We start from the raw sequence: 69,568 nt of genomic DNA, 5'->3' as shown, positions 1-69,568 counted from the left end.
CCTCACCCTGCAGAGCTTGGGGCACCAGCTGCCCAATAAAGTTTCCTTAAAGTCTCCGGTCTCACAACGGAGAACAGCACAACTGGCACCAGCTGCCTAACCTGACAGCCTGTATAGGAACATCTCTGGAGAAAAGAGCTCATCTGCAGCATCTCTCTCATCTGAAACTGCCCCAGAAGGTGATCCTTCCCTTCCTCTCATCTTTGTGAAGCCACACTCAAAGTCAGTCGTCTAATGCTTCATGAGCCACTTTAGAGACCTTTTTCCTTCTTAAAGTGGGCAGCAGATCTGCCTGATGGCCCTGAGGAGCAAGCTGGATTCAGCTTTGAGGAAACAGGAGAACTCTCAGTAAGACACAAACAAGTGTGCTTCACTGCTCCTAGAAAAAGGAACCCGTGCCAAGAAGCTCAGGAGCAGGAAAAGTGCCCCTGCCGGATCCCGGAAAATAGAGAATTTTTTTAATACCCAGAGATGTTTGAAGAAACGGCTTTGCATTTCTACACGCTGCAGCCATGTTCCCCAAGAGACCCAAGGGCTGTCAAGCTGCTTCTCTGGAGCAAGGGAGGTGGATGGTCATGGTGGGTTTCTGAAGCGCTGCTGGGGGTCCAGCGTTTCTCCTTACCCGCACGCTCTGTCTCCTTGCGGCTCTTCTGCTCGATGGCAGCCCTGATGCACAGCTCCTGGGCACACAGCCCTGCTGAGCTGCTCCTCTTCGAGATGGCTTCCTCCACCACGGCATCGATGGACAAGCAGGCAGCGCCATAGTATTTGGACAGCGCGACCGCTGCCGTGGTCTTGCCTTGAGAGAGAGGAAGACTGCTTGGTGACACTTGCACATGAGGCATTGTCAGGGACAGGCTCTGGAAATGCCCCAAAAAGTATTTCACATTTTCAAGGGCAGGGGGAAAGCACGTGCCCCTTAAGGAGAGACCATGAGGGAGGCAGCCTGAGCATGGTTAGAAATGTGGATCATCTCCACCTCATCTTCAGCTGAGGACTTTGTCCCTTGTGGTGACCTCGACCCTGGGCCAGAACACTGCTTCCAGCCCTGTCCCACCACCACTCAGACTATTATTCGCTAGCCTGTGCTGCTCGCTGCTGTCTCAGGCAACCTCTGGGCACACTTTGAGGGTCAGTGTGGGCTAGGGTCTGCTCCCACGAGGCAACATGGACCCGAGGCAATGTGGTCCCACAAAGCAACAGGAACATGGCCACACTGCTTGCGGGAATGAGAGCCCAGCTCCTAGCAGGGACACAAGATGAGCCACACCACCTGCATCAGCTAGGCGAAGGCCTGAGGCTGCTTCATGTACCAGCAGAGCTGTGGCTCACCTTGCTTCACTTCACTTGGTCAACCAAGCACCGTGGTCCACCAGGAGATATATGTCTCTCCTGCTGCCCCCCATCCTGGCAGCCACGGCCTGCCGCTCACGTACCTGTCAGGGGTGCCCCATGGACGATGACGACGATCCCTCTCCGGTTTCGGGCTGCGCGCCCTTCTGCAGAGAGATCGATGCCAAGGTGGCGGGCAATGGCCTTAGTGACAGGGCTGTTGTCCAGTTCTCCCGCTGCCTCCTTGCTGCTGGCGGTGCTTTGCTGATGCTCTCCTGTGCAGAAGCAGGTAGAAAAGTCGGTCTCCTGCCTACCTGTCATCCTGATCATCCTCCCATCCCCTCAGGTCCTGGGAGAGGAGACTGCTGAAACCAACGTCACACCCAAGATCTCACCATGCCTTTCCTTTAGACTTGTGCAGATCAGGGTCTGCCCTAGATGCTGGTGAAGGTGCCTCTTCAGGGTACAGGAAATGGGGTGGCAGAATGGGGTGGCAGAAAGAGAACAAAGCAAGCAGCCAGCAATGCCTGAAAGGCCTGGGCCAAATCTTTCATGAACTGTCGTCATGGGAGATTGGTCTCAGGTCCTGCTGAGTAAGGGGACACAGGCAGAACCAGGCATCTTACTCAGTCCCAAGGCAGATCGCAAGCTGAGGATCAAGCCATTATCCAAAAGCCGGACGCTTGAGGAATATTACTAGCAGGACATCTGGCCGGGCTCTGAATTCACCAGAACAGCATTTACAACGAGTTCCCACCTTTGACCTCAGGAGGTCACCAAAAGACAACTCAGCTTGCAATGCCACGTAGGACAGCGAGCGCCCTGCCCTGCCCTGCCTAGCAAAGGGAACAGCATCATCCTGATCCCAGCAGCTCCTGGGGGCAAACATGCTCATGTGGCAAAGCTGGGGAAAACCTCCCTGGCCTCTCCCTTGTCCCTGCCCCAGACTCCTCCCGGGATCCTGCAGACTTCCCAGAGAAGAGCGCATTCCGGGCCTACAGGAGTGAAGGTGGCCCCAGGCTGCAGGGAAGTGATGGAGCTGACACTCAAGTCCTCCACTGAGACCCCTTTGCCACAATGGACATAAACCAGGTGACGAGCTTAGGGTTGTTATCTGTCCCGCATCTTTTCTCAACGCCTTCCTCCTCCTCTTCTCCACATTCAGCTTTAGAGTCCACCTTGTTGGACTGGCTTTCATCAAAAATGGAGGAGGGAATGACCGAGCTGTGGGATGAGATGGTGTGAATGATCCCAGCAGAGTGCTTCCCTCCTTGAGCTGACAGAGACCGGACACTTTCAAAGTTTGCTCAGCAGGAAGGACACAGGGAGGGAAGAAGAGAGTGAACATGCTCAGGCATCTGCTCTTTGCCATTTGACACTTTGCACAGCCACATGCAAAAGACACAAAATTGCCCAAGGAGGGAGACTCCCAAGGCACAGGGAAGTCTGTGCAGGCTCTGGCTGCCCTCAGGGGAATTTTGAGCTTGTGCTTTTGTTGCTGGGAAGAAACAAATCGGACATAGCCAGTGGTATTAGACCTGGTCCGACTGTCTGAAGAACTCATCCCATCCTACTCTTTGTGGATGAGGGACACAAGGGGACATCCTGACTACTGCCCCAGTCCACGGCAGGCAGATACGAGCTTGCTTTGGCTGCACTCAGGGCTGGCAGAGGATGCGTGTTACAAGCCACAGATTTCCACCTGGAAATTCCTCCACCAAGCTAGGGAATGGGAAGCTGCTAAAAGCATGGGCTTTCCATGGACAACGAGGTCATGGGGAGCTCAGGGTGTGTGGGCTGAGCTCCCTGCTGTGGCCACACTCAGGAGAGCCAATGCCAATCCCTCACCGTTGTCCTGGCCTGCTGCTTCCCCAGTCCTGGACTGTGCCTGCTCCTCTTCCAGCCTCTTCTGGTCCTCATAGTACTCCAGCACCTCTGGGGGCAGCTTCTCACCCGGGGCACGTGGTGGCAGCAACAAGGTGTTGTGGCGATCGTAATCCTTCAGCGTCCGCAGGATCTGTGTGCATAGGGAAAAAAAAACGTAGGTGGGATGTGATTCTTGACCTTCATCACACGAATAGACTCCCCAGCCAACCCATCTTCTCCCTCATTCCTTCCTCCCAACGGCACGGACTATCCAAGCCCCTACACACCTGCCAGCAGAGGTGGCCAACCCTGAAATGCCACCAGGCTTTGCCCTGGGGACTGCCTCCACCCCCCTGGCACGAGCCTGGGAAGGCTGGAGCGCTAGGAAGCGACGGGAGTGTGCCCATGGGACCAGACCTTCCCTCTCACCTGCTCCTCAGCAAGGTACTGCTGGTCGAACTCCAGGGAGTAAAACTCGATGGGGAAATCGCACGGGTTCTTCACCACCACTGTCCCCTCTGCCCCGCGGCTGCACGGCAGCGATGGTCCCAGCTCCAGCACCGAGGGGCTGAACTCCAGCTGTGGCTGCAGCCCATGCCCCGACATCTGCAGCTCGAGCTGCTGGCTGCTCTGGCAAATGTTAATCTTCACCTTGCTTCTGTAGGATTTCTGCAAAGAGAGAAGCACAGAAAGCTCCTCCATGAAGCCCCAGGTGACAGGGCCTCCCATTCAAGCCCTCCCCAAGGTCAGACTGCCTGGGAACATGCAGACAGGCTGGGCCAGGGCCATGGGGACTGCTGGCAGCACAGCACTGCAGGTGACTGTCCTGCCGTGCCCAGGAGGGTGTCTGGCGGCTGTTTTGTCTGCTGGTACCAGCAGCGGGATTAGCCTCGATGGGCCCTTCCAGCGTTATCCCCTGTGAGCACGCCACGTGCTCTGCACCAGGGCAATGCAGCCTGCAAATACGTCCTGGCAAGGGGGAAGATGATGGGAAAGAGGCAGAGTTCCCCATCATGCACCCACAGGTAGCCACACTGCAGTGCCCTGATGCTCGCTGTGCAAGCTCCCCATGGGGATTTCAAAGCCCCTCTCAGAAGGCTGTGCTGCAAGGGAAACCGAGGCACAGTGGGGACGGGGCTTGCAGAAAGCTCCATGCGGAGGTAGACCTCATCTCCTCCTCCCCACGCTGGGCTCTCGTTACCACACTGCCCTGACAGACCTCCTGGGGGTGAGTGAGCAGGATGAGTCCTGGTGTGCAGGGGAACCGCATATTTGTTTATCAGATGGACCTAAATTGGTCTATCAGGTGTTTCTGCCTCGCCAATCTCACCTCTTCCACAGGTGAAAACCTGACTTGCACGTGGCATCGCTGTCCTGGAGCGAGGACTCCAGCTGGGGGCAGCACCTCGAAGACACAGGGCTTGGCCTTCAACTCCTGGAGCAGCTTCCGATGCATGCGCACCGACAAACGTTTGTCCACCTGAGCACAGAAACCAATCGTGTGAGGTCTCCTTGGTCTGTGAGGACAGACTCTCGGTTCCTGCAGTGCTCTGAGATACTGTCATGGTGCTGCGAGCACCCACGTCCAAACCAGCCACAGCCACCACTGGCCTAGAACTGGAGGGAAAATGTGCAGGCAGGGTGCGCAGATGCACTGTCAGAAGAGGAGCAATGGGTGAAGCTGGCAAAGAAGTGAAGCATCAGCTAGTGAACAGGTGCAGGCAAACCAGATTTGCTCTGTACCTCTAAAGCTTCCTCAGGTGGGCTGTAGCCCAAGGGCTCAGGCAGCCACAGGCGCAGAAAGGGCAAGAGGGGCAAAGAAAGCCCAACCACGACGTTACGCGTTCCACGGAGTCTGTGCTTTACCTTCTTAACAGGCTCACTCCTGGTGGTGAACCATTTGCAGGGGACCTGGAGTGGATTGTGGAGCTGGATGGTTTCTTCCTGGCACTGTCCGCACTGGACAGTGGAGAACTCCACTGTATCCTTGGAGAGGCAGAGGGACGGCACAGCAACGTTGGCACGGAGACGGACGTGAAATGTGGGGCCCCCTGTTACCTAGTGAAGGACAGAGCATCCCGCTGAAAGCCCAGGTGACATCTGCTGCTGTCCCAAGCTGCCACCTGCCCTGAAAGGTGGTGAGGGAGGTGAGGAAGCATGCGGTACCTTGATGGGCAGGAGCACGTCCACCTCTCCCAGCGGCAGCTTGGCACTTTGTGGGTCGAAGCGCACCTCAAAAGTCTCTGTCTCCCAGCAGGGCAGACGTTTCACACGGGCAGGCTCCACACTGAAACCTTGAACAGATGAAAATAAAGCAGCTGAGAGGCACAACCCACATCAATGTGTCACAAGCGTGTTAAGGCCATACGAGTGTCCTGGCTGCTGGCTCTCTGAAGGACCCCTTGGCTTCTCCGGAGAAGCCTGCCACTCTTTCTCCCTTCTCACCACACACGGACAAAGGGTTTTCACAGCCAGAATCCAAGGTCCACACGGTAAAAAGGAAATCTATCATTTCAGGACCTCCAGCAATTTCTTCTTCAGGCATCCCACGGAAGGATGCACAGACCTCTCCAAAGGGGAATTTCCAACTAAGATCCCTCCATGCCATGGTGCTCCCTGGAAAACAACTTAGAGGAGACACCTGACCACCCCTCAGACACAGCGAGTCACCGTTGGATGGCAGTGCAGCCTTACCTCCGCCTGCGCTTACAGCCCACTTGTAGATTTGTGTTGTCCCCCGGAAGGTGCAGGAGGTTTTGAGGACCCCACTACTGGGCCTTTTCACAGCAGAGATTAAACTGAAGCTGGGCTGAAGATGTTTGAAATGGCCCGGACACGGCGTTTGGTTTGTTGAGTTGTTAACGCGGGTGCAGCAGGCGGTATGAATGGATGCACAGACACCTCCTTGCTGCAGGGTGAGCACCTCAAGTCCCAGAGGGGTCGGTCCTACTCTCAGGGCTACAGAAGAATTTTCCTGCTGCAAGGCTCAAGTGGCATCTGCTGTGCAATGGTCTGTGGTTCCATGGGAGCGGAAGATTTTTAAGAGCTCTTTCTAGTTTCCTTACCCCAAGTCTGGGCATTAAGGTTCTGACCAAGCGTCTGCATGCGGACCCACGGGGTTTCCTCCTAGGCTGGGGGCAGAGGTGGAGGGTCAGAGCTACTCGTGCGGCAGGGACTGCGTTAAGCCCCTCGCCTCCTGTTGCAGGAATGGCCGCAGACAGAGGTGCTAGGAAACAAACATCCAACCTGTAACGAGTTAAGAAAGAAGCAGAGGTCTGGGAGAGGGCTGGGGCTGAAGTGGGTGAGTGCAGGTGACGTGTTGTGGGGGATTCGTGCTCCTCTCATTCTCTGTCCAGGTACCAGCAGCGGTCAGGGGGGCGTGGGGCACCTTTCCCCCCGGCAGCCCCCCGGGTTCTGGCTGGCTTGTTGGGCACGTTGTTGCCATCCATTGCTTTTTGCTTGTTGCTGCCCGCTTGCTGCCTGCTGCTCCTTGCCTCCACCCCGTCCTTGTCTGGCTTCCCCTCCCACGGGGCTTCCGAGTGTTTTCCCACGTGGCACAGCCTCCTCTGCTTGGGTGAGCTGTTGTCCCACGGGGAGGTCTCTTGTGGCTTGGAGCCGCTGGCTGGCGCGGGGCGCTTGGCCTTCTTGCCGCCCGCCTCTCCTGCTGTGGGTGCCAGCTGGCAGGAGATGCTGGCTGGCAGCAGCGGCAAGCGAATTTGGGGCTTCCTCCGCAGCGCCTCCTCCAGCAGCTGGACCAGGCATGGCGGGTGATGCTGGGAGGGGCCGGGGGGCTGGGCAGGGGACTCAGCAGTGGGATGCGCAGGGGGCTTAGATGGGGACCCTCTGAAAGGTACTTCAGAGGAGCCTTCCGGGGACTGTCCCCAGCACTGTCCTCTGAAGTCTCGGCGGAAATCTCTGGAGACCTCTCTGGAGAGCTCTCCGCAGAAGTCTCTGGCCAGCTCTCCCGGGAAGTCTCCCAGGGGCTCAGTGGCAGCCAGCTGGGAAGGTCTGCCGCCAGCCCGCCCTGCTTCCCCTCAGGGTCCTGCGAGGGGGAGGCCGCCACTCCCCAGAAGGGGTCGGTATCCCCCAGCATGGCTTTCGCCAGGCGGTCCTTGGGGCAGCCCCCCTCCAGCCTGGACTCCAAGAAGTCAGGGACTTGGTTGAAGGAGGTGCTGCTGGCCGGGCTGCCGGAGACATCGGGGAAGGTGGTTTTGCTGTCTGTCAGTGTCGCCTCCCGATCGGCAACACGGCTTAGGCGCCCGTCCATCTGCACACCTCCCTATGCAGGGACACAAGAGACGGACACATGGTGTCTAGCTCTGAATGCCAATTTACTGCTGCGTCACAAAGCCTTATATACCCCCCGCTACTCGTACACCCGACCGCCCCCTGATCCTGTGATCCCTAGGTCCACCCCCTGGTGCTCGCAGGCACCTCCCACCCGCCTGGCCCTGTATCCCGCATCTCCCCCCTCTTTATGCCCTGCGGTGTACCCCCATTACCGTTTCATAATCTCTACATTCTTGTTGCTAGTTCCCTAATTGAGCAAATTGCCTTTATTAGAGCTGCTTGTATGTGAGAGTTATCTCGGGTTTTTGTGCCTCTGACTCTTCACGCTCTTTATTTGTGTCAACATCTACCAGAAGCATCATAGAATGAATGCCTACAACGTGTTTGCGGATCATACCTTCCAGGAATCGGAGAAGCATAGGCAAAAGGCAAATAGTGAGGAGGCCAATGATAACCCACGTCAGTATGGTATCAATGAGTCCTGTGAGCCAGGTCCAGCTCCAAGAGAATCCATTTAGGTACCTAATTTTTTGTGAGGTATCGCCCAGTTCCTGGCCCATTGCCGTAGCAGGAGCTAAGAGATTTTCGACTGTGCCGTTAGCGCGAACACAGCAGTAGGAAGCCAGGGCTGGCGGCAGCGATGCAGAGCAACCAGAGCCCAATGCAGTAAGAGCATAATCAATAGCCTGTGTATGTGCATCTTTCCAGATTTGCAACGCTGTCGTGAGCACATCAATAACTTCTTTCGTACGGTTTGCGTTCTTTGCCACAATGCAGGCAAGGCTATCAACATTATTGGCGGTCCAGGCCGAAAGGAGAGGAGGCAGAAACATGGAGAGGAAAATACGGAGGCCGGACTTCGGCAGGTTGACGCGCTCTTGGCAGTCTGCCGCGATGCTTGTTGTCTGTGTTGTAATCTCTCGCTTTTTTTCTGGCCGCCGTACGCTCGTCGGGCCAAAGTAACAGCCCAAGAGAACAGAGGCCGTAGGTTGTGTTCTTCGCTATCGTCTTCCAGCCAGTGCCGTTTGCACAGAATAGCCACCATGGCTCTGGGAGGCGGATGTTCTGTGGGGGTTGGTACCCAGGCACAAGCATAGAAGTCTCCACCTCACTGCCTTTGCTAGAGCTTTTCATCGGAAAAGACCATCTATGCACGCCGTCTGTCAGTAAAAAGTCTATAGGGCACTTCGACAGACCAGGCGGTCCTATCCAGAGCCGTGGTACCGAGCGATTCTGGATCATGCCTTCCGTGATCCAAGGTGGTTGGAGCTCCGCGGCTGAAATGGGAGTAGCATTCCTTAGCAGCTCAAACATGCCGCACAGATAACAGCCGCCCATGACACGTTTTTCTGACCTGGTCCATTTGCTGGCTGTACTGTTTACGTCACTGTGAAGTGTGATGTTGAAGCTGTTTGAATTTTCCCAGAGGACCGTGGCATTCCAGTTCATTGAGAAATTGACCTGAACGTCCACCGTTGTGAAATTGTATTTCCAGTTCCAGAGGCTGACTCCTTTGGATATGTCAGCCAATGTGCATTTCTTGTAGCTGGCATCGCCTTCGATGCAGGTGCCATTAGGGGACGTGCGGAAACCTACTGCACAGGTGATGATTGGGTCAGCCAGGCCATGCATCAGAATACAGATGTCCGAGTGCCATTGCTCGGCATACCTCTGCCAATAACCCGCTTCCAGATCCCCACCACTTAAGAGCAGGAGTGGTATCATCTGAAACGACAGGAATATATGTTAGTAGCAAACAGCCTTGTTCATTATGAGTGGCTGTCGTGGTTTTGTTTAGTGAGGGGGGCCTAAGGTGGCAGCTTCTGTAGGAAACTGCTAGAAGTCGCTCCCCTTTGTTCAGTGGACTCAGCCGGGCCTAGGGCGGACCTGCTGCTGGCCAGGGCTGAGCCAATTGGTAGCAGAATGTTCCCTGATAACGCCTCTGCGATAACGTATTTAAGTAGGGGAAAACAGAACAAAAAGGGAGAAGAGAAGATGTGAAGAAGCTGAGCGGGGGGCAGAGAGGGGGAGGCGCAAGCCTTGTGGGCCTTGCAGGCCTCACCCTCTGGCCTCCCGCCAGGCAGCCGACTGGGCCCAACTCGGCCTGGCCTGGGTGCAAGAAGTGGAGAGGAGATGAGAAGTGAATAAGATGTAAAAAGATCCTGAGAGACATCTGCCAGCCTGTTGTGAGGAATGGCTGCAGACCCCAAGGTCAGTGAAGAAGGAGGGGGGGGAGTAACGCGGGTCCTGGCCAAGATTCCCCTGCAGCCTGTGGTGACGACCATGGTGGAGCAGGTTGTCCCCCTGCAGCCCATGGAGGTCCACGGAGGAGCAGAGATCCACTTGGAGCCCATGAAGGACCCTATACCGGGGGAGGTGGATGCCTGAAGGTGGCTGTGGTCCGTGAAGGGCCTGCTGGGACAGCCGTTCTGGAGAGACTGCACCCGTGGAAGAGATGACCCACGCCGGAGCAGTTTCACAAAGGACTGTGGCCCATGGGAGGGACCCCACAACGGAGCAGGGGAGGAATGTGCGGAGTTCTTCCCCCGACCATGAAGCAGTGGCGTAAAACAACGTGTGATGAAGTGACCGCAACCCCCATTCCCTCTTCCCCCCTATGCTGCTCGCGGGGGTGGGGGCGGGGCGAAGGTAGTAGAGATAATGTTAAGCTTGGGAAGAGGGAGGGGTGGAGGGAGGTTATCTTGTTCTCTGTCTCATTATCCGGCTGTTTGTAGTAATAAATGAATAGTTTTCCCCAAGTTGAGTCTGTTTTGCCCGTAACGGTAAGTTTAATGATTTCTCCCAGTCCTTATCTCAAACCTCGAGCCGTTTTTCTTATATCATCTCTCCCTGTTCTCTCGGAGGGTGGGGGGAGTGAGAGAGAAACTGCGTAGTCTGGTCCCACTCGGGGCTGAACTACGACAGTGGCGGTCACCCAGTGCCGGCTTAACCCATCGAGCAGGATACCACCGTGGCCCCGCAGGGGTCTGCACACAGGCATATCCTCGTCCTAGGACCAGCAGGGGAACAGGGTCTGTGGTCCACGACCCGTCCTCTTTGAGGACAAAGACCATGCCCATGGGAGCCCTCTCCGTCAACTGATGGTCTTGGGCACGGCGTTCTAGGTGATTGAGACTGTACAGGGCACGTAGCAGTACCGCATGGGGACAAAGTTCAGGTCCCGTCAGGTTTCCCCCCTCTTTAAGAGCCCGTAGCCGTGTCTTCAGGGTCTGATGTGCCCGCTCAACATAGGCCTGACCCGTGCTGTTTCCAGGAATGCCAAACACGTGCCGGATTCCCCATGCAGTGCACCAATTCTCAAAGGTGGCACTGCGGTACCCGGGCTCATTATCCATTTTCAGTTCTTGTGCTCCCAGAACCGCGATGGCCATGCGAAGAGCCTTTACACAAAGATGCGCTGTTTGCCCTGTCAAGGCGGACGCCCATATCACTCCACTGCAAGTGTCTACTGCTACATGCAGATGGCGAAAGCGGCCAAATTCTGGGTAATCTGTGACGTCCATCTGCCATATCTCATTGGGGTGTAATCCTCTTGGGTTAACTGCCGGGGCAAATGCCGGTGCCGTACGGCATCCTGGGCATGCCTGTACTATTTCCCGGGCAGCAGGCAGGGGGAGGCCAAACATGCGGTGTAAAGCAAGGGCCGACTGGTGGAACTGAGCATGCGACTGCTTGGCTACCTGCAAGTCACAAAGGGCCACATAACAGACTGCATCGGCCTGAGCATTCCCTGCTGTAATGTAACCTGGGAGTTGGGTGTGGCTGTTGACATGCATAATAAAGACAGGATGTCGCCGGCGCGACAAGGCATTGTATAGCAATACTGCCGTCTGTGTTCGGGGTTCAGTGCAGGAACAACAGAGACGAGCAGAGCGAAGACAATACTGGCTATCGGTAACAAGGTTAAGGGGTTCATCCTGAAAAGCCTCCAAAGCTAAGCATACTGCTTTTAGCTCAAGCTGCTGCAATGAACAGGAAGGGTCTTCTTGTACCACAGATCTCCACTTGCCGCGGTCGAGCCAGGTAACAGCACAGCGTGCTGTTTTCCCTGCAGCGTCAGTGAACGCCGTGCAGCCTGCCACCGGTTGGTCTAAGACAGGCAGTATGGGCATCACCGTCGCCAGGGAGAACAGGTCTGCATAAGGTGTGCGTGGTGAGGCAGCGAAGCAGCCCTGATATCCCGCAAGAGCGGTTTGCACAGGCAAGGAGTATCGCAGCATGCTGTCTAAGGAGATCGGGTCTACCTCTACGGTGATTCGTTGAGGCTCTGACCCTGCAACAGCAAGCACCCGATCCCTAGCCCAGCGAAGCGCTAAGGCAAGTAGCGTATCCCACTGAGGCAAAGCAACTTTAGGTGCAGCGACATAGCCAAACAACAATGCGGCTTGAACCTCCCCCTGATGCAGCTCAATGACAGCTCCCGCCGCCTGTAGTAGGAGATGCGCTGGGATGCCCCGTGTGGCATCCCGCCACCGTAAGGCACTGCGTTGTAGGCGTTCAAAGAAAACAGCTAACAACTGTCGGTGTTTTGCTGTCAGTCTTCGTGGAGCTGCCAGATCCGTGTCACCTTTTAGGAGATCTGTCAATTCACGCATTTCCTGCGGACTTAAGGGAGCAAACTGCCGCAACCACTGTATACCGCCCACCAGTGTTTGTAGCTGATGGAGGGAGGTCACAGTCGTTGTAGGTACTAAGAGCTTTTGTGGTTTTACTATGCGGGGAGAGAGCTCAGTACCCAAATATTTAAACGGTGGCACTGTCTGCGTCTTTTCTTCTCCTATTGCAAGGCCAAAACGGGCCAAAACCTGTCTGATTGTGGTCAACAGGGCCGGAGGCAGACAGGCACTTGCGAAGAGGAGGTCATCCATATAATGGATGATAACCACATCAGGATAACGCTCTCTCACCGGCTGCAAAGCAGCATGTACAAACATTTGACAAATAGTTGGGGAATTTTTCATGCCTTGTGGCAGCACCACCCATTCGAAGCGCTGAGCCGGCGTCTGGTTGTTCACGGCAGGAATGGTCATGGCAAACCGCTTCATCTCTTCCGGATGTAGAGGAATGCTGAAAAAACAGTCTTTCAGGTCAATCACAAGACATTGCCAATCTTGGGGTAACATTGATGGAAGAGGTAAGCCTGGTTGCAACGCCCCCATTGCCTCCATGGTGGCATTGACCCCTCTCAAGTCGTGGAGAAGTCGCCACTTACCAGATTTCTTTTTTATGACGAATACCGGGCTGTTCCAGGAGCTAGTTGATGGTATTAAATGCCCCTGCTGCACTTCTCTTTGTACAAGGTCCCATAGGGCAGTCAATTTTTCTTGGGGTAGAGGCCACTGAGGAATCCACAGAGGGTCATCCGATCGCCATTGCAGACGCCAACAAGGGATGTCCCCAGCGGCCCCCACTAAAACCCTGCGGAGGACCAAGATGTATGACAGTGCCAGCACCGACCATGGCGTCCTTGCCCAAAAGGGTGATCGGTATGCTCAGAACATAAGGACGCAATGGGCCGGAGGTGCGTGACACCCCGCCATCCTCCCACCACAGGGTGAGGGGCAGAGCACTATGATGAGCCACGGATTTTCCTCCCACGCCCCCCACCGTTACTGATCCCGTGTCCAAAGGCCCATCTCGGGGCCAGTCAGTAGTTGAGATGGTAGTCACGTCAGCCCCAGTGTCTACCAAGAAGGTGATCGTAGCTTGAGCAGGTTTGTGGTGTCGTGAACCTACCAGAGAAACCTGAACCTGTACCTTGGGTCGAGTAGTCATGTCAAATGTCAGTGCAATCAAGGGTAAGGGTTTTTTCTCTTGAGTCTCTGTATGCAGGGATGTAACTGCCACCCTCTGTCCATCGGTTTTTTGTGGTGGTATTTCATACCCCTGTTCAAGAGCCGTATGTCCCGCCACCCATGCCCCGGCCTCAACTTGATTGGTGAGGGGCCCTAGTGTAGAGGAGCCACCCCCCACCTGGGCTGCCTTTGTTGCTATTCTTGCTCGGGTTCGGGCCCCGCCCACGGGCCCGTCCATGCGGCTGCTTGTGGGGTCCAGGCGTTTTGCCGGGCAGGCGACCCCTTGTTCCGTCCGGCCCCCCCATTTCCCTGATCACCTCGGAACCTCTGCGGACACTCTCGTGCTCGATGAGGGCCTCCACACACCCAGCAAACGATGTTTCCTCGTCCTTTCTTCTTTGGGCACTCCTTTACTCGGTGACCTGCTTTTCCACAATTAAAACAAGTACCCCCCCCCCGCTGGAGCCAGTCAACTGCACTGCAAAAGCTTGCAAGGCCTCAGCTAGTGGTGCTGTTTCCTACGTGCGACCAAATTCGCACCCTCGCTGGATGATATCCCTCACACTAGCCGTAGCCAGGAGCGCTGCAAGAGCTTGCGTGTACGCCGCTAAGCAGTTTGTACGCAAGCAGTCTCGCACTAGCACTTCCTGTGCAGCTGCTGGGAAAGAGGACCCTGCTATTGCAGTTTGCACTCTGTCTGCGAAGTGGCCGAAAGTCTCATTTGAGCCTTGTCTTATATGGAGATAACTCGGTGTCCCTGAGAGCACAGGATTCATACGCTCAAAGGCTTGTCGCCCGAGCCCAGCTGCAGCAATCAGCACAGGAAGTGGCAACTCAACTTGATCTTGTGGAGCAAGCCAGGGTCCCGTGCCTAGCAACATATCTATGTGGGCCCCATAAATGGGATGGTCTGGCTCATCTCTCGCCTGCAATAGCAGCTTTTCCCCTTCCTCTCGCAGCATCTGCTCCCAGATGGGGACTTGAGCAGGAGTAAGGCAAGCACGAGCGCATTGTCGCCAATCAAATATTAATGGGCCGCCCATGGCGATGGTGTCCAACAGCAGTTGTGCAGAGGGTCCCATGATACGCCCTTCTGTCACAGCTTTCCGCAACTGCATTAAAAGCTTGTAATCAAGCGGATTCCAAGCACGGTTTCCCCCTGGTTGGATCAGCACTGGATATGCCGTTCGCGCTGGCCCCTCCTCAGGCTGCAGCGTGCAATCAGCAAGCACGCACTCCCGTGCGGTGATCGTCCAGCGTTCTGCTGCTGCTCGCTTCCTGTCCTTATTCGGTGCCCCCTCTTTGCACACCAAGCGCTTCATTTCTTCTCGTAACTCCTCTACCTTTTCCTCAAGCCTTTTCTCTCTTCCCTCTTTCTCCTGTATTTCTTCCCTTGCTCGCTCTGGGAGCAGCGCCTTATCCTCTCGCCCTGCTATCGGTACCCCATATGGCGGGGGCACTGAAGAGGGGACTCGTCCCCTTGGCTCCGGAGCCGGTGCCCTCTGGAGGCGCCTCGGGAATCCGGACCAATCCCCCTTTTCCCAAACCCCAGTACGCACCACGACCCTCTCTTCCCCACATCTGACACTCAGACGGCGCTGAAGGGCCAGAGGGGAGCGTGTGGAGCGGCACTGTAAATGGCTCCAGTAACGGCTCTCCGGCCCCCCTCCCGCCATCTTCTTCCCCGCCGCCATTTTCTTTTCCCTCCACGACTTTAGCTGGGACGCAAACCTTCTCACAATTTCTTCCCCCACCCTGTCCCTCCCCGCACCCTTGTCCATTGCCCGCCTTCTCGCTCGGTCGTCCTGCAACCGAGTGGGTGCTGGGGAGCGGTGCCTGGCGCCCGGACCCACTAACCCCTTTGGGCACGGCTCCTGCTGGTCCTTTGTTAGAGGGTTGGGAAGGGACATTCCTGGGCGGTTCCAAGCCTCAGGCCGCAGCAAAGCACATGCCGCCTGCCACGCACCCCTGCAGTCTTTTGCTTTCTCCAGCATGGCCCGGAGGGAGCCTAATGCCGGCAGAAGACTGGAGAGAGCCTCTTTGTTCCCAATACAGGCTCTCTGGAATAGTTCCTCTGCTGTTTGTTCGAGGGCCCCCTTACTCACACAGTGAGAAGGAGCGGCCGCTATACCTGTCCGCACCATCCAACGGAAGAGCGGGTCCAGGTCCTTCTTATGCACAGGGCTCTCCACCTGCTGCCCCACGCCTTTCAGCATACTCACCACTTGCTCCATCAAAGCCATATCGAGCAGCTGAAACAGAGACGCCTTACTGCGCGCCTCCCTCACCAATGCAGGCCTGCCTTATCACGTCGGGGTCACCAATTGTCACCTCTTGATCGGCAGCACGGCTTAGGCGCCCGTCCGTCTGCGCAACTCCCTACGCAGGTACACAAGAGACGGACACATGGTGTCTAGCTCTGAATGCCAATTTACTGCTGCATCACAAAGCCTTATATACCCCCCGCTACTCGTACACCCGACCGCCCCCTGACCCTGTGATCCCTAGGTCCGCCCCCTGGTGCTCGCAGGCACCTCCCACCTGCCTGGCCCTGTATCCCGCAGTCAGCATCGCCGCCACCACTTGCTCCTTGTTGCAGCCACCTTCTGCCCTGCACTCCAAGAGGTGGGGGAGCTTGTTGAGGGAGGTGGTCAAGCGGGGGACACTGGCAACATCGGGGACAGCGTCCTCAGCATTCCCCAGCCCCGTTGCCCCCACTCATTCCTTGAGGCAGCTGCCCTCCGCCACGTACTCAGAGAGGTCGAGGAGCTCAGCGAGGGCCTCGGCAGTCAAGCTGGCGACATTGGCGGTCAAGGCGGTGTCCTGGCTGTCCCCTCGCTGCGTCTCAACAGCTTGGTCCTGGGGGCAGTCGCCAACCACCATGTCCCCCGAGAAGTTGTGGTGCTCAGGAAGGAAAGCAGTGCTGGCGAGGCTGTTGGGGAAAAGCAGGACGTGAGGGACGGTGCCCTGGCTGTCCCCCAGCCCTGCCAGTGCCACTTGCTCCTGTGGGCAGCTGCACTCAGCCACATACTTGGAGAGGTCGGGGAGCTCCTTGAGGAAGGCGGTAAAGTCGGGGACATGAGGGATGGTGTCCTTGCTGTCCCCCAGGCCTGCCAGCACCACTCCTTCTTGATGGCAGCCGCCCTCCGCCCCGTACTGGGAGAGGTCGGGGAGCTCGTGGAGGAAAGCGGCCAAGCTGGGGCTGTCGGGGACACTGGGGACAGTGTCCTCAGGGTGCGCAGCGTGGGGTCGGCTGAGCGTGTTGTTGCTGGTGGCGTGCGCTGGCTGCTCCAGAAAGGGCTGGGTGAGAGCAGCTGGCCCCTTCTCGGGCACATGAGCAGGCTTGCCCGGAACTTCCAGCGTGCTCAGTGCTGCAGGAAAAGCAAACACAGCCGAGCCAGCCGCGGAGCGATGCAAGCTTTCCTCGGCTTGGCCACCCGCCTGCAGGCTCCGTCACCCCGCAAAGCTCACCCTGGGGCTTTGCTGTGGTTCTGCCAGTGGGCAGAGCGAGGACAGGCTGGCGTGGGCTGGCGGCAGGGACGCTGTTCTTGGTGGTCTCCCCGTCCTCGCTGGAGGCCTGTGATGGCTTCTGGGTGCTGCCGGGCAGGGTGCGGAGCGCAGGGGGGCCCTGCACCCAATGCTGAGCTGCAGGGCGGCAGGGTGGCGGGGGCCCGTGGCAGGCAGCGATATGCAGCGGGCAGGAGCCTGTGGGGTAGAGGGGCTCCCCCTGCACCACAGCCCACAGCCCCAGCCCCGTCGGCTGGTGGGACACCAGTGTCCCCCTCACCACCTGCTGTTCCCAGCCATGGGCACGGGGACAGGAAGCAGGCATGGAGGGGAGCTGCACCACGGGAGGGAGCTGCCAGCTTTCGGGGAGCTGCTGCAACTTCCCCGCGGCCCCCAGGGGCCCTGGCACCCCGTGCCAGACGCTGGCCTGTGGCACCTGGTAGGTGACGGGGTGGACCTGGGCAGGCTTACAGGACCCCGGCAGCTCTGGAACAGAGGGCAGCACACAGGCGGGGACCGGCGGCGGCACGCCCGGAACCATGAAGCTCACACCGGGCACCTTGGGCGGCATCGACAGCTGGAGAGGGAGCTTCTCTGTGGGGGAAGCAAAGCGGGGCGATGGGGTGAGCTGTTGGCAGGTGGGTCCGACAGGGGGTTACCTGGAGGGCAGGAGCCCCAGGAGGAGCTGGAGCCTGCTGCTGTACCTGCCATGGCAGCTGGTCAGAGTCAGGTTTCTGGGGGACAACCAGCCTGCGTCCCCATGGCGAACACTGCGCCAGCACCTGCTTCAGCCAGCCTTGCTAGGGTTTGACTTTTCCTACCACAGCAACTCCCCAGCTCAAGGATTTCCTGTCCCGCTGATGATTTCCTGTCCCCAGTGCTCATTTCCCATCCCCACAATGGATTCCCAACCCAGCCATGACTTCTCAGCCCTGTCACGGTTTCCTACTCCAACAGTCTCCCATCCCCACCATTTCCCACCCCAAGTGTGATTTTTGCGGGGAGGTGAATTTTCTGTCCAAGGGGAAGGGATGGGGCCAGCACCCGTGGCCTGGCCATGCCCACCTTTGTGTGCTGCTCCCTCCTGCCCTGGCAGTGGGGATGGGGCTGGTTTTGGCACTTCTGAGGTTTTGTGACCCTGTCCCTCTCTGCCCCAGTGGGGCAACTGCTGTTCACAGCTGTGGTGGAACTGGTGCCGGTACTGTGTGGACACGATGAGAGCTGTCACAAAAATGCGACAGCTGGCCCGTGCCATCCAAGCAGAGAGGCTGGGGCGCAAAGTACGGCATCACAAGAGGAATTCTTGCAGTTGTGCATCTGAATGCGCGCCCACACTCTGCTGTTCTGCAAAGCAACTCCAATTCTGTGGCATCGTCAGCCGATTCTTTCTTGATCCAGGCATCCCTGGAGTCGCTCTTGCTGCAGTTCCCTGTCTCTGCTGCCAGAGAAGGGCTCAGGCACCTGGGAGTTGTCCTTGTCTCTCTTCTGGTAGAGACCTGAAGCAGCTTGCCCCCAGAACAGACCTTCTTGTGCAGAGAAAGCCCTAAAAATGTAGAGCAAGTGCTTGGACCCTCTTGGACCCAGAGAATGAATTGTCTGGCTCCTCTGAGAACCTCGTGCTGCAAACATTTCTGAACCTAACAAGGATGTGTATCCTGAAGGATTGTTTGTCCTGGCCAGAGTAACAGGGTTGCTTAAAACTGGGACCCTCATGCAAACAAGTAGAGGAAGTTGTCGGTCCTTGGTTTTTACTTTTTTGGGCAGGTGAGTGTCTGCGTTCCTTCTTGTCCTCATCTCCCTGACCTTTACCGGTTTTCCATAAAATACGTCAGAATATAGATGTGGAGAGCTGACTGACCCTACTCTCTTCTTGCTGTCTGAATCCCATCCTGACCTCCTGAGGCGTTTAGTTAGCAGGCTGGAACAGTCTCATGCCCTAGCTGCAGCTCCCCGGCCATGCCTTGACCTGCAGCCGTTCCTCTCACAGAAATCCTTCACAACAGGCAGGCAGACGCCTCTCAGGGTCTCTTCACATCTCATTCCCATCTCATCTCCTCTCTGCTCCTTGCAGCCGGGCCAGGCTGAGTCAGGCCCAGACGCCGCCCGACGGGAGGCCAGAGGGTGAGGGGTGCAGGGCTCGTGCCTCCGCCTCCCTGCCCCCGCTCAGCTCCTTCACATCTTCTCTTCTCTTTTTTTTTTTTTTTTTCCCCTTCTTAAATACGTTATCGCAGAGGCGTTATCACGGAACATTCTGGTACCAATTGGCTAGGCCCTGGCCAGCAGCAGGTCCGCCCTAGGCCCGGCCGAGTCCACTGGACAAGGGGGAAACTTCTAGAAGCTTCTTAGAGCAGCTGCCAGCGTAGTCCCCCCTCACTAAACAAAACCAGAACAGAACATGGCACAGCACGGGAAGAGAGAATTTGCTCAATTCCTGCTCAGGCAGAGAGAGAGCTGAGTTGCTTTGTGCTCAGTGGTTTGTCTTGGCTTTCAACACCAACTATGGACACTCAAAAACGGGCAGGCAGGCTAGCATCTTAGGATCTATCCAAATTCAAATAAGGTTTATCATCACCAGCGGGCAGTGTCTAAGTTGACTGGAAGGACTGAAGAAGTCCGTTTTTAAGGTCTGTAGCAGCAAAACGCAGACATCCACATTTTCCCTTTCCTTTCTAACCTGCCATTCCCGATGTTTTAGGCGCTGTTTTTGTACGGTTATATTGGGAACACAAGCATTTCATAGAACTGTTTGTGAGTTTGAATACAATTCTGAGCATTGCCATTTCCCTGTCATTCAGTAAAACCACATTCAAGGCTATTTCCACCAAAAGCAACCTGACAGTCCTTCTCACAGGCCCTTCCAACCCAGCCCCTCATGTCAAAGACCTTTGAATGAGACTTCCAAACTCCTTGCACCAACAGCCAATGCGGACAGTCTAGAGCATCTCTAAAATCAGCTTCACTGAACACTGCCTGCAGTGTAAAGACTTCCCCAACAAAGACCTTCCAGCTGGAAGGAAATTCAGGTATCTGAGCAGTATTTCTTGCGTCATCTTCTACGTCTGTGTCCTGGTTTCAGCAGGGATGGAGTTAATTTTCGTCTCAGTAGCTGGTGTGCTTTGGATTTCATCTGTGAAGACTGTTGGCAAAAACACTCTGATGATAGGAGCTGTTGTGAAGGAGACCACGGACACTGTCTGGCTTGCCAAGTCTCGTTAAAGTCTCGTTAACGTGCAGATGTGGGAAGCTGGGCAGAAGACAGACAGAATAACTGGCCCAAGCTGGCCAAAGAGAGTATTCCATGCCATGAACGTCATCCTCGGCATAGAAGTGGGGGTTGCCCATGGGAGGGGGCATCCATTCGGGCATTCCATTCTGGCATGCACCCTTGGCATCCATCTTCTTTCCATCTCTCTTGCTTGCTGGCATCGTTCCCTCTCCCTTGCTGGCTTGCTCTCCCCCTTTGCTTGCTGCTCGGTGTCCTTTCGTGATCGCTGCTCGGGACGGGCTGTGTTGGTCATTCGGACATCGGGTGGTGAGAAATCCTACACTGTCCATTTTGTATATTTTGTAGATATTAATATCCTTATATTCTGTTATCCTTGTAGTTTTTAGTATTTCAGTAAACTGTTTTTATCTCAACCCACAAGTCTTCCTTTCTTCCCAGCTTCTCTCCCCCATCCCACTGGGCAGGGGGAGGGTGAGTGAGAAGCTGTGTGGTGACTTGGGCTAAACCACCACACTCTAGGACACAGAAGGGTTTCCCCCAGCTCCCGAATCTGGAGCTCGCTTCCAAAGCAGAAAGGCAATGAAAAAAACACTTGGCATGAATAATTGCAATCAAAATTCGTTAGCAAGCAGTCTCAAGATAGATCAGAAAGCCGAGCCACAGCCCATCAGCTGGAACCCTTGTCAGTGCAGCAGAGCCAACCCTGAGGAAAAAGGCACACAGCTTCTTCTGAAGAATACCAATCCGTGACGGCAAGCGCTGAGAATGAAAACGTTTGGGTAAGGATTAATAACAGGCTAGCAGATAAAAGTCCAGTGTGTGACAGGCTTGTCCTACCAGAGTGGCTGTCACGGCCAGGAGAAACTGCAGATCCTCCAGACAAAGCCCTTGCTGTTCAAGGAGCTTACAGCCACCGCACAAGGGGACCTGGACTGTCACACACGGTGACAAGGCCAAGGGAGCTGCGTGCAGGCCTCCCACGCGCGGCTTGGACCACGTTTGCAACTGAAGTCTCTCTCTGAACCAGGAAACAGCAACGGTAAAGACCGTCCAAGAAGGTGGGAACCCAGCACCACTCCCGCTGAACAGGTTGTTCCCGTGCCCCTGTAGCCGTCGCTCACCAAGGACGGACCCTCACGGCAAGACGAGGGAGCCGTGGCTCCAGAGAATGAACTCTCAAACCTCCCCAGACTTCTCCCTCCTCTGCCTCACACCTTTGTTCCATGTTTGGTACAGAAACCCAGAAACAGAAACATGTAAAACCTGCACTCATTTGCCGGCCAAATGAAAATATGCAATGGCCAGGCAAAACAACATCCCTTCATCTACTCAGAAAAATACAGATATCCTTCAAAACAAAAGCGCACTTGGATGAGCTGCACAGCAAAAGCTGTTCGATCCTGGGGATTTCCACACACGCAAACACGAACACACCCGTGTGCACAAGAAAGGCGGCACACAACTGGTGAACTGCTTGTTGGGGTGGCTGTGCCCCAAAGCCTTTTCTAAAGGACTGTTAGCAAGGAACGGCTGGCACACCCCGTCAGCTGCGTGTTCTGTTGGCCTCTCCTGGCTGGTGGAAAGGGTTCCTGCGCTTGAATGTCTCCTGAAGGTCCTGCTGGGTATAAGCGTCTACAGCCACCGGCTCATTCTGTTAGCAAATTTCATTCTTAAGAGCTGAAGCCAGCTCTGCTCCCATCAGGAGTCACAAGAGAGGGCTCGATGGCAATCCAAACTCTTGCCTAACGAGTGAGCACTGAACAGCCGCGGGCTGAGCGCAGCGCTGGCAGAAACGGCTCCGTTTGATCCTTCTGTCAGTGCCTGAAGGGCACAAAGAACTGGAACTCGGGAGATCAGCACGGCATTCGTGGGGATAGTTGCACAAATGAGATGGGAAAACCATTACCAGCCTTTGGCAAGGAAATTTGATCTCAGTCTTCACTCAGTAACGTGCTAAAAACCCCTGAAGAGACCGACACGCAAAGGCTACAAGTGATGTTGAGAGGCTGTGTTTTCAACTGGGAAAAGGGGGCAAGTGCTGACAAACAAACCCATTTCATACCACCCAGAACGGTAAGGCAAGGCACCCAGGATTGGCCCCGCTTCACCATGAAGGACTAACATGCTGAAAAGCAACCATAAATCAACGAGATCTCAAAAGACAGTTTTTCGGGATGGTCACAGGAAGCAATAGGGCTCTGGGGCTTCCGCTACCGGTCAACCCTTGCTGCCAGGGAGTCAAGGACTTGGTGTTATTCTGCATCCCAGCGCACCCAGCTCAGCTGCCAGAAATCAAGGTGTGTTTTTCTTTGCTCTGATTTTCTACATGGGCAATATTAATCTCTGGCCGCTAAGTCCCAAATTGTTTCTCTATTAGAATGCAACTCTGCAACATACTCTACTTTTACAACCACTAATTTGATGGATCCAGCTTAAATTAAGATGAATAGACACCAATGAGAACTCTTTTAATAGACTATGGGTGAGGGGCAGCTTTGTCCAGGGACCTCCCAAGGGGGCACAGGTCACTGGGGAGGGGGGAGGCCCCTGAGGTGGTAGACCCAGGAGATGCCTGCCCCTCCCCGGGCAGGAGAGCAGCACCTTGCTGGTGAAAGGGGCCTCGTCAGCGTACAGGCCGCCCTCCAAGGAGATGGTGATGGAGGCGGTCTTCCTGGCACGCCAGCTCTCAGGGCCCCTGATGGTGAAGGCCAGGTGCTCCACTGGGTCTGGAAAGGCCAGGGGCTGCGGGAAGAGGTTTTTGAAGGGGACGGAGGTACTGGTGCCGCCGGCTGTGATGGTGAGGGGTCCCTGTGCCTTGGGCAGGAGGATGAGGCTGAAGAGGGATACGCTGGACTCCCCACCAAGCCGGATAGAGAGCTGCAGCCCGGCCCTGGCTCTGCACACTTGGTGGGGCTTGGAGGTCACCTCCATGCTCTTCTCTGACCTCCTCTGGCTGGCACGGGCCATGCTGATGGTTTTCGCTGACTGGAAGTTGGCCCAGTTGTTCTGCAGAGGAGAGAGAAGAGACAGTGGAGGGGCTGATCACCAAAGCAGAGCCAGCAGCTCGGGAAGGAACCGCTGGTCCCCTGCCATCATGCTGGCTGGGGTCCCTTTCCCTTGCCCATCACCCACCTGTACCCTCCCACCCCTCACACCACAGCCCTGGGGAGTGCTCGTGATGAATGGCCATAGGGGCTGCTGCCCAAACGTGCCCAGCAGGGACAACCCCGCACCCAAACGCTGGGGGACCTCAGCGCCCAGCTCTGGCAGCAGTGGAGAAGTGCTTTGGTTGCCCATCTGCAAAGGCACTGCCATGCACCCGCATTACTTTGTTTCGGGGGCACCCCCTGACCTTGAGAAACGCTGGTGCTCAGAGCAGGCTCGCAGGCCTCTGCAGAGATCTTGATGTTTTCGGTCTGAACGACCCCCAAGATGTCTTCTGCATCTGAAACCTGAGGTGACAAGAAACAAGCACTGCTTAGCCCCTTCTCCTCCATTCTTTTGCTAGACAATATCTGAGTCCTTGTCTCTACAGGCTGCTTCCCCCATGGCCTCCCCTGCGTGACAAGCGCTGTGAGCACACAAGCTTTCCTAACCTGTTCATCTCCCGGGCTGACCCAGCGGGGTTCTGCCGCAGTAAGAAACCCTGTCAGCCCAACTCTTCTCTCCGCCAGCAGCCGCGTGGCTGCTAAAGCACCCTGGGAAGCAAAGGGATCTTAAAGCCACCACAGGCGTGAGGTGTCCCAGAGCAGGGGGCATCGACAACCAACCCTCTCCTCTTCAATTACCCAGCGTCCTCACTGAAATGCATCCCCGAAACCATGGGGAACAGCCTCCCAGGGCGAGAGTTTGTCGCTCTCTGTCAAGAGCCCCAGACAGAGGCCAGGACGGGTGCAGCGAGCATGCCAAAGTCTGGACAACCCAAGGACAGCGTTCAACCTGGCACAGCAGCAAGGTGGTTGTAGCGCGGGCTCAGGGCGCAGCCTCATAACCCAGCCGTAAGCCCTGCAGAGGCAGCGGCTGGTTTTCTGGGGTGACGTGGATGCCCGGGGATGCAGCGCGTGTGCTGGCAAACCCAGCTGGAGGCAGCAGAAGCTGGGGTCGTAGCACCCCTGTCCCTGTCAGGCCCATCTCTTCCTGACTTCCCAATATACTTGCCCCATGGAGCTCAGCTACCAGGGCACCCGAGTAGTCACTTCGTCCCCAAGAGCCCCTTGCTGCTAAGGGCACGGCCCCCCAGCAGTGCAGGAAGGAAAGAATCTCTGGAAGCTCATCCTTTTGCCCTCTTTGCAGGGTACCCTTCAAGCAGCCTCCATCCCTAAGAGCACAGGGCTGATCACTCTGCCCTGCTCTGCCAGGGAGGGCACAGTCCCCCTCACCTCCAGCTGGATCGTCTTCAGAATGCTGAGAGCCTTTGTGGCCTTGAAACGCAGCTGCACAGCAAACTCCGTGTGGGGACCCACGATGCCGCTGTCTTCTGACACCGAGAAGTCCTCGCCCAGGTCTTCCAGCCCAATGAGCCGCCAGGCCACGGGCAGCGGTGTGCGGTTTTGCAGGGCCAGGGTCTCATTGTCCTTCCTGCAGACAAAAAGAGACACTCAGCACCAGCTGCTTGATGGGCATGTTAGTCTTGCAGTTGAATGGAACTTGGAGCAGCCCTGGCTGACAGCTCTCGTCCCCGGCGAGGGGCTGTGGGGTGACTGACCTGGGCAGAAGCAGCGTGTTGAACGACAGCTCCTTGGGGCTGACCCCCAGCTCCACCTGCACCCCCTGGCAGCACAGGCGGAAGACCACCGGCTCTGGGTTCCCCTGAACGCAGCAGATGAGCTTGTCTTCCACCAGGCCGGCTGAAGTGGGGTACGCCCAAACGCTCAGCTCCTAGCCCCGTCCCCGCAAGAACAAACACACAAGAGCATTCAGTCAGCAAGAGAAACAGCTCCTGGGCACTGCCACCGCTGCCTGTCCTACCTGCCTGTCTCCTACCTGCTTCTCGTTCGGTTGCAGCCTCATGCTGGGAGGCTCTAAAAGGAACGTGCTCTCCTGGAGATCGCGCTCAAAGGAGAAATGCACCTCTGCTTCCAAGGGGCTGACGTTCAGGATGGTTATCTTCTCGCAGTTGCTGGGATAGCGCAGCTCCTTGTACCTGTCCACAAAAGGGGAAAAGGCTGCAGAGGAGATGCCAGGACCACAGCCTTGATCACATCTTGAGGAAAGCACCGTGTCCGGGCAGCGGCAGGCTGCACTGGAAGACCATGTTCCCACGAGCAGGCTAAGAAAAAGGATCACTTTGGGGCACATTGCACAGAATATGGGTTCATCCTTGCGTTGCTTTGATGTCTGCCCCTATAATTGGTGCCTCCATGCCAGAGGTGTGACGATGCAGTCACGCACTCAAAGAGCGTTTTACAAAATCTAAGTGGAAAGGCACCTGGAAAAATAACAGTATGCCAGGCACATGGCTTCTTCCGCCTTCTGTGTGAGCATCAGCTGCTAACTCAGGGCTGGGAGCACGTACCCGTCTCTTGGCTTCCCACACAGCAGCGGTCCAAAGTGGAAAACACCCGTGTCCATGACATACTTCTTGGAGATGATGTCCTCATCCTCCTTGCTCTCCCTCTGGTGGGGAAACACCAGCCTGGGGAGAGAAACAGGGAATGAGGAGCTGTGAGATGCTCCTAGGTAGGAAACCTGGTCAGAAAGCCATAACCCTTCTGGGTGGCTGAGGTACCAGGACTGGTTCCCAGCTCCAAGCACGGGAAGATGCTGGGCTGCTCAGGCAGCACGCTGTGCCCAAGCCAGAAGGTCACAGGGGTACAAGGGGCAGCCCTGGCTCTGAGTTCAGGGGGAGCCATGCGTGAGGGCTCCCACGCGCCAGCCTTACCGCGGGTCCTGGCTGATGGCGGGATACAGGCAGGTGCCCCTGCAGGGCAGCTGGTACAGACGCTTTGTCCCCAGGATCTCAAAATGCAGCGTCTGCTCAAACTGGCCCAGTTCCATGGAGCTGAAGTGGACCTTCAGTTGCACCTCACCGTGGGCAGGCACTATCCACCGACAGCTGCTCAGCCTGGCAATTAAAAAGGAGATTTCAAACACTGGGAAGAAGCAAATGAGGAACGGAGGGTTGTGGACTTGCCATGCCATGGAGGCACCGGCCGAGGGTGCCTGCAGAGCTGGAGATGAGGGACCTTGTCTGGCAAGATGGCTGCGAAGCAGAGGGGTCACCTCCTGCCTCACAGCTCGCCTGACAGGTCTCCCTGGGGATGGAACCGTGTCCACATCACTTTGGTCCAACCTGGGAGGACATGTGGGTGCTCCTGTGTCCGGCCTCTGGAGATCTCTGCTGCCCCGGCTGGAGCTGCGCTTCTTGCTCAGAGTCTTCGGGCTACCCACAGCTTTCTCCTTCCTCGACCGCCCCCTTGTTGGAGTGACCTGTTTCTTGGAGGTCTTAACAGCAAGGGGAGAGAGAGAAGAGAGAGAGAGGTCAGACCTGCCTGGAGACATCCCACCCTGGAAAGAAAGCTGTGGCTCTTTTCTCTCATGATAAAGAACCATCCTATTTCTCAGCAGAGAGACAGCACAGCTGTCTCTTTTGGACAGACAGAAGGGATGCCTGCAGACACGTGGCCCCGTCATGATTTGACCGCCCTTCCACAGTGATTCTTTTCCATCTCGCCTGCCCCCCGTGCCCCCATGCAGCCTGGCCCCTGCCCTGAAACCTTCACTGCGGGCACAGCGGGGGCATCCACGACACTTACAGTCACCGCCTGTTCTCCTTCCGCAACAGCACCTTCTGGCACAACAAGCTGGAAGTGCTGGAGGGCTTCTCCTGCTGCAGGGGCCGTTCGCTTCTCCGGGTAGCGGATCACGGAGTACAAAGCAGGAGGGGGAATGGGAGGCCCAGAGGGACCCAGTCCCAGCTCATCCAAGATCTAAAGCAGAAGAGAAAACTCTCTTTATACTCCCGTCACCTTCAACCTCCCACTTCCTTAAAGGCACTGAGCTTTTGGCAATGGGGTTTTTAAAATTATTATTTATAAGGAGTACAGTGCTTTTTTACGCCCAGTGGGGTGGGCAGGCTCCAGAGCAGTGCCAGGACCTACAGCTGAGACCTAGAGAGAAATCTCTCCTCTGAGTGACTCAGCTGAAGGCAACACCGACCATGAGCTGCCCTGCCCTGGAACCATCTGGAATGATTTCCACACTGGGAAACTGAACGGACAGGATGCTTGAAGAGAGAGCACTCCCGCTTTGCACCCGTCTGAGGGATGGTGAGAACCTCTCCAGCCACGGGGCTGCTCCGGAGCCGTTGTGGAACAGTGGCCTGGACAAGGCTCTGTGCCCTTGTCCGTGGGACGCAATGCACCAGGGCAGAGCATGGCAGGCTCAGCACCTGAGCTTCACAGGGCTTTACCTGCTCTGCCACTGGCAGCTTGCTGCTCTCCAGGATCTTCCTGGTCACATCTTCTGAGCCCAGTGCTTCGATGGTCAAGCAGGGCACCCTGCCACGCTGGCCTCTGCATGACCCTTCTGCACCTTCCCCTTCCAGCTCAGAGAACGCGGAGTCCTCAAGAGCCTCCAGATTTTTTAGCCGCTCCTTCTTCGTGCGCTTCTTCTCCACGCGCTCTTTCTTGGAGCAATCCTTCTCCAGGCGCTCTTTCTTCACACCCTCTTTCTCCAGGCGCTCTTTCTTGGTGCGCTCCTTCTCCATGCGCTCTTTCTTCACAGACTCCTCCAGGCGCTCTTTCTTCCTGCACTCCTTTTCCAGTGTCACCTGATGCTCTTTCCCTCTGTTTTGCTGGCTCCCGTGGCTCAAGGTAGGCTGGCGCCGGGCTTCTGCTTTGTGCCGCACCTCCGCTTGGTTCAGAGGGGACAGCAGGATACCCTGAACCCTGTCCCAGAATGACAAGATATGCGCCACATACTTCTGCGATGCCTCATAGATCTTAAACCTCAGGGCCAAGTTCTCGCTGTCACTCAGAGCCCCCTGTTCTGCATCTGAGTGTTGCACACGCACGGCTGGGCAGGCATCCATCAGGGAAACCTTGCTCTGCTTTCTCTTCTCTTCCTTGTCACTCCCAACAGCGCCTGAGTGCTTCTTTACAGATCCTCTCTTGTCTACCCCTTTGGTGGCATCCAACTGGTTGCTGGTGGAAATGCTGGTGTTGCTGGCGGATGCGTTCGTGTTCTGGGCAGGAGGAGCAGGAAAAAGCAGTGAGCATTTCAAAGCACCAACTCAGATGCTGCAGGGCAGTGATGATCTTTGCAACAGCACCCCAAGCCTCGCCTGAGACCTGTGCTGGGTGCTCCACAAATCCCAATCCAGAACACAGCTGGTACCCAGGGTAGCTCAACTGAAACCAAACTCCCCAGTGCCAGACTGATGGGGAGTCCTGCCCACCAGATGAAAAGTAGAAAAGCTTCTCCGAACCAAACCGGGAAATTAAAACACCTCCGTACTCCTGTGCAGTCCTCTGGGCTCCATTCTGGTGTGCTGAGCGTCCCTGTGCCTGGCTGACACTTGAGGAAGTCTGGTTGAATACCTAAGGCCTGGCGGGATCTCCTGCCAGGCATGTAGCAAAAGACACCCCATCCCAGACGGATCATGGCCCAGAGGTGTAAGTCATGTGCAGAGTGGGGAGAAATGCTGGACTAAAACTATCTAGGGCTTCACAGTGAATGTCTGGAGTTATGTGAAGCCAAGACTCAAAGGCAGCATGATCCCACAAATGCAGCTCCCCAGCAAACCCATGGGAAAACATCCCTGGCGAAGCAGCAGCATGAGCAAACACCGGCTCTTGTTTCCCAGCACAACCCCACGTGTTACTCACTCAGGCCCATTCCTGGGCCCAGCGCCACGTGTGGCTGCTGGCTTCTCGGGGAATGGTACAGCTCCGTGGGAAGAAGCTCCCCAGGGCTTTTACTCATCTCTACAAACACAGCCACCCACCTGTCTGACTCCAGGCTGCATTTTCTTCCCTGAAGCGTTAACTTGGTCTTTTCCAAGCTCGCTCCTACTCCTCTTGGAATTCTCCAGCTCTTGTTCCTCCTTCAGGGGTTCCAGCTCCTGACGGTGCTTTTCGTCAGGCTGCTCCATCGCCCTTCAGGAAGCCAAACAGAAAACAGCCCTGTGAGTCACCACCAGAAATGTGGGCTCGCTGCAATCCCAGCTGGCCCTGCACGCCATTCATTGACCCTGAGGCCAGACAGAACTCTTAGGCCATCGCCATGGACTTCCCTCAACCTGGGGAGCCTGGGAACATCCAAAGGGCGGCAAGGTGAGAGGGGTCCTCCAGGGCCAGCCAAATCTAGGCTTTGCTGTCCTAAAGTCTAAATTGTGCTGCTTCTCCAATCAGGTCCACCTGGACCCCTCCAGCACACTGCCAAGGACGGATCCACCATCTCTGCGCACTGATGCCAGAAGCCCTCTCTTGCTCTCCCAGTTTCAACCAGCTCACAAATCACTAACGCCTCCTTATCCCTGCGCCAACACCTACGAGGCTTATCCAGCCCTTCTCCCTGGGCATAGCCTGCTCCTTACTGAGGACACTCACATCAGTCAGAAAGCAAAGGTAACTCCCCTCCTGCAAAACAGGCTCTCATCAACCAGGCTTCCTGCTGGAACCCAGCCGTCACCACGGGAAACTTGTGCCGTCTCTCCTGGAAATCAAGATTGGAAGCAGCCCTAGCCATCTCCTCCCAGAGCAACAAACTGGGGCCTGTGCTGACAGAAAAGCTGAAATGCATGCTCACTTGAAGCAGATCCCCCTCCCAGTTTGACACTTCCCCTGTGCATCCTCCTGGACAGGGCTGCTTTGCTGGATCACAGCTTCTCCCAGGCTCCCCTGCTGCTGCAGGCGAAGGGGAGCCGAAGAGACACCAGCTTCTATGGCTGGCGGCGCTCAGTCAGGAAAACCCTGGGAGATCAGCGTTGCACGGGCTTCACCTACAGCAGGACTGCTCTCTACACCAAGGCAGCACAGCTGCACCTCACACCAGCCCACACCACAGCCCCTCTGGTTTGGTGAGGAAGGGGGATGAAGAAGATGGCCATCAACAGCATTAACTCAGAGACACTTGTGGGTGCAGCGGCAAGGCAAGCACAGAGCCCAGCTGCCTGCAGCCAGCGTCTATGCCAGAGGGCTCACTGCTGAATCGGAGAGAAGATGTTCTCTTCTCTCCCAGCGCAAAGTCCCTCCCCTGTCGGGAGCCAGGGAGGTGGAACTGGCCATCCTTGTGCGGCTTGGAATAGACACTTTTGGCGTTTGCTCTGAAAGCCCTCTTAGCTCAACCAAGGTCTCTGGAGCAGGGAAGGCCCTGAGGGACACTATCCTGGGGAGTTGTCCATGAAAGGCTTACAGACCTCCTCCTCCTCTCACGCCGGGCTTGTAGGAGCCTCTGATTAAATTGAGTTTTCTCTTCCTCCATGAGGGCATCGTACTCGTCCTCATCCATCTCCCAGAGACGTGCTTCCTCCCTCCTGGCAGCTTCTTCCCGCTCCCGTTCTTCAGCACAGACCAGAGGTGAAACCATTAGCCACTGCAAGTTCTGGAGGAGCTGCAAGGATTCACAGCTCTGTCCCGACCCAGCCTATCATCCTGCCAGGCCATCCTGGGGAGCTCATATCCCTGCTCCAGCGTTCAGAGAATCCCCCAAACTGTCGCCTGTACCTTGCCTGGCTCACGTGCACCAGCGCTGTGGACAGCTGGAGGGTGGGTAGTTACTGAGCCACAACAGCTTGCACTTGTGCCCAAGCTTTAATGGCAGAGACCAAGGGGAATCTTACAGCCTCAGCTCTGCTGTGTTTAAGCAACTGTGAGCTGAGTGCTGGCTACACTGAGGCAAAAGGCGGAAGGATTCATAAAACCGTTTCTTACAAGCTCTGCTGGTGACACAGATACACACGGGTAAGGTTGAGGGCTTGAGAGAAGATTGGAAAGGCGCGGAGATGAAGATTCTTACCTTCCTGCTCTTTCGCGGCTGTCTCCCTGGCTTTCAAAGAAGCATAATCCCGGAAGAGGTTCACAAAATAGATGTGAGGCCGATTTCCCACAGCTTTGAGCAGGCAGAGGAGCGCAGATGCCGTGCTGCATGCAAAGCAGGTCTCCAGGCCATCAAACACCACTCCCTGGAAGCAGTCGCTCAGCTGTGAATCAAGTGGCAAAGGAAGAGAAAGTCAGCGATGGCACGCGTTGGGCTCTCAGCTACTCAGTCAGCCCAAACGGCAAAGGGCAGCGCGTCGTCGTTCCAAGAGCATCGGCTCAGACAAGCTCTGATCTTTCCCTGCGCTCTGCCGGCTTCTAGCATCTGCAGCTTGACCCAGGCGTGCCTGCACGCAGCCCAGGACTTCTCCAACAGCAGATACAGATCCCCTCCTCTGCAAACTGTACCTCACCGCCTGTCTCTCTGTAGCAGGAACGTATCATTTGCCCCCACCCCACGTACCTGCAGCCTTTCCGAGAGGATGGCCACCAGCAAGTCCTCAGGCAGCACGCAGCTCATCAAGCCCAGCTCTCCCGCTGCGCTGTCACTGATGCTCAGCCATCGCTGCGCAGGAACGCAGGGAAGGGCTGAGCTGAGCTCAGAACTCAATGAGCCCTGCAACATTGAACACCACGAGAGAAATAAACCACCTTGGAACCCCCTGAACATTTCCAGCTGCTGGGCTTGCAGCTCAGGTCTCTCGCTCGCAAGACAATAGACCCAAAGGGCAGGCCAGCAGCTCCAGGGGACAACCCTGGGGGTCACATCCCTTGGCCACAAGAGACCCAAGCTTGCAAGCCCCTGGCACAGCGTCCCACAGCTTTGCTCACCACCTGCAGCCACTTTGCCAACAAACCATACGACTCAGTCGAGTTTTTCTGGCAGAACGCAGGTTTTTGTTCCCACCCCACGCCATCCCCAACCTGCCCAGCTGCCTCTCTGCACTATCGTTCCCCACACCAGGCTCTGGGTGACACAGAGCCCCGCCACGGTAAGCAGCCCCTGCACTTTTAACAAGGCCTGTAGCGACAGGAAAACACGTAATGGTTTTACACTCAAAGAGGGGACATTCAAACTAGACAGAAGGAAGACATTTTTCATGATGAGAGCGCTGGAACATCGGAACAGGTTGTCCAGAGAGGTGGTGGATGCCCCATCCCTGGAATCATTCAAGGCCAGGTTGGACGGGGCTCTGAGCAACCTGATGTGGTTGGAGATGTCCCTGCTCCCTGCAGGGGGTTGGGCTGGGTGGCCTTTAAAGGTCCCCTCCCGCCCAAACCCCTCTAAGATTCTATGATTCTCAAAGGCAACAGAAAGGTGCCATGCACTAAGCTGTGCCGATCACGCTTCACCCGGGAGCCTGTCAGGTCCATTACATGCTGTTTCTGGGACAGGCGCTCCTTTTTCTTTGTCTTGGCCGCTGCAGAGCTTTGGGAACCGACAGACTGCAGGCTGACTTTGTTGGCAGAGGGCGACTGGCTCCTGTCTGGGCTGCGCTTGCCATGGGCCCGGAACTGCCGGCGGCGGGAGGCATCTGCGTTTTGACCTGTGGAGGGGACAAACGGCTCAGTGGGGCTGGCGACGGGCGCTGTGGGGAGCAAGCAGGCACCTCGCACCTCCATGAGCACAGCCTTGTGCCCTGGTAGGGACACAGCACTTGTCCCCCAGCCTGCCTGGCACTGGCAGCACTGCTCCCAGAAGCAGCTCCCTCCCTGCTTCTCTTATTAGCACGAGAAAGCACACCACCTGAAACTAGATTGGAAAGCTAGAGAGCTTTTAATTCACAGCCCTGTGTCCGTCCCAACAAACGTGCACACAAGTAACACCTTTTCCACAGTCACTCCCCCTATGGGTCAAGCCAAGGATTTGTCCTCCAGGACTATTGTTTCTGTACCTTGCCCCCATCCTACATTCTCAGATAGAGACCGTAACACGCAGCCCTGCCCCAGCTGCATCACCCATCTCTGCTGGAGCTAAATCCTCCACATGGGATAACCCCACCGGGGACCCAGGCCCTTCTTCCTTCCACCAGCTCCCAACCCAGCCAAGTTCAAAGCTGAGCAACGCAAAACTGCCCCCACCACAGACAGGGTCTGGCCTCACCCTGCAGAGCTTGGGGCACCAGCTGCCCAATAAAGTTTCCTTAAAGTCTCCGGTCTCACAACGGAGAACAGCACAACTGGCACCAGCTGCCTAACCTGACAGCCTGTATAGGAACATCTCTGGAGAAAAGAGCTCATCTGCAGCATCTCTCTCATCTGAAACTGCCCCAGAAGGTGATCCTTCCCTTCCTCTCATCTTTGTGAAGCCACACTCAAAGTCAGTCGTCTAATGCTTCATGAGCCACTTTAGAGACCTTTTTCCTTCTTAAAGTGGGCAGCAGATCTGCCTGATGGCCCTGAGGAGCAAGCTGGATTCAGCTTTGAGGAAACAGGAGAACTCTCAGTAAGACACAAACAAGTGTGCTTCACTGCTCCTAGAAAAAGGAACCCGTGCCAAGAAGCTCAGGAGCAGGAAAAGTGCCCCTGCCGGATCCCGGAAAATAGAGAATTTTTTTAATACCCAGAGATGTTTGAAGAAACGGCTTTGCATTTCTACACGCTGCAGCCATGTTCCCCAAGAGACCCAAGGGCTGTCAAGCTGCTTCTCTGGAGCAAGGGAGGTGGATGGTCATGGTGGGTTTCTGAAGCGCTGCTGGGGGTCCAGCGTTTCTCCTTACCCGCACGCTCTGTCTCCTTGCGGCTCTTCTGCTCGATGGCAGCCCTGATGCACAGCTCCCGGGCACACAGCCCTGCTGAGCTGCTCCTCTTCGAGATGGCTTCCTCCACCACGGCATCGATGGACAAGCAGGCAGCGCCATAGTATTTGGACAGCGCGACCGCTGCCGTGGTCTTGCCTTGAGAGAGAGGAAGACTGCTTGGTGACACTTGCACATGAGGCATTGTCAGGGACAGGCTCTGGAAATGCCCCAAAAAGTATTTCACATTTTCAAGGGCAGGGGGAAAGCACGTGCCCCTTAAGGAGAGACCATGAGGGAGGCAGCCTGAGCATGGTTAGAAATGTGGATCATCTCCACCTCATCTTCAGCTGAGGACTTTGTCCCTTGTGGTGACCTCGACCCTGGGCCAGAACACTGCTTCCAGCCCTGTCCCACCACCACTCAGACTATTATTCGCTAGCCTGTGCTGCTCGCTGCTGTCTCAGGCAACCTCTGGGCACACTTTGAGGGTCAGTGTGGGCTAGGGTCTGCTCCCACGAGGCAACATGGACCCGAGGCAATGTGGTCCCACAAAGCAACAGGAACATGGCCACACTGCTTGCGGGAATGAGAGCCCAGCTCCTAGCAGGGACACAAGATGAGCCACACCACCTGCATCAGCTAGGCGAAGGCCTGAGGCTGCTTCATGTACCAGCAGAGCTGTGGCTCACCTTGCTTCACTTCACTTGGTCAACCAAGCACCGTGGTCCACCAGGAGATATATGTCTCTCCTGCTGCCCCCCATCCTGGCAGCCACGGCCTGCCGCTCACGTACCTGTCAGGGGTGCCCCATGGACGATGACGACGATCCCTCTCCGGTTTCGGGCTGCGCGCCCTTCTGCAGAGAGATCGATGCCAAGGTGGCGGGCAATGGCCTTAGTGACAGGGCTGTTGTCCAGTTCTCCCGCTGCCTCCTTGCTGCTGGCGGTGCTTTGCTGATGCTCTCCTGTGCAGAAGCAGGTAGAAAAGTCGGTCTCCTGCCTACCTGTCATCCTGATCATCCTCCCATCCCCTCAGGTCCTGGGAGAGGAGACTGCTGAAACCAACGTCACACCCAAGATCTCACCATGCCTTTCCTTTAGACTTGTGCAGATCAGGGTCTGCCCTAGATGCTGGTGAAGGTGCCTCTTCAGGGTACAGGAAATGGGGTGGCAGAATGGGGTGGCAGAAAGAGAACAAAGCAAGCAGCCAGCAATGCCTGAAAGGCCTGGGCCAAATCTTTCATGAACTGTCGTCATGGGAGATTGGTCTCAGGTCCTGCTGAGTAAGGGGACACAGGCAGAACCAGGCATCTTACTCAGTCCCAAGGCAGATCGCAAGCTGAGGATCAAGCCATTATCCAAAAGCCGGACGCTTGAGGAATATTACTAGCAGGACATCTGGCCGGGCTCTGAATTCACCAGAACAGCATTTACAACGAGTTCCCACCTTTGACCTCAGGAGGTCACCAAAAGACAACTCAGCTTGCAATGCCACGTAGGACAGCGAGCGCCCTGCCCTGCCCTGCCTAGCAAAGGGAACAGCATCATCCTGATCCCAGCAGCTCCTGGGGGCAAACATGCTCATGTGGCAAAGCTGGGGAAAACCTCCCTGGCCTCTCCCTTGTCCCTGCCCCAGACTCCTCCCGGGATCCTGCAGACTTCCCAGAGAAGAGCGCATTCCGGGCCTACAGGAGTGAAGGTGGCCCCAGGCTGCAGGGAAGTGATGGAGCTGACACTCAAGTCCTCCACTGAGACCCCTTTGCCACAATGGACATAAACCAGGTGACGAGCTTAGGGTTGTTATCTGTCCCGCATCTTTTCTCAACGCCTTCCTCCTCCTCTTCTCCACATTCAGCTTTAGAGTCCACCTTGTTGGACTGGCTTTCATCAAAAATGGAGGAGGGAATGACCGAGCTGTGGGATGAGATGGTGTGAATGATCCCAGCAGAGTGCTTCCCTCCTTGAGCTGACAGAGACCGGACACTTTCAAAGTTTGCTCAGCAGGAAGGACACAGGGAGGGAAGAAGAGAGTGAACATGCTCAGGCATCTGCTCTTTGCCATTTGACACTTTGCACATCCACATGCAAAAGACACAAAATTGCCCAAGGAGGGAGACTCCCAAGGCACAGGGAAGTCTGTGCAGGCTCTGGCTGCCCTCAGGGGAATTTTGAGCTTGTGCTTTTGTTGCTGGGAAGAAACAAATCGGACATAGCCAGTGGTATTAGACCTGGTCCGACTGTCTGAAGAACTCATCCCATCCTACTCTTTGTGGATGAGGGACACAAGGGGACATCCTGACTACTGCCCCAGTCCACGGCAGGCAGATACGAGCTTGCTTTGGCTGCACTCAGGGCTGGCAGAGGATGCGTGTTACAAGCCACAGATTTCCACCTGGAAATTCCTCCACCAAGCTAGGGAATGGGAAGCTGCTAAAAGCATGGGCTTTCCATGGACAACGAGGTCATGGGGAGCTCAGGGTGTGTGGGCTGAGCTCCCTGCTGTGGCCACACTCAGGAGAGCCAATGCCAATCCCTCACCGTTGTCCTGGCCTGCTGCTTCCCCAGTCCTGGACTGTGCCTGCTCCTCTTCCAGCCTCTTCTGGTCCTCATAGTACTCCAGCACCTCTGGGGGCAGCTTCTCACCCGGGGCACGTGGTGGCAGCAACAAGGTGTTGTGGCGATCGTAATCCTTCAGCGTCCGCAGGATCTGTGTGCATAGGGAAAAAAAAACGTAGGTGGGATGTGATTCTTGACCTTCATCACACGAATAGACTCCCCAGCCAACCCATCTTCTCCCTCATTCCTTCCTCCCAACGGCACGGACTATCCAAGCCCCTACACACCTGCCAGCAGAGGTGGCCAACCCTGAAATGCCACCAGGCTTTGCCCTGGGGACTGCCTCCACCCCCCTGGCACGAGCCTGGGAAGGCTGGAGCGCTAGGAAGCGACGGGAGTGTGCCCATGGGACCAGACCTTCCCTCTCACCTGCTCCTCAGCAAGGTACTGCTGGTCGAACTCCAGGGAGTAAAACTCGATGGGGAAATCGCACGGGTTCTTCACCACCACTGTCCCCTCTGCCCCGCGGCTGCACGGCAGCGATGGTCCCAGCTCCAGCACCGAGGGGCTGAACTCCAGCTGTGGCTGCAGCCCATGCCCCGACATCTGCAGCTCGAGCTGCTGGCTGCTCTGGCAAATGTTAATCTTCACCTTGCTTCTGTAGGATTTCTGCAAAGAGAGAAGCACAGAAAGCTCCTCCATGAAGCCCCAGGTGACAGGGCCTCCCATTCAAGCCCTCCCCAAGGTCAGACTGCCTGGGAACATGCAGACAGGCTGGGCCAGGGCCATGGGGACTGCTGGCAGCACAGCACTGCAGGTGACTGTCCTGCCGTGCCCAGGAGGGTGTCTGGCGGCTGTTTTGTCTGCTGGTACCAGCAGCGGGATTAGCCTCGATGGGCCCTTCCAGCGTTATCCCCTGTGAGCACGCCACGTGCTCTGCACCAGGGCAATGCAGCCTGCAAATACGTCCTGGCAAGGGGGAAGATGATGGGAAAGAGGCAGAGTTCCCCATCATGCACCCACAGGTAGCCACACTGCAGTGCCCTGATGCTCGCTGTGCAAGCTCCCCATGGGGATTTCAAAGCCCCTCTCAGAAGGCTGTGCTGCAAGGGAAACCGAGGCACAGTGGGGACGGGGCTTGCAGAAAGCTCCATGCGGAGGTAGACCTCATCTCCTCCTCCCCACGCTGGGCTCTCGTTACCACACTGCCCTGACAGACCTCCTGGGGGTGAGTGAGCAGGATGAGTCCTGGTGTGCAGGGGAACCGCATATTTGTTTATCAGATGGACCTAAATTGGTCTATCAGGTGTTTCTGCCTCGCCAATCTCACCTCTTCCACAGGTGAAAACCTGACTTGCACGTGGCATCGCTGTCCTGGAGCGAGGACTCCAGCTGGGGGCAGCACCTCGAAGACACAGGGCTTGGCCTTCAACTCCTGGAGCAGCTTCCGATGCATGCGCACCGACAAACGTTTGTCCACCTGAGCACAGAAACCAATCGTGTGAGGTCTCCTTGGTCTGTGAGGACAGACTCTCGGTTCCTGCAGTGCTCTGAGATACTGTCATGGTGCTGCGAGCACCCACGTCCAAACCAGCCACAGCCACCACTGGCCTAGAACTGGAGGGAAAATGTGCAGGCAGGGTGCGCAGATGCACTGTCAGAAGAGGAGCAATGGGTGAAGCTGGCAAAGAAGTGAAGCATCAGCTAGTGAACAGGTGCAGGCAAACCAGATTTGCTCTGTACCTCTAAAGCTTCCTCAGGTGGGCTGTAGCCCAAGGGCTCAGGCAGCCACAGGCGCAGAAAGGGCAAGAGGGGCAAAGAAAGCCCAACCACGACGTTACGCGTTCCACGGAGTCTGTGCTTTACCTTCTTAACAGGCTCACTCCTGGTGGTGAACCATTTGCAGGGGACCTGGAGTGGATTGTGGAGCTGGATGGTTTCTTCCTGGCACTGTCCGCACTGGACAGTGGAGAACTCCACTGTATCCTTGGAGAGGCAGAGGGACGGCACAGCAACGTTGGCACGGAGACGGACGTGAAATGTGGGGCCCCCTGTTACCTAGTGAAGGACAGAGCATCCCGCTGAAAGCCCAGGTGACATCTGCTGCTGTCCCAAGCTGCCACCTGCCCTGAAAGGTGGTGAGGGAGGTGAGGAAGCATGCGGTACCTTGATGGGCAGGAGCACGTCCACCTCTCCCAGCGGCAGCTTGGCACTTTGTGGGTCGAAGCGCACCTCAAAAGTCTCTGTCTCCCAGCAGGGCAGACGTTTCACACGGGCAGGCTCCACACTGAAACCTTGAACAGATGAAAATAAAGCAGCTGAGAGGCACAACCCACATCAATGTGTCACAAGCGTGTTAAGGCCATACGAGTGTCCTGGCTGCTGGCTCTCTGAAGGACCCCTTGGCTTCTCCGGAGAAGCCTGCCACTCTTTCTCCCTTCTCACCACACACGGACAAAGGGTTTTCACAGCCAGAATCCAAGGTCCACACGGTAAAAAGGAAATCTATCATTTCAGGACCTCCAGCAATTTCTTCTTCAGGCATCCCACGGAAGGATGCACAGACCTCTCCAAAGGGGAATTTCCAACTAAGATCCCTCCATGCCATGGTGCTCCCTGGAAAACAACTTAGAGGAGACACCTGACCACCCCTCAGACACAGCGAGTCACCGTTGGATGGCAGTGCAGCCTTACCTCAAAGGCCTGCTTCAGAAGCCTGTTTCCATACAACACAGGACCTCACAGGCCACGTTCTCAATAAAGGCTGAACACAAGCGTGACATCTTTATGAACTCTAAGCAATGCACTTCCAAACCCCAAAGAGTCCGTCTGCTTGTAACACAAGCCCAGAGTGCACAAAGAAACTCAGATGACACTCCTGGCAGTCAAGAGCAGAGGTTGCTGAGAGGTGACCACGCTGATCAGCCCATCTAGCCCCCTGGGAAGTGTTAGGGCAGTCACAGGCAGGCCAGGTCTCTGGGTCCTGCTGGCCAGGAGAAGTCAGGCTCCAAAGCAGCAGGTAGAGAGGGTCGCAAGGAGGAAGAACTAGACAAAGAAGCACTCAAAAAACTCCCCATGGCCAGCAGCTGAAGCTACTTTGTCAGACAAGGCTCCTTCAAGCCCACGAGAAGTCTCTCCAGCACTGGTTACCTGTGTCACGCAGGACCTGTCCATCGGCATGGAAGGACACAGGGAAGTGGCCAGTGTTGGTGATCTTCACGCTGTGCGTGTGGATGTCACCAGGAATGACGGAGCCAAGGTCCAGGATGTACTCGGGCAGCTGAGCCCTGAAAGGACGAGTAAGGACAGTTCTTAAACCACAGCCTGGCTACGTTTCCAAGTGGGTGGACGATGCAAAAAATGTGGGTATTTCTGTGTCCACTGCTGTAGAAACTCAGCTCTAGTCAGTGAATCCCAAGGCCTGACTATCTGGTAGTAAGACTTTGGCAAGTCCCAGGGAGTGTAGGTTCTAGGCTTCCTCAACTAGCAAAGGGACCTTAAAATAAAGTTACTTTAAAATGGATACTGGTCACCGCTCGTGTGCTATGAAAAGCCACTGCAGACAAGTTCACTGGACCTCCACTGGTCTCCGTGGAACTGCTGAGCCAGGGGTACAGCCCAAGCCTGAACTTGCTTCAGGACCCTGAAATAGGATTTGCCCCCACCGCTCTGCAACCAGATCTGTCCCCAAAACAGCAGCAGCAGGGCTGCGCCTCTGGCTGTTACCCTCGGGGTGCCTGGAGATAGGCTATGGGAGTCCCCACTGACTTGAGAAGGCTCTGACGAGCACGCTGGTCAAAGGCTGTCTCCTCCGGGGGATGGGAGGCAAGAGCTTTCTGCTGTGCCAGGGCGTGTTCCTCTACCAGCATCTGCTCCATCTGCATCTGCAGCCGAGTGTCCAACTGATGACAAGGAAAGACAGTGGCTGGTTAGCAAAGGTCCTTCCCAAGGCACAACCCTGTCTCTGAAACAGGATCCCAGCCTGCTCTTGTGGAGAGGGGTGATGGGGTCCTCCTGGCTCACTGCTCAGTGTCTGTGACACCTCCTGCTCTCTTAGCCAGGACCTTATCTCTAGGGAAATGAACTCCAGCGCCTTCGCCTGCCCGTCACTGTTACAAAAGCTGATCTCGTCAGAGAGGCAGACGGACAAGCCAGGAACCTTCCAGTGCTCCGAGTGCCTGCGCCCAGCCGGTGCCAAAGCAGCTTGGACAAAAGCTCTCTTGAAAAGGGAACCTTTTGTTGGGCCGGTGCCACTTGGAGCTGAGCACCGACAGCACAACCCCAGGGCACAAGTCAGGCTGCTGCGATTAACTCTGTAAACCTGGCAGGGCTTGGGTTCAGAGAATCCTAGAATCCTGGAATGGTTTGGGTTGGAAAGGAACTTCAGAAATCATCCAGTCCAACCCCCTGCAGCGAGCAGGGACATCTCCAACCAGATCAGCTTGCTCAGAGCCCTGTCCAGCCTGACCTTGAACGTCTCCAGGGATGGGGCATCCACCACCTCTCTGGGCAACCTGGGCCACTGCTTCAACACTCTCATCATAAAAAAAATTCTCCTTATTCCTGGTGTGAATCTGGCCTCTTGTAGTTAAAAACAATGACCCCTTGTCCTGTCGCTGCAGGCCCTGTTAAACAGATTGTCCCCATTGTTGTGAGCCACAGACACCCCAGCCATGACCTGCAGCGCCAGCACAAAGAACCATCAATTCGATGCCTTGAGCAGGGTCTTCAGGATCCCTCCCTGGGGCAGTCAGGAAGCTGGTGCATCTATGGGAGGGACAATGCCCTGAGGTGGGCAGCCCATGGGCAATGCTGAGTTGATGCATGACCATGGGCAGGTGTGGGCAGGGAGGTCCCAAGTGCCAGCAGGACCCCAGGAAGCCTGCTGTGGGGTGCAAGGGGCCCAAAGGACACAGGGGGAGCACCCTGTGCCAAAGAGGGAAGCAGTTGTTCCTCACCAGACTCTGCGAGTTGTCCATGGGTGGCTCCGCTGCCGCAGCCTCCCTCAGAACAACTGCTTCGTCCCTCTGGCTGTCTTTTTCCACCTTTTCTTTCGCCTCTTTGAGCAGCTTCTCATATTTTTCATTTCCTGAAGGAAGAGAACATCCACAAATACAAGTGTGGGCACAGCACCATTCCCATTCAAGCTGGGAAGCCCCATTCCCCTAACGCTGGCCTCTCCCAGAAACACATTCCTCAAGCAAGATGCCCTAGGGACATATAACATGGGGGAAAAAAACCCCAGGGCCTTCCTGGGGAGCAGACGGGCAGTGCTTACCTTTGACGTTCCTGGGCAGGTCCAAGCAGATCCTGGGAAAGCTCCCCTCTCCTTTCAGGGAAATTTCTTCTGGCTCCAGGTGAGCCACTCGGATCTGGAAAGTCCTGCAGAAGCCTCCAGGCACTCCCGGCAGGTAATAGACTTTGAGAACTTTCCGCGTGCCAGGTCCAACGTAACCCTGCAGAGCGCGGGAGAAGAGGGAGGGAATGCACCAAAGAGGCTTTGGTGGAGGGATGGCTCAGACGATAGACATGCTGCCAAGAGAAGGCATGTTCTCCAGGCTCAGAAAGGGTCAGACAACATGGCCTTCTGGCCTTCTTCTGTCCCAAAGCTCACATCTCCTGCACCAGGATGCACTGTGTCCTTCAGAGGGCTCCTAAGGCTGCATTCCCACAGCACTGCCTGCCCTTTGCTCAGCGTGAGCACAGCTCTTCTGCTCACGAGGTGTGCCCTCTGCCAGCCAGAGCCAAGCTGAGGGAAGAAAGGCTCTTTTGCCAGCCGCCACGCAAGATGAGGGAAGTGCCCGCACTCTCAGACGGGCCGGCAGCTCCTGTCCCAGCACGTCAGTGGTGCCCAGGCTGGTGTTGAGCGCCGACGTATTCACAGATCCCAACCAAACGTCTCCTGCCTGTGTGGTTGCACCCAGGGTGCTCGAGTCTCTCCAGACTCACAGTGATCTGCAAACGTACATCTCTGGAGAAGCAGGAGCCCAGTGCAGGAGGAGATCCAGGGAAGAAGGTGCTGCCAGGAAGGCCACCTCCTCTCTGGGCTTCCAGAAGGGCTGTCGGAGTCCCGGGCTGGGCTGACACCAGCCAGGTCAGGAGCAACTACAAGCAGACAGCACCACTGCTCGAGGTGACAGGACATGGTCTCAGCTTTTGCAGCTCGCCCTCTGCACACTGGGCTGGACCCTCAGCTCCCGGCTCCCCTCCACGCTGCAGGGAGAAGCTGCTGAGCGGGACACATCCTGCCACTTGGTCTCCTGTGCCCTTACTGCAGCACACAACACAGCTGCAGCGAAAGCCAGCCCTGCCAAGCTGCCCGGGCCCATGAAGCAACTACAGCAACCACTGCCCGGGCCCAAGCAGAGCTGTGCTTTCGGGAGCTCGCGGGAAGGGGGCATCAGCGTCTCAGCCCTTTTCGGAGACAGGCATGAGGAAACGTGAAAGCCATTTGGCTTCCTCTTCCCATTGCACAAAGGGACATAGATAGGAACACTGCTTCAGCTCAAAGACACCCACGCAGAACGGAGAAGCTGGGATGGTGGGGTGCTGCAAACTCCTCTCCTTGCTATTCCACAGCCCCGCTCCTCCCTGGCCCCCCTCACTGCCCCACAAAGCTGCTGCAGAGCAGCAAAGCTGGAGCAGTGAGGGACCAGTACAGGGGCTGTCACCATTTCTGGCAAAGGACCTTCACGCCCAAACAAGAAAGTATTTCAGTCTCCCCTGCTTAGTGCTGGCAGGGGGCAGGCAGGGTTTGTGCAGGCTCGCACCAGGAATAAGTCCTGTCCAATCACACAACCGGGGGAAGGCGACCCTCAGCAGAGTCTGCGCCATCCGGCTCCAGCGCCAGCATGAGCAGAGAGCTCAGCAGCTGGGGGCCAGAGAGCTCCCCAAGCACTCGTGCCTCCCGCCGGTGGGTGCTGTGTGACAGCAGGGCCACCCGCCAGCAGCAGCCGTTAAGGAACTCTCTCAGGCCCGCACCTGCTTGACCCTCTCTGCCCCCCAGCAGCAATTGCTTACAGCCCTGTCTCTCCTGGCTGCTTCTGTGGGTCTTGTCTTTTTTCCCTTTTTTCCCTCTCACCCTCTCCTGGGCAGCCTGAGACAGGCCCAGGGTTCATCGCTTGTGCTACTCACCGTGCTGGGCACAACCAGGGGCACGCCGGGCAGCGGGCTGTCTGCAGTGGCCGTGCTGGGGCTTAGCACCGCGTAGGTGATTCCCACCTTGCCGCTGTTCTGCAGGGTGAGCTCTGCTTCCGCGACTTTGTGAAACGGCTGAAGAGAGGGCAGAGGAGCAGGAAGTTACACACACCAGTCTGCTGCTGGGAGTCTCCTGCTGCTTGCATTGGGATGAGAGCAAATGAACACAACGCAAGAGAGAAGCAGGGACTGCAGAGAAGATACGGGCACTTGACTCTCCCAGGTCAGGCTGGGGAGCCCACAGCCACAGGGTAGCTCTTAGCCCTGCACAGGAACAGAGAGTGATGGCGGCATGCAGAGGGGCAATACCAACCATAGACAGATCAGTAATCAAGAAACCAAAGAGGATGCCAGCCCTCTGCACTTCAAGGTGTCATCTAACAGCTGGCTGAAAGAAAGGAGGAGGCACCAAGACATTTCAGAAGAACAGGCACCCGCACGCAAGTATTTGCAGAGCTTGCAGTGACAGCGACAAAGGGAGATGGACGTGCAACATGTACAGGGCCAACAGCTGGAAATATCTGGGGGGTTTTGAGCTGAAAAGAAGCAAAGCAGGGATCATTGTGGGACATTCTCTCCAGCTACAGTGACGGGAAGCCCAAGTTCACTTCCTCCCTGGTTTACTGTGTTGGTTAATCAAGAGCATGGAAAGAGAGCATCTCCTTGGACCTCAGGCTTTAGGAGCGGATCAGTGGATGGATGTCTTGGGGCATGTCCCCCTGGAGATCACCTCTGGGATCCTGCCTGCCCCAGGAGGCAGCATGAGTGACCTTGAAGAGGAGGAACTGCCAATTTTGGGGGAGCAGGGGTGGAGATGGCCATCAAAACCCAGCCTGGATGCAGGACGTATCACTCAAAAAGTAGCTGGGAAGGGGAGAGAGCCCTGGACCTAGGTGGCAGCAATGCGCTGGTGGTGGTTTCGTGACAAGGACCTCTGCCAAGAGAAGTGCACGGTACCTGCAGCCCGTAGTCAATCTCCATGACGTCTAGGTGGTAGCTGATGAGCGAAGCCTCCCCACTCAACGCCATCTTGTAGGTCGGGCCTCCCTCCACCCTGCACAGCGCCATGGCGCGGGCAACAATGTTGGCGTGGCCAAAGAAAGTGAAGGTGACTCGCTGGCTCTCGCCTGGCTGCAGCACACCGTGCAGCGGCAGGATGTCGAAAACCTGGAAGCGAGGGAGGAGAGATCAAGATGTCGAGCACTGAAATGGGTGCAGAAGGGGAGCCATGGCTTGGAGAAAAGGACAGACATGGCTGGAGGGACCTCTCCCTCAAACACAGGCAAAATCATCCTCATCTCAGCCTGCATCCATTCCACTTTCCAGCACAGTAACCACGGGAAAATTTTTCTCCCTTGCTCACTCATTAAGGCATTCATTAATACACTACACTGAAGTACTTTGGAGGTCTCCTGGCAGCAACAAATTCTCTCTGCTGCCTTTAGAAACAGGTTTTACTGCCTTTAGAGAAACACAAAGACTTGGAGGTGAGAGCCCTAGGAGCCCCTAGGAAGACTCCAGCCCAGCTCCTCTGACTCCTGATGCTTTGCACTCTCTCTCTGATTTGCATGCTGCTCTCTCTCAAGATGCTACAGCAAAATCTACTGCAGAAATTTCCTGCTGACCACTCGATTAGAGACAAGATGGATAATGCCCTCCATGGGTGCAGCAGAGGTAATGCCCTCCATCAATCCTATGACACGTCCCGCACAGCCTCTCCAGTGACCAGTCGCTGCAGTAGTGTTGTGGGATGTGCTTGGAGGGGTGCAAAGCTGCTCTGTGAGCAGCATCGAGAGCCACCCGTGGGAGCGGGAGCTGCGTAACTGCTTGCCACACTGGAAATGCAGGAGAGAGACACATTCCTACTTACATCCTCTGCTCTCAAGGCGAGGGGCTCTGCCTCCCCCAGCTGCCTCAGTTCCTTCATCCTCACCGGGCTCTGAGTCTTGATCCTCGCCACGCTGCCCGGGGATGACGCGCCTCGCTGCTGGAATAGCGCTGGTGCGGGCAGCTGGTAACTGGTTGCAAGGAGAAGTGGAAGAGGACAGAGGTGAACGCCTTGTGGGGAGGTAAGAAGCGCAGCAAGAAAAGACACATGAACTGTGCAAAAAGGTGACACTGAGACACAAAGGGGCAGATCTGGACAGCGATGAGCTACAACAGACCCCCCAGTGCCCTCCTGAAAGCACCCACCCCTGCAGACCGTGCCTTCCACACCCAGAGGGCCTAAGTGAGAGAATCTGCAGCTCTACTGGATATTTCTCCTGAAATTTCCCTTGACAATTACCCACAGCTGTAGGTCCGTCCAAGCAAGCAGCAGTGCTGGTAGCGTTCTCTAAGTGCGATCAGGCCGGAGCAGGGATGGAGCCTGCTTGTACTTAAACCCTAGTCTAATTCAGCAGGAGATGGCAGAGGCCTCCAAGCAGAGCTTACAGCCCTGCTCCTCCTTCCCTGCCCACCTCCCTCCACCTGCTCTTGCAGACCTCCCTCTGCCTTTTAGGGTCTGTTCTTGAAGGCGCCGTGCATCAAGAAGGGCCACACTGAAGACTTGTTGTTACTTGGTAAGGCTCAGCTGTGAACGGGCTACCCCAGTTCCCAGGACTTCTCCCCCAAGCCCTGCTCGGAGCAACAGCTCATTTCCAGGTCCAACAGCTCGTCTCCTCCGGGCCAGATCCCAGTTCCCTCAACAAAACTGTTTCGTGGTGATCTCTTGTATTTGGAATAGCAGCACTTCCATGTCCAATGGTAAACTTGGCTTCGTTTCCTACAGCGTTACAGCAACATCGTTTGCTGCTGTAATTAAAACTGTCCGGACCAGACGTTTGCCCTGTGCAGAGAGGCCACAGCGGGAGGAACTGCTAGCAATGTGTTGAGAGATGGGCTCCAGCGCAACTGGAAGACTGGTCCTGGGCTTGGAACCCACAGGCCAGCGCTGGACAGCCCTGCTCGCCAGGGATGCTCAGACAAGTCCTCCCGCCAACATCTACAGCTGTACCCGAAGCCACAGCAGAACCTGCCGTTTGCTGTGAAACACTCAAGAGCTGGTTCGTGAAGGTGACGTGCACGTTAACAGATGGAAACTCACTTCACCAAGGTGCTGTTTGCCTCAGGCCACCAAGCTCTGAGAAAGCAGCTTTCCACGCCAGCTTTCCTTCCCAGGGGAACCAGTACAGAGGCTACAGCCAAACAGCAGCAAGAGGCTGAGACAGCAGCACAGCGTGCTGGTGGCAGTGCCGTTGTAGCTTCTTAGTACGAGACGACAACAAACAGAGTTGGCAGGGAAGGAAAAGAGGCCACATGATACATCTGCTTGTCCAAGGGCCTAAGCATGGCTTTGTAGCTCCAGAAATAAAGCAGGATTTTAGCTTACGGCTCTGCAAAACGTGCTGGTAGTATCCTGCAGCCCCAGCTTGGCTGGAGAACATTGTCTCCTTCCCAGCATCAAACTGGTGAAGATCACCTGTTTGCTGAGCATCTCCCCTGACCACAGCTGGCAGGTGTTATTTCCACAAGGCAAAGTGGAAAGCAGTTTGTCAGGTCCCAGGCAAACAGCCTTGGTCTTTGCCAAGGACAGGCAGGACATCAGGAAGAAGAGCTTCAAGGAGAGGGCAGAGGTGCACATACCTCCTCCGGCTCACGTGGCTGTTTGGCAGGAGCATCCAGTGGTACCGGACAGGAAGCGGGCTGCAGTTGGTCATCTCGACGTAACGCTCCTCTTCGGTGTCATTCAAGATGCCGCCAAAGTCCAGGGCCGTGGTCTGGATGCGGAGACTGGGAAAGTAGACCTCTCCCCTAACGGGGACCAGCTCCACATGCGGGTGCTCTAGAAACTGTATCTTGAGAGTCTTCTCTGCTACCCGGCTATTCAAATCCTTTTCATAAGCAGGGCTAAAGCCGATGAAGAGATGAAGCTCCACCCCTACCTCCAGCTTCATGGGCTGCAAGGAGATGAAAAGCATTCACCACCAGCTGATGAAGTCCCAAGGTCTGAGGGCATAAAACGTGTCAATGCTCAAAGTGTGACCCCTACGTGGGCTTCAGGTCATGCTTCATTTTCTGGACAGTGTGCACCTGACCGCAAGCACCACAGCAGTCTTCTCTGAGACTGCCTCAGGCTCACATCTCTGTGCTCTGCATCGATAGCGATACAAGGGGGAAAGAAATATTGTTCTACTGTACTCGGAACCCACCAAAGCTGTATGCTGAGTACATCACCAAAGGAGCACTCTGGCAAGCCAGGGCCTTTTCCCCTGACTCTAGAAAAACTTCTTTATCCTCACACTCAACACAAGCACAACAGCACTGCGTCCTCACCCTTGCCGGGGCTAGTCACCAGCACGGCACAGAAGTGGTGGCCGTGCCTACAACAACACGTGTTTAGCAGGGTCCACGTCCCACACCTTCCACTAACAGCAGGGCAGGCACCAGGCTGAAGGCAGAGCTGCCCTCCAAGAGAGCAAGCAGCTCCAGAAGTGGTCTGAGGATGGCGGCTGGAGAGCTGGGACGGCTTCCAAGAGACGCCTTTACTACCCGGCTTGCCCAGACCTAGTTGCCTGCTGCCTTCTCTCCATGTCTTAGAGCCAGGTGTGTTTCCCCAATTCAGATGATATTCTGTTTCCTTCAGCAGCTCGTCTCAAATCTGATTTAGTTCAGGCCAGTCTACTGCTGACTCTAAAGTATCAACTTCTCTACTGGAGGGCCTCCCACCAGAAACGCGCCACCACACTCCTCCCTCTCCAACACCCACCAGCAGGAAGGTCCACGGCTGCTCACCTGGACATCTGCAGGGAGGGGCTGCCGGTGCGCATCGCAGATGAAGAAGGGTTGCTCTAAGGCCAGGACAAGGCTGACTGGCAGGGAGGAGTCGTTTTTTAAAGAAAGAGACTTGTACTGAAGGCAAAGGACATCACTGGGTTGCTACAGAAACAGAAGACAAGGGGAAAAAATCAAGTTCAAGTGGCCATGGACCTCCTTCCCTTTCTGACGCATTGCAACTTTTTCAACCCCAGACATGCATACATCTCTATTTACGATTTTCATTAGTTTGTATCCTTCCAAAAGTTTTTCCTCTAAGACTATCAGATGCTCTCCATGTTCAGAAACTGCAGCATCCCGTGTGGGGACAGCGGAGGGAATAGGATTTACCCTGTAGTGGAGAGCCTGCAGTAGCCTGAGGTTAGTTTGGAACATTTACACGCACACACAGTCAGCGAGAAACCTCAGCTGCCCGGTAGCAACCTGTCTCCTGAGGCCCCTGCTACAGGGGGCATTGCTCTGGGTTTCCTGCATGGTTTATAGAAACCAGACAGTGTCTGGAAAACTAGTGCTGTGCGTGCTGATATCAAACAGCTGCAGTGCCATAGCCCTCCATAAATCGGAGCGCGTGGCATCAAGCACACCACAGGCAGACATCAGGGAGAGCTGAAAAGCTTCTAATTAAATCTGCCAGCTCACAGGATTTTGTGCTTCTCAGGATGCCTGGGAACCAGAGGAGACACCTGAAAACACAGAAACTAAACACTGAAATATCTTCTCTTTGTCAGACCCATGTTTATCTCATGGGAGAGGGAAAGTTCACGCAGGAGTTGGGATCCAGAGACTAAAGGGCACCTGAATTGGGTTGTTCTCAGCGCTGCAGCTGAAGACGTCTGCAGGTCCTTTGAAGAAGGTGAGTGTTGGGGAAATGCGAAGAGCTAGCATCCATACCAATGTCAGAGAAGGCAAAGAGAGACAAGAGATGACAGGTTTTGCTCATCACCCTGAGGAGCTGACAGCAATCTCAGTTTTCCTCTGCTTCCCTACAGGACTGCTGTTCAGACTTCACCGTGCCTTGGAGGATCCTCAAGAACCTCCCTTCACACTGACTGCAGAACCTTGTGTCTCTCTGGATGTGGCCATGATCCCCTTCAGCGCAGCAGCTGTCATCTCAGTTTTACTTGGCTGAAGTTAAAAAGAAGTCCCGTCTCTGACTTGGAGAAGCTCTTTCATTTCCTCCTTGAGCACAAGCACACGCACCCCACAGGCTTTCAGGCCTCGGCCACGCTATTAAATGCCAGGATGCAGTCCCGAGACTTACCTTCTCCACCCGGAAAGTGATTGCCCTGGAGGACATTTGCAGGACGGGAGCAATGAACTCGCACGTGAGGTCCATGTGCATTATCTGCCTCTTCCTTCCCTCCCTTCCCACGATGGCGTGACACAGCAGCCGCTCCTTCACCACCTGTGTGCAAGAGTCGCAGGTCACCCGGCGGGTGCTAGCACGGCATCCAGAACACACCCTGCATTTACCATCACCCAGCCACGGACCGTACTGCTGCCATGAAGTGACAGCCACTGGTCTCCTCAAGAGCCCCCTTTTCTTTTGATGCTGCTTCCTATTTATTCTGCACGCCAGTGTCCATAATGCTACACCCCAACGTCCACAAAAGGCACCTGTGAGTCACCTGCTGCCTACAGCCGTAATAATCCCTGCCACAAAGGATTATTGCTTTGATGTGCCCCCTTGCTAAGCACAATACGTACGGAGAGCTGTTGGAGCTGATTAAAAATATAGAACCATATGAAGGGAAGGAGGTGCTGGAAGGGCCAACGCCAGCAGACCCTGCCTTGGAAGCTTAGTGGAAAGGATCCATGGAAAAACCCAAGGAGCCAGCCTGCTTTCAGGTCAAGAGGGGATCACTCGTGTACTCTGCCCTCCTAAAGCACCCCAGGAAAGAGAGGTCTTGCCCTTCACAAGAAAAGCCTCTGCTTAAGCCAGATGCTCTTACATTCAAGACTTTTTCCTCATTTCCCATGGTTTCACTTCTCCAATTCCTCCTTTCATTTCTCACTCTTCCTTCTTGTACAACACCACAACCCAACTCCTCCTCTGAGCCTACAGCCTTCCAAATCATCTGTGTCGCACGGGCAAGGCAGGGAGTTGGGCTTCTGACCAGCCTGAGGAGTATTAAGTTCTCAAGACCCAAGGAAGGTGGAAAGCCCACTCCCAGAGTCTTGGCTTTGACTGCAGGAGCCACAAAGCCACAGCTGTGCCCACAGATGCCCTTTCAGCTTTCCAGGCAAGACACCCTCACCAGTGCCCTGAGCACTTTATTTCCTTTCTGGTACCTTTGTCTCCTCTTCAGCTAAACCTGTGGGCTCAGAGCTGCACTGGGACAGTCTCATCACAGTCAGCGAGGGGAGTAATCAAGTCTTCTTCAAGCTACCACTGAGGCAACGCTTTCAAACAACCTTCAAACCACTCATACCAGCAGGAGCTTAATGCAGATTTAGTTCCCATTCGCTTAAACATCTGTGCCCAGGAATGCTGCAGGCAGGGAATGCGCAGCAGGGTTAGCCGGCAGCTTCTCTGCGGAGCTGGATTTCCCCTGGAAAGAAGGGGCCTGGGAGGAGAACAGCCAGCAATCCTGCTGAAATTTCCCTCTCTGAGCTGCCATCCAAGGGTGCCGCAAGACCTGGCTGCCCTTGGGACAGCGGGGCTGGCTGCGAGACTGGGGCAGGCAGTTATGGAAACACTGACAAAAGTCAAGCTGTCAAATACAGTGATCCCTGGGAACAGTTTCCCACGTGGGGACCGTCACTGTGATCACCACAGCTGGCACAATGTGCTTGTTTTTCTCCTCCAGGACTTAGAGCTAGAGCAGCCCTCTGTCCATCTTTGTCTACAGAGGAAAAAAATGTCGTTCCCAGACACTCCCTCCCTTCACCGGTGTTTTGTTTTATTCGCTGCTTCCCCCAGAAGCTTTGCATTTTTTTTTTGCATTTTTCTTTACTTTCTGCCTGTGCTCCTAGTCAAAGTGTAGCATCTTTTCTCTGCCTTTCCCTTCCACCTCAGCACGTGACACCTCGTAACCTGCCGTTTGCCCCTGAGCTAGTAATGCTTCCTTCTGCCCATCTTTTGCTAGCAGCAAGGTGGGTTTATGGTAGCTACAGAAACATGAAAAAGCCTTAGCAACTGATGGTGGCCAGCAAGGAAAGCAACTGGTACCGCCATGGTGGCAGCTTGCTTGTGCCACTACAACAGTTCCTTGAAAGCACTTGCTCATTTTCTCAGGGAAATGTCAAGGGGCTGCAGAAGAAGTCCCAGCGCAGGTGATCTGATGGGAAAGGCTCAGCCCTCGGGGCAACCTCACCTGGGGAGTGCTGGAGAAGCCTTCCAGCACCATCTCCATGCTCTGGCCTGGCATCAGCTCCATCCTCGGAGGATGGAGCTTAAACACAGGGCAGGCAGGCTTGCGGCTCTGCAAGGAAGCTTTGCCCTTGGTGTTTGGGATAGCAGGCAGACGGTCACACCGGTGAGATGGGGCAAAACCTTCCATTGTCCCACAGAGATGATGAGTGTGTCCTCCTTTCTTCATCGTCTTGAAAGAGTAACAGCAGCACGGAACCAAGCTAGAAGAGAAGCAGAGATGGAAAATGTCATGGGAGCTGCCATTTCCAAGGAGTCCCTCAGCCTCAGCACCCCCACGGCCTTAGCGCACTGCACACTGCGCAATAAAGCCACCTCCAAAAAGGCTGACCCAGCTCAGAGCTTCAGCAAAAGCCAGACCTTGGCTGCCCCTAAGTTCATCACCATCCACTAGCTGGTCTGTTTGCCTCACGGAAGAAAAGCTGCGTGAAGAACATCATCTCAGTTGCTGTGGACAGAGCAACACCAGCCTTTGGCGCTTGAGACCCAGAGCATTTTTCCAAGGTGCTTCCTGCAGGTCTCGCTGCTTCGGATGCCGAGCTGGCCTGTCCTGGCTGCAAGTGGATGGCGGAACAGCTTGGCTGCCGTTTCACCTTCCCCTTGGGAGCTGCTGCCTCAGCTGGCTTCCTCTGAAGATGCTATTTGGGAGCTGCAGGGTTTGCAGCCTCATCTGCCCACCTGGATGCTGGGCTGGCCCCCGTGGTGGGGTCCCTGCCCTGGCACCAATGTTATCCACATCGGCCCCCCATCCCTTAGGGAACAGCCAACCGCCACTGCCCCACACCTACCGCCCTTTGCCTCAACAGTGCAGCTGCTTTGAGCTTTAGGAAGACGCACTGTGAGAACACAGGATCAACAGACGTTTCCCCGAGATTAACGCTGCAGTGACATTGTAAGATAAATAACTACAGCTAGACAGAAAGCAAAATGAATATGCAATGGAAATGGATTCCTTCGTGTACAAGAAACACTCACTGTGTCTTTTAATAGATTCACCTCAATAACCCGGTTTTGCCCACCCAAGGGATGCCCATCCTCAGGAGAAGGTTATTTCCCCCTCCAGTCTCTCTTCTGGAGCGCGCGCCAAGGGAAGCTACTTTATCGCTGCTGGCTCCCCAACAAGGGTGGCCAGGTTTGCACAAAGGCTCAAGGGCAGAGGAAGCCAGGACTGCTCAAATCCCACCGCAGCAGCCACGTGGCCGGGCGATACTGCTGAGAGCATGAAGAACAGCTCTGCAAAACCGGTTGATCAAAAGCACCAAAGTCTTCTTTCCCAAGAGTTAGGTAGCGCTTCTCAACAGCCCCTGAAGGACTGAAGCACTCACTTCTGTTTCTGGAAGACGACAACCAAAGCAAAACCTGTCAGCAGAGCTCTGCCTGCTCCCCCAGAGAGACCACAGCCACTGAGCCTCCTGAAACCACCCAAACATCAGCACCAGATGCAGTTTTGTCTCAAAGGCCAGGGATCCACACAACCCCAGGAAGGCAGACAAGAGAAGTGGCCTCAGCGACCACGTAGGATCCCACCAGCCCTCTTCTCTTGTCTCTGCATCCCGTGCGGAGCCCATCACTAGCCTCAGAGGCACCCACTGCTCTGCCATCAGCCAAGGGCTACCCAGCCAACACCTTCATACCCAGCTGGCAGCTGGCAGGTTTTCATTGACATTAATGTACAACTTCTCCTGGGATTCATGCTGACACAGGGGAGCTCGCTTGAAAAGGAGACCTGATGGCTCTGCTCTGGAGGTGAATCTGCAAGGCTGCTAACTGGCAAAGCTCATTTATCAAAGCTTGCCAACGAGCCGCGCAGGACATTGCACCCGAGAAACTCTTACAGAGGAATGGTGCTAGGCTGTCTGGATGGAGCCAGGCGTTGCATTCCCCAGGGGGACCCAGCGCAGACCACCATGCCCTGCCAGGCCAACGGCCCACTCCACAGCAGCACGATTTCCCTTTTGTTATCACCTTTTATTCCAGTTCCTCTGTGCTTTCTCCCTGCGGCACTGTCACCCTGCAATTCAGTGCAAAAGCTCCAGCACAGCTGAGAGAATGACCAGGAGCCTGGTGTTAAACCTTCCTGCTCGCTCTTTAAACAAACGCCGACTCTCAGCTGACACTGAGGTGGACCAAGCTCCCTTCCAAGAGGCTGCTGGAGATCCACAGCTCCACATGCTGTCATGTACAGCTATGGCTCCTGCCTTAAGGCCTTACACTACGACTGTCTCTTCTCCCAGCATTTCCCTCTGCTCTCCTGCCTTCCCAACTTGCACCAGCTCTGCCTTTTTATTCACTCTTGGCCGGGCATCTGGCCCACATTTCATTTTGGGTCACAATGCATCAGAGCTCCCACGCAGCTGGCGACTTTGGAAGGGAAGAGCAGAACCCAAAGGACTATGAGTGGATCCCCAGGGCAGCAGCCAGCAGCCAGACGCGCGGTCAGAGCTGACTGTGCATGGCTGAATCCAGAGCAGCAGGTGAGCGAAGCCGTACCACTCCTGAGGGGCTCCTGTCAAGAGCCCATTCCAAGTTCCTGGAAATCACAGGAAGACTCCTGTGGGGATCAGATTGTCTGAGAAATCTGCACCCTCCTGGAGCAGTCCAGCCTTGCTGTTTTCCCTAGGTGTACGCAGGAACCGCTCCCCAGAAAACCACCCATGGGTTTAAAACGCAAGGGGAGTCGCGGTGAGTCAGCTTTGCAGTCCCTTCCAGCTGGGCCAGCTGTTGCACTTCTCATCATAAGCCTTCACCGCATTTTATAGACAGAGCAAGCACAAATAATCTCACCCCTCATTGACAGGCTGAGCCAGAACATGCAAAAGGCCACGTGCAAGATGAGGAGGGCAACAGCAGCAGCCGCGAGGCAGGCAGCCTCTGTCCCCTCCACGTTTAACCCACAGCCTGGATGCAGTCACAAGGGCATCCCATGGGAAGAAAGGAAGAAGTTTTGGCAGTTTGTCTTTTGGGGAGCAAAGCTTGCTCCCTGTCCAGCTCTGCGGGGGAAGAAGGGGCTCCAGCTCCCAGGCCCTGACACGGAAAGCGCTGCCGCCCCCAGGTGCCTCTCAGGCAGCAGCAGAGCCCCCACTCTGCTCCACAGGCCACCTCACCCCTCAAATCCTCCCCCAGAAAAGCAGCTTGGTCGCAGGGGAAGGGATCCCACAGGACGGGAGCACAACCTGCTCCCAGGAGAGCTTTGTCAGGCCCGAGGTGGCCCTGGCCCAGGCGCAGCCCTGCCTCTCTCCCCCCTCTCACACAAGGGGTGCCCCCACACCGCTGCGTGGGACAGGGGGTGTCAGCCCTCCGCGAGCTCCCCCACAGCCCTGGGTCTCTGCCCAGCCGCGCTCCCCAGCCCCTCCTCCCGACCCTCAGCAGCCTGGGCTCAGCGGCACCGACGGCTGCCCTCCCTCTTTCAGAGGGGACAAGACGCAGCCACGTCAGCACGGGGGTGCTCACCAGCATCCCTCACCTTTCCCACGCCGCGGGGACACCGAGGCACACTCACCCGCTTGGTCCCAGCTCTCAGCCGGACTGTTGCCCTCGTTCCCGTAGCAACAAGGGCATCCCAACACCGCCATGGCGACAGCAGGGACACAGAGGGGAGGAGGCGGCTTCGGAACACCATGGAAGACACGGAGGCAGAGGGGACGGGGACGCTCAGCGCCCACCCACTCCCGCAGGAGCAGCGCACGCCATCAGCAGGGATCTCTGACCCGCTCCTTGCTGCCCCAGCGCCACAGAAACCAGCCGCACTTCCCTCCTTTGCTGGGGCAGGCACACCAGGGCGCCTGGCTAGCAGGGCCTCATCTCACAGCAGCAACAGCAGCTCAGGGAAAGCACACAATGGCCACTGCAGGCATCTCTGACATTGCCGCCAGCACAGCCTCCCCGCTCCAGCACAGCCACATCCCTCGGGGTGTTACCCTGAAACACAGCAGCGGCCAGAGAAACTCATGGCAGCACCCAAAGGCTTCCTCCCAGCTCTATCACCTGTGCCAGGGCTGAGACCAAGCCAGCTAGCCTGCAGGACTGACCGTGAGCAGAGCCACACACCACCTGCAAACACCCACTCTGGCCCAATATGCCAAAAGCCAAGTCCCACACAGCCCACAGAGGTGCCAGCGCTGCCCTCAGAAGGGGCCAGCTGCTCTTCTCTCCGGCACGCTTGGTGATAACTTGGACCCTGCTTCAGCCCGCTGCCCTGCTCTGCTGGCACCTCGCACCTCCCAGCCTGCCCGTGGCAGGGCTCTGGGCACAGGCTGACACCCACGCGCACAGCCCAGCACAGCCGGCCCTGTCGCTCTCACGAAGCACCCCGAGAAGCACAGCCTGACACACACAGCTCTCCACTCTCTCCTGAACCCAGGCTCCCCCTGACTCCCTCACCCAGGAGCTCCACACGGCCTCCGCGCTCCATCGCTCTGCGCACCGGGGCTCCCTTCAAACGGATGCGTTTCACCCGAGTGCCCCTGCCCAGGGCTCTTGGGCAGGCTCTGGCACGGGGCTCAAGGGAGGTCAGTGCCTGCTGACTGTGGCTCAGATCCCTCATCTTCATCTCACGGACAGAGATGCTTCTGCAGCTAAGGAAACAGAACTGCTTGGCTGGCCGTCACGAGCACAGCGGGAAACTCCAGTTGCATAAGATGGCAAACCAGAGCACTTCCAAACCAGGTCTCTGCAGATTAACTTCTGCTTCACAGGGAGCATCGCCGCTATTTCAGTAAGACTCCTTCCTGCCTCAGAGCAGCAGACAAAGGACAGCGCCTTCAGCCCCGTTTCACCAGGCAGACATTGCCATCTGGATACCACGGCCTGGTTATTTCCCTGCATGTTCTCATCCAGATGAAGACCCCTCAAGACCTGACAGAGGTTGCAGCAGCTTGAGGCAGGTCAGTCTTTCTGGCCGGGAGCTACATTAGCAGCAGAGAGAAGCACCTTCACCTCTTCTCTTCAGGGCAGCAGTATTCCCCTGGGAACTCCTCCTGGCTCATGACATGGGGCAGGGTCACACAGCCAAAGGATCTGTAGGCACAAGGCAGGGCTTCACACAAGGGCAGTTGGGCCAGGACCTGGAGAATTCAGATGGCTCAACAGCACAAATCCAGGCCCAGAGGGGCCCTTCGGGGCCCACGAGCTTGGCAGAAGCGGCCGTTTCAGCCACAGGCACAGCTCTGTGTCCCCACAGACGCCGTGGCTGGCACTGCCCACACGCCAGCGCTCTCATTTCAAGGGACCCCACCTCCCTGGGGCTGAAGCAGCAGCAGCGGCCTCTGGCCTGGTCTGACGCCAACCGACGGCGCTGCAGACGGAAAGGCTGGGGACGGATGGGCACACTGTGCGCTGCAGAGCACTGCGCCCAGCTGTTCTTGCAGGAGCACAGGCCAGCGGGTGAATTTGGCCTCAGCGCGCAAGAAATCCTCTTTCTTCTGCCGGCCAGGCCGCTGCGCTGCACAGCTCGGCCTCCATCTGATTGGCGGCCCGGGCTGTCACTCTCTGCAGGCACAGTGCCCGCCCTGCCCTGGGGCGATGCTTCCTGGGATTGGCTCTTTGCTCACTGTCAATCACGTGACTTGGCCCCGCCTACTCAAATGGCACTGGCTGTCCTGGGCCCACTGGCGCCCCCCTGACTTCTGGGCGGGCGTTGCCAGGCAACGGGCTGGGCCTCCCGCGTTTAGGCCCTCAGGATGGAATTTGGGCCCCCAGAAAAGGCCGGGGGTCAGAGCAGACGGGTTGGGACCCGAATAGTGAGGATTTTGGCCCTAAAAGTGGGGCGGTGGGCACTGACAGGATGGGCTGGTGCTACAAATGGCGCTTTGGGCCCTGAAAACGAGGGGAACCTCTTGGTTCCGACCCGAGCTGGCTTTGGTGCCCAATGGCTCCGCGCCGTGCACCACCCAGAGCCCTCAGCTGCTCCTCTGGGACACGCCTGCCAGCCCCGCCACCAGCTTTCCTGCCCTCCTTTTGACACCGCGGGTACGGGACAGCGAAATAAATTGCTGTGGGTAATGAAAGACACATTGTCCCTTAAAAATGAGACTTTCCAGATCACGACTCGGGGAGGCTGTGCCAGCCCAGAGCACACAGGAGGTGCCCACCTCTGTGCACGGGGACAAACTTGGCAGGATGCGAGTGCTTTTTCGTGCTGTGGGCTGTCTCAGGAGGGGGCAGGTTGCCTAACGCGCCTCTCCCCTTCCTCCCCTCCGGGTTCTTGTGCTCCAGTGGGGCAACGGGGGCTTTGCTGCATGGACACCCCGGGTCAGCGTGACGCACGGATCAAACTCTACAACTCGGAGAGAGTTACAAAGCAGGCATGTTTATTTGGCGCCGGGTGCGTGGGGGATCGCTCCTCCAAAAGCACATTTTATCCAAAATTTATCTGGTGCAGGTACACACATCCATAGGATTGCACAATACAGACATACATGTGCCTGAGCGAGGCGGGGCTATTAAAAAACCACTTGCGTTAGCATTTCAGAGCTGTCTCTGGTGGTCGTTCCCTTCTCCAGGGGTCTGATCTTCCTGGAGATGAGCTTCAGTCGTTCACCCACGCTCTCCTTTCACTGGGGCATTTCAGCAGTTTCCGACTTCTGACCGAATCTGAACTGACATTCTGTCCGTTGCTAGACATATCAGTCCTTGACAAATACCAGTTTCTTGACAAATTCCAGTCCCTGACAAGCTGAAGTGAGTTTCAAGGCAAACAGGATTGCTAGGCATTGTCTAGCAGTCTCCCAAATCAAGCGATATTTCGCAAGCTGTCAGTCTCCCAAATCAAGCGATATTTCGCAGGCAGTCTCCTAAATCAAGCGATATTTCGCAGTCAGTCTCCTAAATCAAGCGATATTTCGCAGGCAGTCTCCTAAATCAAGTGATATTTCGCAGTCAATCTCCCAAATCAAGCGCTATTTCGCAGTCAATCTCCCAAATCAAGCGCTATTTCGCAGTCAGTCTCCCAAATCAAGCGATATTTCGCAGGCAGTCTCCTAAATCAAGCGATATTTCGCAGTCAGTCTCCTAAATCAAGCGATATTTCGCAGTCAGTCTCCCAAATCAAGCGCTATTTCGCAGTCAGTCTCCCAAATCAAGCGATATTTCGCAAGCTGTCAGTCTCCCAAATCAAGCGCTATTTCGCAGTCAGTCTCCCAAATCAAGCGATATTTCGCAAGCTGTCAGTCTCCCAAATCAAGCGATATTTCGCAGGCAGTCTCCCAAATCAAGCGCTATTTCGCAGTCAGTCTCCCAAATCAAGCGATATTTCGCAAGCTGTCAGTCTCCCAAATCAAGCGATATTTCGCAGTCAGTCTCCCAAATCAAGCGCTATTTCGCAGGCAGTCAGTTCCCTGTGCCCGCCCCGGGCACCCTCCTGCGGCCAGAAGGAAGGACGGAGCCCTCGCTCTCCCCAGGGGGGCCGACCACGGCCCCTCCCTTCTGTCCCGGGGGCTCCCCAGCGCTGCCAGGCCCCGCGGGGCTGCAGGGCCCAGCGCAGGCCGAGGCGCCAGGGCCTCCTGGGGCTCAGGGCAGCTTCAGGCGTCTCTGGAGCGCAGGCGCAGCTGCCCCCGGGCTCCTGCAGATGCACTTGTTTGCCTATTTGAGGGGAGGGCCCGGGGCTCTCAGGGAGGGAGCGTGGCCGAGGATGCGGCTCTCGCCGCGGGGAGCCAGGGGGTACAAAACCCAAACGCCCGCTCAGGCTGGGAGGCCCACAGGAAAGGTGGGAACAGCCCGGAGAGCTGGGCCGCCTGCCGGGGCGGGGCGTGCCGGCGGCACCAATCACGGCTGGCGGGAGAGCAGCACGCGCACGATTGATAAGCTGCCTGACCCATCACTTGATGGGAGGGGCAAGGGGCACATCCCATGCAGCCAATCAGAGGACGCAGCGCCTCAGGTGAAGGGCGGGCACTGCAGCCCAGCAGCCTGACCCCCCCGGGGGCCAATCAGAGGCAGCATCCACACAGGGAAGGGCAGGCCCAAACCAGGGCAGAGTGACAGCCAAGGATCCAATCAGAGCAAGACGAGGGCAGAGTGACAGACCTAGGCAACAATCAGAGCCAGAAAAGAGAAGAGTGACAGCCCAGCGAACCAATGAGAGGCAGAGGAGGGCAGAGTGACAGCCCAGCAGACCAATCAGAGCCAGCTAAGGGCAGAATGACAGCCCCGGGTACCAATCAGAGGCAGATGCGGGCAGAGTGACAGCCTAGGGCACCAATCAGAGCCGGCACCCCCGCAGGTGCAGGCCCCGGGCTGTGGCCGCCCGCTCCCCGACGGTGGCTGCGTGCCCCAGGCCGGCGCTGGCTCCTCAGATCCCCGCGGCCAGGGCGGCTCTGGGCGGAGCCTGGGCTGTGGCGGCGGCGCCAGGCCCGGCTGTGGGTGCTGCTGCGCGGTGCCCGGCCCGGGGAGGGCTGCTCGTGTTGGGGGGGCTGCCTGCTCTGGCCAGGGGGGCGCAGCTCGGGCTGCTGATGGCTCAGGCCCACGTTTGGGCACGCGCCACGGGCTCTCTCCTCGCCCGCAGCGTCCGAAACCAGGACAGCGAGTGTGTCCGTGGGTTCCAGAGGGGACAGCCAGGACAGCCGCTGCTCCTTGGGCTGGATGCTGGGACAGCGGGGTTTGCTGCAGCGGGGCTGGAGCAGAAGGTACCGGCTTCTGCTGGCTTCCCCAGGGTGACCCTGACTCACCAGTGCGCTCAGTCAGTGCAGCAGAGCTCAGAAGCGGTTTGGCTCTGAGCGCGTGTCGCGGCTGAGACTGCCTATTTACGTTTCAGCCGCTGCCTTGACTCATCCCGTCGCTCTGTGCGGCTGTGAAGTGACCTGAACGGCTTCCTGAAGGAAAGAGTGGCAGCAGCGGTCTCCGCAGCGTGAGGGGAAAGAATGAAGCAGCAGTTAGCAATTCCTAGAGTGCGATGAAGCTTAAAATGAATAACGACTGGCCTGGCCTGGTGGCCTGGCGCTGGAGTGAAGCAGTCCTTGGAAATCTACAGCTCTGAAGCTGAATTCCTGTCATTTCCTTTAGGCACCGCCTGCGCTTACAGCCCACTTGTAGATTTGTGTTGTCCCCCCGAAGGTGCAGGAGGTTTTGAGGACCCCACTACTGGGCCTTTTCACAGCAGAGATTAAACTGAAGCTGGGCTGAAGATGTTTGAAATGGCCCGGACACGGCGTTTGGTTTGTTGAGTTGTTAACGCGGGTGCAGCAGGCGGTATGAATGGATGCACAGACACCTCCTTGCTGCAGGGTGAGCACCTCAAGTCCCAGAGGGGTCGGTCCTACTCTCAGGGCTACAGAAGAATTTTCCTGCTGCAAGGCTCAAGTGGCATCTGCTGTGCAATGGTCTGTGGTTCCATGGCAGTGGACAGATTTTTAAGAGCTCTTTCTAGTTTCCTTACCCCAAGTCTGGGCATTAATGTTTTGACCAAGCGTCTGCATGCGGACCCACGGGGTTTCCTCCTAGGCTGGGGGCAGAGGTGGAGGGTCAGAGCTACTCGTGCGGCAGGGACTGCATTAAGCCCCTCCCCTCCTGTTGCAGGAATGGCCGCAGACAGAGGTGCTAGGAAACAAACATCCAACCTGTCACGTGTTAAGAAAGAAGAGGTCTGGGAGAGGGCTGGGGCTGAAGTGGGTGAGTGCAGGTGACGTGTTGTGGGGGATTTGTGCTCCTCTCATTCTCTGTCCAGGTACCAGCAGCGGTCAGGGGGGCGTGGGGCACCTTTCCCCCCGGCAGCCCCCCGGGTTCTGGCTGGCTTGTTGGGCACGTTGTTGCCATCCATTGCTTTTTGCTTGTTGCTGCCCGCTTGCTGCCTGCTGCTCCTTGCCCCCACCCCGTCCTTGTCTGGCTTCCCCTCCCACGGGGCTTCCGAGCGTTTTCCCACGTGGCACAGCCTCCTCTGCTTGGGTGAGCTGTTGTCCCACGGGGAGGTCTCTTGTGGCTTGGAGCCGCTGGCTGGCGCGGGGCGCTTGGCCTTCTTGCCGCCCGCCTGTCCTGCTGTGGGTGCCAGCTGGCAGGAGATGCTGGCCGGCAGCAGCGGCAAGCGAATTTGGGCTTCCTCCGCAGCGCCTCCTCCAGCAGCTGGACCAGGCATGGCGGGTGATGCTGGGAGGAGCCGGGGGGCTGGGCAGGGGACTCAGCAGTGGGATGCGCAGGGGGCTTAGATGGGGACCCTCTGAAAGGTACTTCAGAGGAGCCTTCCGGGGACTGTCCCCAGCACTGTCCTCTGAAGTCTCGGCGGAAATCTCTGGAGACCTCTCTGGAGAGCTCTCCGCAGAAGTCTCTGGCCAGCTCTCCCGGGAAGTCTCCCAGGGGCTCAGTGGCAGCCAGCTGGGAAGGTCTGCCGCCAGCCCGCCCTGCTTCCCCTCAGGGTCCTGCGAGGGGGAGGCCGCCACTCCCCAGAAGGGGTCGGTATCCCCCAGCATGGCTTTCGCCAGGCGGTCCTTGGGGCAGCCCCCCTCCAGCCTGGACTCCAAGAAGTCAGGGACTTGGTTGAAGGAGGTGCTGCTGGCCGGGCTGCCGGAGACATCGGGGAAGGTGGTTTTGCTGTCTGTCAGTGTCGCCTCCCGATCGGCAACACGGCTTAGGCGCCCGTCCATCTGCACACCTCCCTATGCAGGGACACAAGAGACGGACACATGGTGTCTAGCTCTGAATGCCAATTTACTGCTGCGTCACAAAGCCTTATATACCCCGCGCTACTCGTACACCCGACCGCCCCCTGACCCTGTGATCCCTAGGTCCGCCCCCTGGTGCTCGCAGGCACCTCCCACCCACCTGGCCCTGTATCCCGCATCTCCCCCCTCTTTATGCCCTGCGGTGTACCCCCATTACCGTTTCATAATCTCTACATTCTTGTTGCTAGTTCCCTAATTGAGCAAATTGCCTTTATTAGAGCTGCTTGTATGTGAGAGTTATCTCGGGTTTTTGTGCCTCTGACTCTTCACGCTCTTTATTTGTGTCAACATCTACCGGAAGCATCATAGAATGAATGCCTACAACGTGTTTGCGGATCATACCTTCCAGGAATCGGAGAAGCATAGGCAAAAGGCAAATAGTGAGGAGGCCAATGATAACCCACGTCAGTATGGTATCAATGAGTCCTGTGAGCCAGGTCCAGCTCCAAGAGAATCCATTTAGGTACCTAATTTTTTGTGAGGTATCGCCCAGTTCCTGGCCCATTGCCGTAGCACGAGCTAAGAGATTTTCGACTGTGCCGTTAGCGCGAACACAGCAGCAGGAAGCCAGGGCTGGCGGCAGCGATGCAGAGCAACCAGAGCCCAATGCAGTAAGAGCATAATCAATAGCCTGTGTATGTGCATCTTTCCAGATTTGCAACGCTGTCGTGAGCACATCAATAACTTCTTTCGTACGGTTTGCGTTCTTTGCCACAATGCAGGCAAGGCTATCAACATTATTGGCGGTCCAGGCCGAAAGGAGAGGAGGCAGAAACATGGAGAGGAAAATACGAAGGCCGGACTTCGGCAGGTTGACGCGCTCTTGGCAGTCTGCCGCGATGCTTGTTGTCTGTGTTGTAATCTCTCGCTTTTTTTCTGGCCGCCGTACGCTCGTCAGGCCAACGTAACAGCCCAAGAGAACAGAGGCCGTAGGTTGTGTTCTTCGCTATCGTCTTCCAGCCAGTGCCGTTTGCACAGAATAGCCACCATGGCTCTGGGAGGCGGATGTTCTGTGGGGGTTGGTACCCAGGCACAAGCATAGAAGTCTCCACCTCACTGCCTTTGCTAGAGCTTTTCATCGGAAAAGACCATCTATGCACGCCGTCTGTCAGTAAAAAGTCTATAGGGCACTTCGACAGACCAGGCGGTCCTATCCAGAGCCATGGTACCGAGCGATTCTGGATCATGCCTTCCGTGATCCAAGGTGGTTGGAGCTCCGCGGCTGAAATGGGAGTAGCGTTCCTTAGCAGCTCAAAGGTGCCACACAGATAACAGCCGCCCATGACACGTTTTTCTGACCTGGTCCATTTGCTGGCTGTACTGTTTACGTCACTGTGAAGTGTGATGTTGAAGCTGTTTGAATTTTCCCAGAGGACCGTGGCATTCCAGTTCGTTGAGAAATTGACCTGAACGTCCACCGTTGTGAAATTGTATTTGCAGTTCCAGAGGCTGACTCCTTTGGATATGTCAGCCAATGTGCATTTCTTGTAGCTGGCATCGCCTTAGATGCAGGTGCCATTAGGGGACGTGCGGAAACCTACTGCACAGGTGATGATTGGGTCAGCCAGGCCATGCATCAGAATACAGATGTCCGAGTGCCATTGCTCGGCATACCTCTGCCAATAACCCGCTTCCAGATCCCCACCACTTAAGAGCAGGAGTGGTATCATCTGAAACGACAGGAATATATGTTAGTAGCAAACAGCCTTGTTCATTATGAGTGGCTGTCGTGGTTTTGTTTAGTGAGGGGGGCCTAAGGTGGCAGCTTCTGTAGGAAACTGCTAGAAGTCGCTCCCCTTTGTTCAGTGGACTCAGCCGGGCCTAGGGCAGACCCGCTGCTGGCCAAGGCCGAGCCGATTGGTAGCAGAATGTTCCCTGATAACGCCTCTGCGATAACGTATTTAAGTAGGGGAAAACAGAAGAAAAAGGGAGAAGAGAAGATGTGAAGAAGCTGAGCGGGGGGCAGAGAGGGGGAGGCGCGAGCCTTGTGGGCCTTGCAGGCCTCACCCTCTGGCCTCCCGCCAGGCAGCCGACTGGGCCCAACTCGGCCTGGCCTGGGTGCAAGAAGTGGAGAGGAGATGAGAAGTGAATAAGATGTAAAAAGATCCTGAGAGACATCTGCCAGCCTGTTGTGAGGAACGGCTGCAGACACCAAGGTCAGTGAAGAAGGAGGGGGAGGAGTAATGCGGCTCCTGGCCAAGATTCCCCTGCAGCCTGTGGTGACGACTATGGTGGAGCAGGTTGTCCCTCTGCAGCCCATGGAGGTCCACGGAGGAGCAGAGATCCACTTGGAGCCCATGAAGGACCCTATACTGGGGGAGGTGGATGCCTGAAGGTGGCTGTGGTCCGTGAAGGGCCTGCTGGGACAGCCGTTCTGGAGAGACTGCACCCGTGGAAGAGATGACCCACACCGGAGCAGTTTCACAAAGGACTGTGGCCCGTGGGAGGGACCCCACGATGGAGCAGGGGAGGAATGTGAGGAGTTCTTCCCCCGACCATGAAGCAGTGGCGTAAAACAACGTGTGATGAACAGACCGCAACCCCCATTCCCTCTTCCACCCTATGCTGCTCACGGGGGGGGGGGGCGGGGGGCGAAGGTAGTAGAGATAATGTTAAGCTTGGGAAGAGGGAGGGGTGGAGGGAGGTTATCTTGTTCTCTGTCTCATTATCCTGCTGTTTGTAGTAATAAATGAATAGTTTTCCCCAAGTTGAGTCTGTTTTGCCCATAACGGTAAGTTTAATGATTTCTCCCAGTCCTTATCTCAAACCTCGAGCCGTTTTTCTTATATCATCTCTCCCTGTTCTCTCGGAGGGTGGGGGGAGTGAGAGAGAAACTGCGTAGTCTGGTCCCACTCGGGGCTGAACTACGACAGTGGCGGTCACCCAGTGCCGGCTTAACCCATCGAGCAGGATACCACCGTGGCCCCGCAGGGGTCTGCACACAGGCATATCCTCGTCCTAGGACCAGCAGGGGAACAGGGTCTGTGGTCCACGACCCGTCCTCTTTGAGGACAAAGACCATGCCCATGGGAGCCCTCTCCGTCAACTGATGGTCTTGGGCACGGCGTTCTAGGTGACTGAGACTGTACAGGGCACGTAGCAGTACCGCATGGGGACAAAGTTCAGGTCCCGTCAGGTTTCCCCCCTCTTTAAGAGCCCGTAGCCGTGTCTTCAGGGTCTGATGTGCCCGCTCAACATAGGCCTGACCCGTGCTGTTTCCAGGAATGCCAAACACGTGCCGGATTCCCCATGCAGTGCACCAATTCTCAAAGGTGGCACTGCGGTACCCGGGCCCATTATCCATTTTCAGTTCTTGTGGTGCTCCCAGAACCGCGATGGCCATGCGAAGAGCCTTTACACAAAGATGCGCTGTTTGCCCTGTCAAGGCGGACGCCCATATCACTCCACTGCAAGTGTCTACTGCTACATGCAGATGGCGAAAGCGGCCAAATTCTGGGTAATCTGTGACGTCCATCTGCCATATCTCATTGGGGTGTAATCCTCTTGGGTTAACTGCTGGGGCAAATGCCGGTGCCGTACGGCATCCTGGGCATGCCTGTACTATTTCCCGGGCAGCAGGCAGGGGGAGGCCAAACATGCGGTGTAAAGCAAGGGCCGACTGGTGGAACTGAGCATGCGACTGCTTGGCTACCTGCAAGTCACAAAGGGCCACATAACAGACTGCATCGGCCTGAGCATTCCCTGCTGTAATGTAACCTGGGAGTTGGGTGTGGCTGTTGACATGCATAATAAAGACAGGATGTCGCCGGCGCGACAAGGCATTGTATAGCAGTACTGCCGTCTGTGTTCGGGGTTCAGTGCAGGAACAACAGAGACGAGCAGAGCGAAGACAATACTGGCTATCGGTAACAAGGTTAAGGGGTTCATCCTGAAAAGCCTCCAAAGCTAAGCATACTGCTTTTAGCTTAAGCTGCTGCAATGAACAGGAAGGGTCTTCTTGTACCACAGATCTCCACTTGCCGCGGTCGAGCCAGGTAACAGCATAGCGTGCTGTTTTCCCTGCAGCGTCAGTGAACGCCGTGCGGCCTGCCACCGGTTGGTCTAAGACAGGCAGTATGGGCATCACCGTCGCCAGGGAGAACAGGTCTGCATAAGGTGTGCGTGGTGAGGCAGCGAAGCAGCCCTGATATCCCGCAAGAGCGGTTTGCACAGGCAAGGAGTATCGCAGCATGCTGTCTAAGGAGATCGGGTCTACCTCTACGGTGATTCGTTGAGGCTCTGACCCTGCAACAGCAAGCACCCGATCCCTAGCCCAGCGAAGCGCTAAGGCAAGTAGCGTATCCCACTGAGGCAAAGCAACTTTAGGTGCAGCGACATAGCCAAACAACAATGCGGCTTGAACCTCCCCCTGATGCAGCTCAATGACAGCTCCCGCCGCCTGTAGTAGGCGTGTGGCATCCCGCCACCGTAAGGCACTGCGTTGTAGGCGTTCAGAGAAAACAGCTAACAACTGTCGGTGTTTTGCTGTCAGTCTTCGTGGAGCTGCCAGATCCGTGTCACCTTTTAGGAGATCTGTCAATTCACGCATTTCCTGCGGACTTAAGGGAGCAAACTGCCGCAACCACTGTATACCGCCCACCAGTGTTTGTAGCTGATGGAGGGAGGTCACAGTCGTTGTAGGTACTAAGAGCTTTTGTGGTTTTACTATGCGGGGAGAGAGCTCAGTACCCAAATATTTAAACGGTGGCACTGTCTGCGTCTTTTCTTCTCCTATTGCAAGGCCAAAACGGGCCAAAACCTGTCTGATTGTGGTCAACAGGGCCGGAGGCAGACAGGCACTTGCGAAGAGGAGGTCATCCATATAATGGATGATAACCACATCAGGATAACGCTCTCTCACCGGCTGCAAAGCAGCATGTACAAACATTTGACAAATAGTTGGGGAATTTTTCATGCCTTGTGGCAGCACCACCCATTCGAAGCGCTGAGCCGGCGTCTGGTTGTTCACGGCAGGAATGGTCATGGCAAACCGCTTCATCTCTTCCGGATGTAGAGGAATGCTGAAAAAACAGTCTTTCAGGCCAATCACAAGACATTGCCAATCTTGGGGTAACATTGATGGAAGAGGTAAGCCTGGTTGCAACGCCCCCATTGCCTCCATGGTGGCATTGACCCCTCTCAAGTCGTGGAGAAGTCGCCACTTACCAGATTTCTTTCTTATGACGAATACCGGGCTGTTCCAGGAGCTAGTTGATGGTATTAAATGCCTCTGCTGCACTTCTCTTTGTACAAGGTCCCATAGGGCAGTCAATTTTTCCTGGGGTAGGGGCCACTGAGGAATCCACAGAGGGTCATCCGATCGCCATTGCAGACGCCAACAAGGGATGTCCCCAGCGGCCCCCACGAAAACCCTGCGGAGGACCAAGATGTATGACAGTGCCAGCACCGACCATGGCGTCCTTGCCCAAAAGGGTGATCGGTATGCTCAGAACATAAGGACGCAATGGGCCGGAGGTGCGTGACACCCCGCCATCCTCCCACCGCAGGGTGAGGGGCAGAGCACTATGATGAGCCACGGATTTTCCTCCCACGCCCCCCACCGTTACTGATCCCGTGTCCAAAGGCCCATCTCGGGGCCAGTCAGTAGTTGAGATGGTAGTCACGTCAGCCCCAGTGTCTACCAAGAAGGTGATCGTAGCTTGAGCAGGTTTGTGGTGTCGTGAACCTACCAGAGAAACCTGAACCTGTACCTTGGGTCGAGTAGTCATGTCAAATGTCAGTGCAATCAAGGGTAAGGGTTTTTTCTCTTGAGTCTCTGTATGCAGGGATGTAACTGCCACCCTCTGTCCATCGGTTTTTTGTGGTGGTATTTCATACCCCTGTTCAAGAGCCGTATGTCCCGCCACCCATGCCCCGGCCTCAACTTGATTGGTGAGGGGCCCTAGTGTAGAGGAGCCACCCCCGACCTGGGCTGCCTTTGTTGCTATTCTTGCTCGGGTTCGGGCCCCGCCCACGGGCCCGTCCATGCGGCTGCTTGTGGGGTCCAGGCGTTTTGCCGGGCAGGCGACCCCTTGTTCCGTCCGGCCCCCCCATTTCCCTGATCACCTCGGAACCTCTGCGGACACTCTCGTGCTCGATGAGGGCCTCCACACACCCAGCAAACGATGTTTCCTCGTCCTTTCTTCTTTGGGCACTCCTTTACTCGGTGACCTGCTTTTCCACAATTAAAACAAGTACCCCCCCCCCCGCTGGAGCCAGTCAACTGCACTGCAAAAGCTTGCAAGGCCTCAGCTAGTGGTGCTGTTTCCTACGTGCGACCAAATTCGCACCCTCGCTGGATGATATCCCTCACACTAGCCGTAGCCAGGAGCGCTGCAAGAGCTTGCGTGTACGCCGCTAAGCAGTTTGTACGCAAGCAGTCTCGCACTAGCACTTCCTGTGCAGCTGCTGGGAAAGAGGACCCTGCTATTGCAGTTTGCACTCTGTCTGCGAAGTGGCCGAAAGTCTCATTTGAGCCTTGTCTTATATGGAGATAACTCGGTGTCCCTGAGAGCACAGGATTCATACGCTCAAAGGCTTGTTGCCCGAGCCCAGCTGCAGCAATCAGCACAGGAAGTGGCAACTCAACTTGATCTTGCGGAGCGAGCCAGGGTCCCGTGCCTAGCAACATATCTATGTGGGCCCCATAAATGGGATGGTCTGGCTCATCTCTCGCCTGCAATAGCAGCTTTTCCCCTTCCTCTCGCAGCATCTGCTCCCAGATGGGGACTTGAGCAGGAGTAAGGCAAGCACGAGCGCATTGTCGCCAATCAAATATTAATGGGCCGCCCATGGCGATGGTGTCCAACAGCAGTTGTGCAGAGGGTCCCATGATACGCCCTTCTGTCACAGCTTTCCGCAACTGCATTAAAAGCTTGTAATCAAGCGGATTCCAAGCACGGTTTCCCCCTGGTTGGATCAGCCCTGGATATGCCGTTCGCGCTGGCCCCTCCTCAGGCTGCAGCGTGCAATCAGCAAGCACGCACTCCCGTGCGGTGATCGTCCAGCGTTCTGCTGCTGCTCGCTTCCTGTCCTTATTCGGTGCCCCCTCTTTGCACACCAAGCGCTTCATTTCTTCTCGTAACTCCTCTACCTTTTCCTCAAGCCTTTTCTCTCTTCCCTCTTTCTCCTGTATTTCTTCCCTTGCTCGCTCTGGGAGCAGCGCCTTATCCTCTCGCCCTGCTATCGGTACCCCATATGGCGGGGGCACTGAAGAGGGGACTCG

At 56.2% G+C, this 69,568-nt stretch overlaps 1 protein-coding gene across 1 annotated transcript; it reads right to left on the bottom strand.

Moving 5' to 3' along the window:
• Positions 1 to 16,022: 16,022 nt before the first annotated feature.
• Positions 16,023 to 55,269, bottom strand: LOC147600337 (axonemal central pair apparatus protein HYDIN-like). Its single transcript, XM_086751226.1, has 40 exons — positions 55,197 to 55,269; positions 52,082 to 52,145; positions 51,642 to 51,900; positions 49,586 to 49,729; positions 48,283 to 48,426; positions 47,134 to 47,447; positions 45,380 to 45,527; positions 44,467 to 44,676; positions 43,447 to 43,584; positions 41,591 to 41,768; positions 41,271 to 41,401; positions 40,081 to 40,214; positions 39,463 to 39,599; positions 38,479 to 38,606; positions 38,179 to 38,370; positions 37,643 to 37,792; positions 36,742 to 36,981; positions 36,295 to 36,463; positions 35,567 to 35,752; positions 34,551 to 34,727; positions 33,737 to 33,913; positions 32,370 to 32,563; positions 31,480 to 31,632; positions 30,997 to 31,180; positions 30,398 to 30,539; positions 28,985 to 29,135; positions 27,809 to 28,222; positions 27,449 to 27,676; positions 26,754 to 26,966; positions 26,279 to 26,481; positions 25,919 to 26,101; positions 25,553 to 25,672; positions 25,021 to 25,180; positions 24,739 to 24,915; positions 24,417 to 24,611; positions 23,382 to 23,489; positions 22,639 to 23,043; positions 18,014 to 18,079; positions 16,776 to 17,439; positions 16,023 to 16,675 (listed from the first exon to the last, which is right to left on the bottom strand). The coding sequence occupies exons 1-40, from the start codon at positions 55,267 to 55,269 to the stop codon at positions 16,023 to 16,025; spliced, it is 8,106 nt and encodes a 2,701-aa protein (XP_086607352.1).
• Between the last annotated feature and the right edge of the window lie 14,299 nt (positions 55,270 to 69,568).

This window comes from Chlamydotis macqueenii, chromosome 6, assembly GCF_036417535.1.
Source record: "Chlamydotis macqueenii isolate bChlMac1 chromosome 6, bChlMac1.mat, whole genome shotgun sequence".
NCBI classification, from domain to species: Eukaryota; Metazoa; Chordata; class Aves; order Otidiformes; family Otididae; genus Chlamydotis; species Chlamydotis macqueenii.
This window is presented reverse-complemented; position numbering and strand designations above follow the sequence as displayed.

Bases quoted from the DNA above. Each gene is read 5' to 3' on its own strand.
- LOC147600337 (XM_086751226.1), bottom strand. From the start codon at position 55,269: ATGGCGGTGTTGGGATGCCCTTGTTGCTACGGGAACGAGGGCAACAGT. The intron at 52,146-55,196 runs GTGAGTGTGCCT...CTCTGTCCACAG, and splicing joins TGAGAGCTGGGACCAAGCGG to CAACTGAGATGATGTTCTTC. The intron at 44,677-45,379 runs GTAAGTAGGAAT...CCTCGCTTCCAG, and splicing joins TCGCCTTGAGAGCAGAGGAT to GTTTTCGACATCCTGCCGCT.